Below are 72,089 nucleotides of genomic sequence, written 5' to 3'. Positions count from 1 at the left end.
TTGAGGTACTCACCGGCTCTCCTACATCTACTGGCCTCTGAAATCGGCGAACGCGATCGAATTTGTGTACCAATGCCATCGCTGCTGAGTGTTGCTGCTCTATTCTCTCTCTGCACTCTGATCTCTTGGATGTGTGGATGACAATGAGGATGTATTCCCCTCGTGGTCTATCTTATAGACTGCCCTTGCCCTAGCCCTAGCCCTCGTTTCCCGAGTCAGTCTTCTTTATCCCGTGACTTTGTCACTCTATCCTATCCGATCAGTCCATTCTAGCCTTTCTTTCTTATCGAGAGATTGTCTACAATCTTTTTAGACATTTTCATCCAATCTCTTGAAGGGGCATATCATTCCCATTTTGGGGAAACTTTGTATCAGTTCATCTTATCTTCTTTGAAATAACACGACAAGCCGCATTGTCTCAAAGAGGGGCGAAATGTAGACACCTAAAATTGTCCTGTCTAATTAGATAAATATCTTTATTTATTTAATTATATTAGCCTAATTCTTCTATTAATTAAATAAATCTTTATTTATTTAATTAATTCATTTATCCTCTTCTAGCCTTATTTCTCATTTAAATAAATACTTTATTTATTTAAATTATCCTTTTTCCTAAATTAAATAAATATTTTATTTATTTAATTGATCCCACTTCTTCTATTAATTAAATAAATCTTTATTTATTTAATTAATTCGTTAACCTTTTCTACCTATGACACATGTCATTCATCTCTTAATTCATACACTACCTACCCTCTTATTATTTTATTATTTCCTCTACCTACCCTCTAATCATAGCCGACCTCTTTTTACACCTCTCAATCTTATCCCTCCATTTCATATAGTGTCTTCTATATAAGGAGATGCTTCCTTCATTTTCAACCCTAACTACTTGATCAATTGACTACACTATGCTTTCGAACTTGCATATGCGATCCTACTTGCAACCACATTTTCATTCTTTGTTGAGCTCTTGTGCACATGAAATCTGAGAGCAAATATATCAAGCAAGATCAATGGAGATAGGAAGAATGGAGATTCAAACCCTATTGGACATGTGATGGTATAATCTTTGTGATTTCATTTGATTTGCATTGTCTTAGGTAATCTTCATATGTTATGGTGGATCTTTGTTGTTGTTATGCTAGGGTTTTGTGGTTGAATTCATTTAGTCTTTCGTCATTGTTGTATCCATTTTCACCGTATACAGTCACAATAGATAACAATTTCATTTTTAATATTAATTATTTAATATTTTGTAAATCTTTACAATTTTTACAAATTTTAACTAATGCTAAAATCAAAATTCAAATGGCTTGAAAGTTGTTGTAATAATGCTAATATAAATCAAATAAATATAATGTTTGATTTTTATCCACTCACATTATAGAAATTTCCATAATCAAAACCTTAATATTAATCATTATCATAATCAAAACCTCAATATTATTCATAATTAATAATTATAATCTTTAACCCTAAACCTAACTATATATCTAATCCAAAACCTAACCCTAACCCTAAATATAATTCTAACCTTGACCTTAACCCTTTTCTATCCCCAAACCTAATCCTAACCCAAACCCTAACTCTTATAGCTATCATTACGTACTATCTTTGATTGCAATCTTAACCCTAATCCTAACCCTAATCCTAATGATAATTCTAACCTTAACACTAACCCTAATTTTATTTATAATTAATAATTATGATCACTAAGATTGACCCTAATCCTAAGCCCAACACTAACTGTAACCCTAACGCTTGACACAATTATATCATTAACCCTAATAATAATTATAATCTTAACCATTATACTAACCATAATCGAATCCTAGCCCTAAACTTAACCCTAACCCTAATTGAACTCTAATCATAACCCTAATCTAGCCCAAACCCTTATCCTAATTAAAATGTACTACTAATTTAACCCTAACCATAATCTACTTGAATAACAACCCTAATTCTAACCATACTTAAACTCTAGCACTAATTGTAACTGAACCCTTATAATAACCTAACCTTAAAATTAACCTTAATCGTAATTACTATTTAAACCCTAATTTGAACCTCAACCATAACCCTAAAGTAACCTTGATTGTAAATCCAACCTATGCTTGACGTTATCCCTAAAACCTAACTTTATATCTAATTTTTAATTATAATCTTTAACCTAACCTTATATCTAATTATTAATTGTATATAACCTTATAATCCTAACTATAACCCTAGCCATAATCATAATTATAACACTACCTAATTATAATTATAACCCTAACCCTAAGTATAACCCTAAACCTAACCCTAACCCTAATTTTTATTATAATCACTAATTATAATCTTTAACCATAATGCTAATTGTAATTCTAATCCTAACCCTAACCTTAATTATAATTCTAACCCTAACCCTAACCCTATTCTAGCCCCAACCCTAATCCTAACCCAAACCCTAACTCTTATAGCTATCATCACGTACTATCTTTGATTGCAATCTTAACCCTAACCCTAACTCTTATCCTAATTATAATTCTAACCCTAACCTTAATTTTATTTATAATTAATGATTATAGTCTTTAACCTTAACCCTAATTACAATCAGTAAGATTAACCCCAATCCTAACCCTAATCCTAAGCATAAACCTAACTATGATATTAGCCTTAACCCTAACCGTAATTTTCACCTATATCTTATCATAATTATTATTCTATCATGATCATAATCTTATCTATAACCATTATCCTAACTCTACCTCTAACCAAGATTTAAACCTTGACCCTGATATTATACACTTAATAACTATAAAACAATATTACAGTTTCAAAATAAGAATATAATAGTATTATACTTTAGTAATAAATCTATAAAAATAATATTATAACTAACAATAATTTAAAATAATAATATAATACATTTAAAATATTTCAAATATATATTATGAATATTATTTTCAATAAATTATAAAAATAATACCATAATAATCAAAACAAAATAAATTAATAATAATATATTATAATATTATTCCAAAAAAAATAGAAAATAATTATAATAATTGCAATAATAACATTACATATTATTGCAACAAACATTAATAATATAAAATTATATAGTTCTATTTTAAATTTTTTATTGTTTCCCATGTTGTGTTGCGACTGCTACTAGCTTACATATATTTGATTTTAATCAAATATATATATAATACACCGAGAGATATCCTTCTCGAGGCGCCTATTTGTATCATGTACCCTGAACTCTAATAGGCGCCTCTAGAAGGATATCTCTCAGCGTATTATATATATATTTGATTAAAATCAAATATATGTAAGCTAGTTACTTCCATTTCTATCAAGAATGATTCATGTCTCATTTTGAAAAAAATCTATAACCCTTATATAAGGAACATTATAAACACAAATATGATTTTCCTCACATCGGTTGGTTTAAATTAAAATGCTATATTTTCCTACCACTAATAATTGTTATAATAAAATTATTTACTTCTAATTTGATTTATTCGTGTCACTTGTTTTTAGTCATATGATTGTACATCCCCTATCTAAATACCACAAATATTTTGTTCTTTATTAGACAAGCAATAAACTTATATGACATTATATGTTTTTTATTAGATAAGCAACAAACTAGGGTTCTTACCCTTTACAACAAAAGCCCCAAGGGCTAAGAAACATAGGCCATAATAGGCCACTTACAACACAGAAGCCATAACATGCCACTTAAAACACATGGGTATAACTTCTAACAACCCACATCAAGAGTGGGATGAACTTGCACCCACAAATTGAGTATGAATTTGGGAAGAGGAATAAGGAAGACCTTTTCTCCCTCATATTGCATGTTATTAACAAAGAACCACCTTCATATTTTACATGTTTAATCACATGTTTTACTCAAAAATTTGAAAGAATGGATATTTTACATATAAAAAGTTGTGATAGTATATTAAATTAATCTTTATGAGGATTAGATTCATCTTTTGTTGTACCCACTAGAGAGACTCTAAGAAAGATAATCATTGTAGATGTTACATTCAAAAATACCTAATATTGTCCCAATTGGTTTATGATCATACGCAACAATTGGCATAAGATTAAACATGTTATAGCTCACAAAAAATAAAGTGGACAATAAAAAAAAATGTATGCCATCCAACAATAATAAATGGGTTGTTATCCTTAGCAAAATTAGACCAATCACCCATTTCAACAAAGCCAAACAAATATTATGCCTCATTTGAACCAATGGGCTTATCAACAAAATGCAGATGAAATTACTTATGTGATAAAGATGAATTCTTGTAGAGCTTTTGTTGTTGTTTCAATTTGACACCTTCAAAGTAAAAGAGATTATTCATCTAAATATAATTATGACTTTGATGTTAAGGTCATAAAATTGATAAAGGGAGTCAATAGTAAGAGGGAGGTGACTAGAAAACATCAAACTATAGTAGTTATATAAGCTATCGTCAAGATATTTTAGAATAATATGATTCAATAATAAAGAGATATATGCTCATTTTAGAATAATATGATTCAATAATAAAGAGACATATGCTCATGACTGAACATGACAACAACATAAAGATATCTACACCATTTTTAAATGAGATGAATGCATATGATGAGGACCATGAAACTTTTTATAATTCTAATGTAACTAAAAAATTCTGACAACTAGCCCTGTTAGGTTTTAAATTGAAAATTTTAAAAACAATAGAGAAGGTAAACCATGATATATTGATTATTGGATTTTTATAACATTTGAAGGCACCCGTTTGTGTAATAAATGCCAAATCCACCATTTAAGTGACCATGGAGAAGCTACTTTTCTTGATTTCCTCATGTATTTGGACTTGGCTTCCAAGAATTCGATATCCTTCATGGTTGATATGATTGGTAAATCAACTAATTGAGAGCTTAAAAGTTAAGAGAATATTGCACTTGAGGAAGAAGGTCGTGAACATCCTTGGGCCTTATAACAAATCTCATAATATTGATGTATTTTTTTCTAAATTTGATAAAGAAATTGAATGCCTCAAAGATCTGGACCATAATTTTGACTTTGAAAAAGGATATGTTATCGAATACTAGGACTAGCTTTTAAAGTGAAACTTAAGTTTGCAAGATCTTGTTGATTAAGAAGTAAAAGTCACACACAAATGTAACCATGGAAATATATATTATATTTGTTTACTATGTTGAAAACATGATAAAATGGAATTACTTTTTTTTTTCTAATGCATGCCCCTAAACAAAGAAGTAAAAATGGTAGTAGTTCTAATTTACTAGTGCTTTTTAAATGTATCAATACACATTTAAAAGATATTATAAATTGGTCATCAATGTCTAGACTTTGTAACTCAATATATTGATGTGTTATGCTTTATTGGGTTAGAAATATAATTAAATTATTAAATGATCTAAATCATAAATTGGAATGAGAAATTCATAAAGAATTTAGGTTGGAAAATAAAGCTGAGAAAATGTATTCTCTATTAGACCTTGAAATTTATGATAATCTTATATTCGAAGAAAAAGAGAACAATACAAATTTTTAAAAATTTAATATAATTACTAAGATTGGTATATTTATGGGGTAAGTGCGAGAAATTAGAGGGAAAAAAGTGGTCAAAAATTGAAATTCTTCAAAAAGAGCTTACATGTTGGAGTGTTCTCACATTTAAATTTTGACCAATAAAATGTATTTGTAAATTAGGCTTGTTACAAGTTTAAATTTACCAAACCTAAGGGTCAGACATTCAATTTGGATGGAAAATATATGTTTAACAAATTTCATATGTGCTTTTCATCATATTTGTGATTTTAATTTTATTTTTTCCAAAAAACACCACTATGAGATAAAGATTGATGTTATCTTTCTAACCATGTAATTATTTCATTAGTTTTTACCAATTACACGTATATTTTTTTCTTTGTTTAATCTACTGATCCAGATTTTAAAAAATTTACATTTCAACATCTAAGTTTCATTTTACACATTTCCAATTTTTATTTAATATTTTGCAAATCAGAGGGGATCACACTTAATTTTTTACTATTTAAAAAGTGTCCACTTTGATAACTTTTCATTCACAAAATACTTCTTAAAAAAAACAATATAGAGAGACCATATTGAATTCTATGTTATATTTAGAAAAAAATAAGACCACTTAATGTACTTTCTTATTGCGGAACTTAATAGTTTAGGAATTAGATTCCAAGCACTAGTTCATATATTTGAGCATAGATATGTTGAATTACTCACCCAAAAAAAAAATATCCTCTAAATTTAGGGGAAAAAAGTGGACACTTTTTACACCTCCCCATAAGCTACATAATAGAGAAAATATGTGCAATAAGCTAAATGAAGATCAATAAAAGATCTTGCACACATAGCCAAGTGATTTAAATGTAAATGTAGGCATATAAAAATGACCATATTCCTAAATGAATATTTTACGTTCATTTCTCTATTTGATTAAATCAAATTATCCACATTCTTCTATTTAATTAAATAAATTATTCAATTTATTTAAATTAAATTCACTATACCATTTATTGAATAAATCATTTTATTCAATAAAATCCCCCTATCCACTTTTAATTAAATTCAAATTTAATTAAATAGTTATCCCAAATTAAATAAATCAAATTTATTTAATTACAACCAAATTGAATGAAAATCATTTAATTCAATTAAATCCTATTATCCCTCCATCCACTTGCAAAATCCCCAAACCCCTTCCTAATCCCTTCTAGAATCTTCTAATCGCTTCTAATTAACCTAACCCTCCCCTAAACTTTGTCGCATCCCTAAGCAAAGGGAAGTCACTTCTCAAAAACCTTAAAGTCTTTGATAACCATTGAAGGTTTTCAACCTTCAACCACTAAAACCCTTAAAGTCTTTGAAAACCATTAAAGGCTTCCAGCCTTCAACCACTTAATCCCTAAAGTCTCCAATAACCATTAATGGTTAATTCAAACCTTCCCACATGGTTAAAACATTTGTTTTGACTCAACCTCTATCCAACCCAAGGGTCTCATCGGGCCTTTAATGCTTTGACCATGATTATCTCTTAATCATTTGCACAAAGGTTTATCCTTGGATTAACTCTTAATCTAGTGGGTAAGCCTAACTTAGACTTGACCCTTAGCCTTTAGATAACCATGAGGTCTTCTCAAGCCTTTAATGTCTCCAACCTCTTTTCTCAACCCAATCCTATGTTGACACTTGTCACCATTTCATTGGTGCCAATTGTGCACATGGATCCCCAACTTTCAAACTTGACCCTTGATTAAACCTTTTAATCTTGACCATCCATTGTCCTGTTTGTGCTATAAATAGAGCCCTCATTCCTCCATTCTTAACAATCATCTTTCAAATTTGTAGCATCACACTTATGCTCAAATATATTCAAGCTTTCATTTCATATATGCTCATCATTTAGCCTCTTTTAGATCATAAATTAGACTAATCTGCATGCTTAGATTACTTTCTTTTTCATTTTAGTTCAATTATAGACTAAATATAGTATGCTAGGATAGTATTCATACTAATCTTGTCATCTTATCATTTAGTTTATTGCATTTTAGCATCATACATAGCTTACAACACATTTCATACTAAAATCTATCAAAGCATCTCTCGTTCTCATATTTGCCATCCCTAAACCATTTTGCTCAGTGATCTGAGAGCAAAAACGTTGGTTTGAGGGACATTGTGAGATAGAGAACCATGGGACCCTCCTTGGGAAGCTGAGTAACACTACGTTACTCCATAGCTTGCATCAAGAAGTCCTCTGTGTGTGTGTGGACTAGTATTCTAACATATTTTCACATATTTAGTTTTATTTGACCACTTTTCCCGCATACAGTAAATAATAAAATTAATATTTATAATGGATAATATGTAGCTAATTTAAATGTGTCTACTACTTTATTGACTTATGATTTTTTATGTGATGTGCGTGCACTTGAGGAGAATGTTGAGTTGAATGGAGAAACGTAAATTGTTGATCATGATATGGCTAGAGACAAATATACACCAATGATGTATGACATCATAATTGCAAAATATGTCTCTTTACCTTTCCATACATTATCCTATTTACCCTTAGATTTTCATGATTAAGGTAGTTATTGTTTTATAATTTTACCTAGCGAAAGAGTTCATGAAGCTCAACAAGGAATCAATAGCAATGCTTGCAAATTGATGTTAAAATTAAATGGTTAGGACTTAACCAAGAGGATTTATTGAAGTTTTACTTTTATATAATCAATAAATATTATATAGATGAAAATCTTCAAATTTTGAATGAATTTGTTTATGGAATTCTTATTCAAGTGATAGTCTTAGACCTTTACTCTACTTGTGATGGTTGGTGATTGTTTGGAGTGTTCGGGTTGGGGCTCTTGTGTCTTAGCTCCTTTCTTTCTACGGTTTGATTGTTCTTGTGTGGCTACTTCGAAGGTAGTTGTTTTGTTTGCAGGTAGCTGCATGTGGGGGTAGTGGCTCCTCATCTCTTTGTGGTTTGTTTTTTGACGGTGGTTTGGGGTGATCTTTTATTTTTGGTGTTGGGTTTTGGAATTGTGTGTGGGGTCAAGGGTTTGATGTGACTCGTTGGTGGTGGGTGTTTGGAGGTTGGGTGTGATTTGATTTTCCTTCTTGGGTATGGAGGAGCAGCATTTGTCTTCTAGCTTGGTGGTGGCTAGGGTTGCACCGTCTAATGGATCTTCTTCGGGTATGCATGTTAGGTTGACAAACTCTTTTTATGTGAGTGAGGGCTATAAACATAAGAAAGTGAATGGTTGTTTGTTGTAAAGTTATGATCATCTGGTTCTATTCATTCCTCCTGAACCGGTTTCAGAGGATGTTGTTTATTGGAGCAAACATGCGTTGATCTATAAATTTTTTGGGATCTGTATTTCTTTGTCTTCTTTGGAAGCATGGATTAGTCAATCTTGGCAAGTTGAGGGGGATATGGAGATTATGTTGGTTGCGAACAACTATTTCTTAGTTGTTTTTTTCTTGTATGTCTTATCAAAATCGAGTTTTTGAGGGAGGGCCCTGTTTTTATAATCATGTGGGTTTGTTTATTAAACCCTCACAAGTGGGTTTTAATTCAACTGAAGAATTGCATTCAAGGGTTTTTGTCTAGGTTCACTTGTTGTGACTTCCTTTAGAGTTTTGGAGGGAGGATATTTTGCAACGGATTGTTGCTCTACTAGGAAAGTCAATTGTGATAGCTCAACAAACCCTTGAGAAGAAGGTAATTTCTTTTGCTCGTATATGTGTTGAGAGTGATTTGAATCATCTGTTGCCAGATTCTTTGGAAATTTTTAGGCTCTTCGTCATGGGCTCAATAATTAGATTATGAATCTCTTCCTTTTTGGTGTTAGATTTTCCATGAGTATGGACATCTTCAGCGTCAGTGTCATAGGGTTAATAAAGAGGCTGGTGGTTCTCCTTCTTCCTTGACTCCAAAGGGGGATAATAGGGACAAAGGAAAGGCTCCTATGAAAGATAGTGGCCTTAATAAGGATGGTTTTATGCCTGCTAAGCCTCGTGCTAAGGGAAGAGGAAAGAAGAGGTCTTATAGGGATAGTTAGCACGATGAGGGCTTCAACAGATTTGAGGTGTTGGACACTTTATCCTTGGAAGAAGTGATTCTAGTGATTGTTTCTTTTTGTGATGTCCCCAAACCAAACCTCGTCAATAGTCAATAAAGGAGGACACAACAAGAATCGAATTACCTTAATCCAATTCATTACATATTAAGGATCGCTCAAGATTAGAGGAGATGGATAGTCAAGCATTGAAAAAGTAATTCTGTGAAGATGCTCGTTAGTGTAAACTATAACGACAAAGCACATCAATTAGTAGTTAAAACATAATAATGCAATTAGCACTCGAATCAATCCATGAAGAGGCATAATATTAAGCCAATCCAATAATCATTATTAATGAATATGATTAGCATCGACAATGGAGTAATTATGAAAAGGCATGAGTCATGTCCATTCCCATTATCATGTATAAGAAGGTCATCGATAAGCTTCTCAAGGGGGGGATATATGCTTATTATTCCAGTATTGGAAGAGCGGAAGTCATAAGAGGCATGAGGAGCTAAGAAAAGACATCGTCACCATTCTTGTAGAAGTTTAATCGGACACAGTGTTCAGACTGAGACTATAGACAAGAAAGGCAACATTCTTTATGAAGAAAGACACCACACATCATGGTCTATATACTTGATAGCAAATAATTAGAGGCTCGTTCAATACATATCATCCTTCTGATAATCAAAGCAACCGTAGAATATAGTCCATGAATTGGTGCACTTTTGATAATATTATACCTATGCAAAACATTTCCGGTGCCCACCATTCATAGTAAAGTTGCAATGGGTACAGACAGAAGTCTATTGAAAGAGAAATATTTGGAGTTTCGTGTTATAAGGTATTCCTCATAATGGGCAAGGGGAATTTTAGCCGATATGATTCCCGTAAGAAATATAATGTATTTCAGTAACTTCCGACTCTTAACTCGATGACCACAAATACCCCTCACACAAGTGCTTAAATATATTTAATTCAACAACAACAATGAATGAGAAATGATCTCAAAAATATGAATGAACCAAACATATGACATCATTCTTCAGATATAGGGAATTCTCGCCATCCACTTATATTATTGTTAATACCAAACAAGTAGATACTTCTCAATTCCAATTACTCAAGAAAATAGAAATTAATTAGCTACCTTCCATGGACACTAAAATCCCAAAGAATAAAAAGACAATGCTTTATTTACAAATAAAAATAAGAGGGTGCAACGTGTATAATAAGGTGGCATTTTGAATCTGCAAAACATATAAATAGCAGGCAGACAGTCGGGGAAAATAACAATCACATACAAAGACCCAAACAAAGAAACAATTGACCGAGTTTGATAATAGTAATGGTGGAGAAGAATCTACATGACTTGCGGTTCTTAAATAAACAATGATATTAAGTATTAGGAGTTATAGTGGTCAGTGATTAAGGAACAAGAATCCTCAGGTAGCAATTAAAGTTTGGGAAACATCTTCAAGAAGACAAACAACATTACACTCCCATTCTAAAATTAGAAAAAGTTATCAAGATAAGTCTTATCTCTCAATATAATTCTTAGAATTTTAAATCAAATATTATAATGAAATTTCTTCATAATGGATAAAATTATATTCATAAATGTATTTCAACTATCGCATTAAATTAAAATTGTTGTCTCAGGACTAAATAAAGGTAAATCATGAATGGGAACATTACACTTTTGAGGCTACTGGTATGAATATGGATGTTTTCAGGAGCAAGGAAATGTTATTATGGGTTCATTTGTGTTGGTGTAAATAAATATTCATTATGGATATTATTACACTTTACTTAAGTTAACTTAGGATAATGCATTTCTTCATAGTTTGGATTTGAGACACTTAGGGAAGTGTGCACATAGGGATAGAGCTTGTAGGAGAAATTCCACCTTTTGTGGTCTTATTTTGTTGTTACACTCCACATTCGGTGGGTCATCCACCTCTTGTGGAATATTATATTATTTCTCCTACCTACCCCTAGTATTTCTTACCTACCCTTGTTTCTTATTGAGCCACATCTCATGATTGTGTGCTCGTACATCCATATGGCCTTGCCTATATAAGAAGGCTTATATTCATTGTATTGGTGAATCCAGTAGATCATTTTCATATTGATGAGAATACAGTTTGTTCTTGTCATTCTTTTGTCTCTATTTTTATACTTTTCATTGTGCCCTTGATCTTGGCAAAATCTCACAATTTGATGTGCCACAGCAGGAGGTGTCCCCTAATGGTCTTGATTTTGGAATTCCAGGTGTCTCTACAGATTTGCAGGATGATATTGTCTTGGCAAATTTGGCTAAGGAGTTGTTAGCTTTTGGTAAGGGAAGAGGGTCTTCTCAGGCTTTCATTTTGTTGAAATGGCCCCTTAAGAAGGTTTCTTTTGATAATTATTCACAAGATGGTCGCAAAAAGGACCAAGAGAAGATTAAGTTAGTTGGGGAATTGTTGGTGGAATCTGGGTCTGTCAAGCCCATTGAGGCTCATTTCTCCCCATCTCTTTCATGATTATTATCTCTTGGAATGTTAGGGGCTTGAATAGCATCTCTCGACAAAAGGATATTCATGATTTGATTGCATTTCATTCTCCATATTATTTTTGTGTTCAGGAGACTAAGCTTTTAATTGACTCCATGCTTCTCTATGCTTATAGTATCTGACGATTTGGTCAATATCAGTGCATTGGTTCCATGGGCTCTTATAGGGGTTTGGCTATCTTTTGGGACCCAATAAATATTGTTCCACTTTGGCGAATCTTGTGCCACACTGCTCTTTTGATGGTTGCTTCTACTTTGGAATCTAGAGAGATTATTTCGGTTACTAATGTCTATGCCCTGATTGATTTTCATGGAAAACTTTTGCTATGGTCTCATATTCGGTATGTGTCGTAAATTGTACACCCTTGCTAGGGTGGTACAATTTCACACCTAGTTTAGCACTCGCTTTAGGGTGTTTGCATTTTGCATTATAATTTCCCTTTAAGCACTTAATTAATTTAATCAAATCTAAAGTCATGATTCATCACTTTACATGTTATAAAGTTGGTCCCTTTACCCTGAGTGTGCCCCTTTCTATTTTATTCTTTCAATAAATCATTTAATCATAAACCCTAATTATGTCCTATTTTTATATTTTAGGTCCAATTTTGCATATCCAAAAATCTCGGAATCAGTTGTAACTTTGGGATTTTCTCTAATACTATCATATCTCACAATCTTGAAAATCTGGTAAAAAGTTGGTCGGACCGTGGCAGGAGTGCACAGGGTCCTCGGCTTTTTTTCTCAAATTTTTGGGAGCATAATCCTATGATATAATAATGCTTAACCCTAAAATATTGGTGATAAATTCAAATCCTAGGTTGGCTTAAACATGAAATTAAGATCTAGGGTTTCATACTTAAGAACTCTCTTTCTACATTTGAAGGGGTCTTCTTCTAAGAATCTAAGGGCGGGTTTTTGGAGGATAAATAGCCTTCTTTGCATTGAAAGAGTAGATCTTTGAAGTCTTCAACAATATTCAACATCCCTCTACCAAACATTCATCAAGCATCATTTCATCATTTGGGAGCTTCTAAAGATGTAGGAGAACAATAGGAGATCATCGACTGAAGATTGCCTTGTACCTCTCCCTTGGGATTGGGTATGGTTTCATGTTGTTTTCATGTCTTTGTATAAGCTTCATTTTGATTCATATTCATGCTTTAGATCACTTGGCATCATGGATTTAGAGAATTCACTTTGTCAATTATAAGCAATTAGGGTTGCTCTACATTGTTTGCTTTCATTTTAGGATCTTGCACACACATAAGGTTCTTGCACACAAATTTTCAGTACATTATCGGCTATTTGTGGAGGTGGAAATCACCAACACAGGTGTTTGACTAAGGCAAAACCCTATATAGCCACCCAAAACCCTATTTTACGGCTTAAGGTACATGTTTGGATCCAAGTGTCACTGGAAGATTTAGGACCAGAAGTGTACACAGAGACAGTTTTTGGGTGCATATTTCATCAGAAACCCTAAGGACAGGGGTGTGGCACCTTGTTCCTGCCTAGGATAAGGACATGGCGCCCTAGTCCTGCCCTTTGTCAATATGATTTGGCAGAGCAGAGTCTTGCAGGCTTCAGAGCCCATCCTATCAATTGCAAACCCAGACTCGCATGGTCAGGACAGTGGCGCGGCACCCTGGTCCTAGACATTTCTTCTCAGACTTTATACATAGGTACACCTCTAATTTTTCCTCCTAATCTGTACTTTTTAGCATTATATCAGTTATCCTTTGATTGGCATTTCCAAATTAGGGTTTTGCTTGCTTACTTGCATCCTAGGTTAGATTGCATTTTTGAATCATTCCTCTCTCTCATTTATAGAAAGGGAATAGAAACCCTAAGAGGTGATCCTCGGCTCTCTCTTCCACATAAGAAGTATCTTGAAGTGTGTCACCTCCCTAGGCTCTTTCGTATTCTGTGAGTGTGCATGAGAGTGGGATTAGGGTTTCCATACTTAGTCTCACTTTTTCCCCTACACAGGTAGATTTATTAAGGCTCAAGTTTCTCAAGGCTTGATTCAGGGTTGGAGTTGGGGTCATAGGCTACCCACACTTTCTCATCTTCAATTTGTAGATGATACTACTCTTTTGAGGGTTGCTTGTCTTAAGGAAGCCGAATCTTTGAGATAAACTTTAGATATTTATTTGGTTGCTTCAGGTCAAAAAGTCAACGAGCATAAATTTGTTAGGGTTTAGGTAGATTCAGAGAAAATACAAAATAATAATTATATGAACATACAAACACAAAAGATGAATAAAAAAGCATAACACAGATAACACAAAGATTTAACATGGTTCACCCAAGATGTGTTGCATCCACAAAACACAATTGTCCAATCCTTTCTTATTATTCAATAAATCAGTACAACACCATTACAATGCCTTTTTCATTCCATCCGCTTATAACATGCAATTTTTAGGGCAACATACAAAGTCGGCTATTTTAGGGTTTTTTCAATATCATTTTTTTCAACAAAAAATGGAAAAAAAAAATTCCTCAAGGGCTGTCACCCCCGAACCCCAGCAAGGATACATAACGAGTGTACAGTTTTTGCATGATCAGTTGCCACATATCAACAATCTCCCACTTGGAAATTGATCAAGCTCCACACCAAATAAAATCTTCTATCTACTTTTGCAATACTCCTTATGCTATTCAGAGAAGGATTGCCAATATTTTGAGGTTTCCAATTGGCTCTTTACCCTTGGTCTACTTGGGAATCCCTCTTTCTATCGGGAGGCTTCTTAAACTCTTCTAGCATGATTTGTTGGATAAGTTGTGTTGAAAATTTGATCATTGGACTCATAGATGGTTGTCTTCCGCTACTAGGGTGACTCTTATTCAATATGTGATCCAAGCTCTTCCTATCTATAGGTGCTTTATTAAGTCTGCCCTTGTGTATTTTCTTAAGGAATTTGATGCTCTCTCTCGTCAATTTATTTGGAGTGGTAATTTGCATACTTGGAAATGGAGCCTAGTTAAGTGGGATTTTGTGTGTAAACTGAAGAAGGAGGGGGGTCCTAATCTTCATTCTTCTTTCTTGAATGGGCAAGCTCTTGCTGCCAATTTATATTGGCACTGGTGTACCTGTCAAAATAAAATTTGGGCTCACATTCGTATGCATAAGTATTTTAGAGGAGTTAGCATTCTTGATGTTCCTTGGTATTGTTTGGAAGGAAGGGGATCTATGATCTAGCATACTCTAAAAATTGGGGCTCAACTAGTTAAGAGAGGTTTATTTTGGATATGTAATAAGGGCTTTGAAGCTCTCTTTTGGTTGGATTCATGGGATGGAAATCCTCCTATCCTTTCTATGTATCCACATCTCTAGCCTCATTGTGATTTTTTTTCTGTCGCGGGTTGGGATAAGGTGGATCATTATAAGACTGTTCGGAATTTAGGGCTAGCTAATGGTTATGTATGGAAGGACCCCCGTGAATGGCCACTTGGTGGATCTAAGGGTGCTCTTAAGGAGTTGGCCATATTCTTTCTTTGTGAGAGTGTAATCCCCTGGTGGGGCATGATGTTTTGGCCTGGGGCAAACATTCTTCTCATAAGTACTCTGTTGTTGCTAGTTACTTGGAACCTATTTGACATATTATTGGAGGGGAGGAAGTTCCTTGGTAGAAACATGCGTGGAGTAAATTTTTTTGGCCTAAATATAACTTTTTTATGTGATTGGTTGTCCAAAATCATTGTCCAACTTGGGATAATTTGTGTAAACAGTGTTTCCAAGGCCCTCTATGTGTGCTCTATGTTGCAATAGTGAGGAATGTGTTTCTCACCTCTTCTTTCAGTGCTCCTTTGCTAGGGCAATTTGGCATTTCTGGTGGGGACTTTGGAACTAGGTCTATTGGCATGTTTTTCTCTTTAGTTGAATTCTGGGCTTGTTGGGTTAAGCCTACTGTTAAGACTTCTTTTCTCTAGGTTGCTTGGGATATTGGACCCTCTTTCATTATTTAACATATTTGGCTAGAAAGAAATTTTCAAATTTGTCATGACTCTAGGATGGTTGTTCAATATTTGTGGTCGAGCATCATTCATTCTATTTGTGAGACTATTATGCAAAAGGGTGATTTTGATGGTGATATGGATCCTGAGGATATTGATATATGTAATCGGTTCAATTTTCCTCTTTGAGGTGTTGTTCCTTCTCCTGGGGAAACATGCTTGATGGATAATGAGAAATAGATGTCATCACCCTCTATGGAAGATTAATAGGGAGGTTCATTGGTCCTCTCCCCTCAAGGAGTTTTGAAACTTAACATTAATGGCTCATCTTGGGGGAATCTTGGCCATGCTGGTATTGGTGGAGTTGGTCATGATAGTTTTGGAGATATCTAGTTTATCTTCTCAATTTATAAGGGTTTTCATACCAATCATTTAAAGGAGGCTCTTGCCATTTTGTATGTGGTGGAGTGTAGTTGTCCTCTTGGCTAGAAACGGATAATTTGTCAATCTCGTTCTTAGGTGGTGGTGACTTTGTTGAATGAGCAATGGTTAGACGAGGTTAGCTGGTAGATTCTTTGGTTGTGCAATTCCTTGGAATCTGCTACTTTTAATCATATTCCTAGGGAATGTAATGGAGTTGTTGATTGTTTAGCCAAATGGGCTTTTGATCATGGGCAGGGCTGGGATATAGTGGATAAGGGGTAGTTATCTTCGAATATGTCTCATTTGTTGGATCATTTAGCAGATACTAATAGAGATGTGTATTTTTTCCTATGTTGGGTGTTTGGCCCTACTTGCTTTGTTTCTCTTTCTTTGATCCAATAAATTTTAACCCTCTTTTAGTCAAATAAAAAGTGATAGCCATCAAAAATATAGGTATTTTTATCATTTGAATTATGGGGATTCAAAAAGAACTTGCTTGCGGATAGATTGTGACAATGATAAGTTACCTTAATTCATAATTTTACTCAGTGATCTTTTAGAGTATGAATCCAAGGGTATGTGCATGCAAATGGGGGACCAAAAGAGGTCTTAAGTGGCCACTTTTATAAAAATTAGTTAAAAATGATCTTGGATGAGAAATTAAAGATAGTCACACTCAAAATTTGAAGATGCAATAAGAACAAGAGTTGTAGTGCTCTGAATCTACTTTCTAAACTGCTAATTTTAATAGAATAAGAGGTTCAAATAGGGGGAGCACACAAAGTGCTCCAATTTTTATTCAAAAAATATAGCATATTCTTTGGTATGCTCTCTCTAAATATAACATAGAATTTGGTATGCTCCCATAGAAATCATAGATATCAAAATGATTTGGAATCTCATTGAGGAAAAACTCACCATAGAGTTTCCTCAAAAAATATTATGGGACCTCATTATTGTTGCATGAAGGATGGTAAAAATTATCCACCACCTTTTCAAAATTTATCCCTTATTCATTGTTGTTGACACAAATGAGTAAGGATTCTCTTGCAACTTGTGTGCATGGGATCTTGGATCAATAAATAATGCACAAATCAAATTTTAAATTTCTTCTCTTTCACTTGTTTGTACAACAATTTTACAGAAAAAAAATTGCAATGCATCCCCCTTTTTACTGGAAGATATATGACTACTAACAAAATACATATGAGAAATAATAGATTCCAAAGATGTGGTGAGGATTATCTGATGTAAAGTAGTTACACTTGCATTTTTCAATGTATCAACCAATGCTTGAAGTCACTTTTTGTTGGTTTCAATTTGACCTAATTTTTTTTGTATTTCAAGAGGATGACAAGGATTAGATGGATGATTTTGTTGAGGTTTAGGTCTTGTCTTGTCTTCACTAGGATTTCATCATGCATATGATTGGATGAATTAGGCTTTGAAGGATTTTCAATTCTTTTAAATTAAAAAATATTGAATCAAAACGATTATAAAATTCATATTCATTTTTATATTTAAACCATAAAAAAACCAAAAAAGCTTACTTCCTTGACCTTGTGGACAATGTAGTGCCATTATATTGGCTTGATTTGACTCAAATGGTTCGTAAATGCACTTGTTGTATTCCTTGCTCCCTTTCGGATGTTAAATAGAAATGGGATTGGGCTCAAATAAGCTCAATCTTTGATTTGTTCTCTTTTCAAATTGAAGTAATGTGAAAACATTATAACGTGCTTGTATTTCTCCTTGGATGGACCGAAAAATGGTTGTGGCCACTTTTTGGTCCCCCATATTTGTGTGCATGGCCTACAGTGGCCCATTAGTCGTCTTTTAGTGAGATTGTATCCAATCATGATGGTTTTTTGGAAGTACTTTCCTATATTTTCATATTTGGAGCATGGTTATAATGGATCATCCAAACACCTTACACATCCTCTTTCAACAGTTATATTGCTCTATTTAGGGACCTACACATGTTCAATTTGCACTTTTGATTGTCAACATTACTAAATAGTTGTTGATTATGATTATTTTAGTTCTTACATTAGATGTTATTGATGTTATCTAGTGCATACGGTTCTAAAGATAGAGTCATCACTCTATAGTGCAAAAATAAAATATTATCAATATTCATGTTATTCATGTGTTTTTCAATAACTTTCATGTTGGCTACTTGTTTACTTTAACATGCACGATTCATGGTAGTTCTCATACAAGTCAAAGCGGAGCGACATGTAGAGTTAAAAGCACATCTTTGCTACTTTTCCTCAAACAATTTAGACTTGCTTTTACTCTTTGTCTCTAGTGCAATAGTCTAGTGCTTAAATAACATAATTATATGCAAGATTGTTTAATCTAAACCCTATTTGAGCCTAAGTCCACTTTCCCCGATGGTTTAAACGTAGACCTCAATCGTGTTATCTTCAATGTTGGATTAAGACCTCTAAGGTAGCCTTCAACCTTGTTCAAAAGTGTATGAGTGACCTTCTAATTTTTCAAAATAAAATTTATTATGGGCTCGACTTGACTTGATTCCAACTAGTTGCTACAAGTGTTAACTCAAGTGTGAAATACTCAAATTTGAAAGCAAAACTGTTGCATAAAAGGATAAAGTACTATGTTATTTAGGGATCCATCTCATAGAAAATATCATTAATCTTAGAGAAAATTATATCTCTAGTCATAAGAACATATGCATAGCCAGTTTGCAATCTACTTGGCTTGTTTGTTGAAGTTGTTCAAACATTATTGAATCGATGAATCATTGCACATCTTGATTGCCATCAAGATAGGACACAAATTCCCACTCTTGATAGTAAGCTTGTTGGTGTTTTTAAGCACCACCTGGTCTAGGTACACAAAGGTGAATAGGTTTCATAAATCCAAAAGTGTATAATTAAAGGTTGTGCACAAGGTTCAAGGTCATGGTTTTCCAAATTAAAGTGACATGAATAGTTCTTAAGCATGATATGGTATAAATCAGTTTCAAGTATATGAAAGGTCCATTATCATAATCTAAATCAAAAGTTTGAGTCAAATCAACACATATTTTTCAACAAAATATTCATTACCATGCTCAAAATTAAGCATCGTTTTCCCTCTTAATCAATTTTAATATTTATCTTAGCTATTTGTATCTACCTTATCTCTTACATTAAATAACCTAAATATTTTTTACTGACCATATGATCCTCTTCATATTAAAAAACTAAACTTTATCATTCGCAAATTTTATATATGACCCCATAAAACTTTGGGAAGAACAACTTCATGATAGAAAAATACACAAGAAGATCACTTGATTATTGAGATTCCTAAACATTCTATAGATGATATGTTAAACTAAACTTTAGCCTTCTCAAATCTGATTTGTGACCTTATATAACTTTGGGAGTGACATTCAAATATAAACTTGTTGTATTTTTTTATAATTACTAGAGTACTCTGGGCCGGTGGGAAAGCAGCAAATCTTTTGGAGTAAGAGTGTGAAGCAAGTACTTGTACCAACTTTCAGCTCTCCACAGTCTTGGGTGTGGTCAACAAAATCTCTGAATAAGGCTGAGCAATGGCCCCCCGACCTTACAACAACTCACCCAATTCGCCATCATGGCTAAGTTTGTTTCCAACTGAAGGAAAGCAACTTATTACCATTTTCAAACAAATTTCTCATGCAATCCACTTACATCATAAAAACAGTTTGACCACATTGTTATGAATCAGATTTCAGAGATAGACTCATCAGTGCAATTATACAACAATCTATGGCACCTGCAACTAATCATTCAAGAAATATCACAGAGAGTTGGTATGCTATATATCAGGGGGCATGGACTTCTATAAATCTAAAGATCATGTGCAATACAGGTCCGCCTTACTTTTAACTTTTTGTTTTGTTCAATCAATTTGAACTAGTGGTGATTATGGCTATTCAATCTATGCTTGTTATGGGGAACTGAAAGATATGATTGTGTGGGATTTCTCGGTAGGTTTTATTCTTGTATTTATTTTATGGTTTTCCATCCAGTTTTTGGTGAGATAAGCCATTTTGGGTGCATTTAAAAACTTTATTTGTTTTGGAAGCTCTGTTACAATATAAATTGAAGCCTATACAGTCCTCCAAGCAGTGTATTTGGCTTTATTCATGACCTTAAAACTGCCCACATTAATTACATACCCACTTTCAGAGTAGGCTTGCAGGAACTCATTAGTCTTCAGGATCTATGGATTACAACAAAGTAGTAATAGAATTAGATTCGATGTCTTAGATATATCATTTAAAGGACTAAATTCAAAGAGTTCTCATTGCAGTGCATATGGTTTTTTTATAGGTGTTATATGCTTTCTATGTTTAGAGTTAGGATGGATCAGTTTTACAAGTTGATTGGCAATTTTCTGATTATTTTTTTTGTATGATTTTATGTAATGTGTAAAAATGTTTTGGATGTGTCTATTTATAATTATATATGTTTAAAAGTGAAGTGAGAGATTCAGTGCTGTATTAGAGAGGTTAAGTTTTTGTAATTGTGAAAGATTTTATAGTGTTGGGTTTTTCTTATCTCAAAGGATTTTTTCAAACGAAAACATTATTTATTGTCTTTACTTTCTATTATTATGTTTTTTTTTGTTTAAATCATATATGTATTATTTTTATCATATAGGTTTATTGGACTTTTTTTTTCTACATAATATTATATTTCTTTTCATTGTTTGATTTTATTTGTTTCAGATTATATAAGAAAATGAAGCATGATAAACCTTAACAAAAAAACAAAATTGAAAAACAAAGACAATATACAATACTTTCTGATAGGAAAACCCTTTTGAATAATAAAAAATTTCCCTCTTTTAAAAACTCAACTGTAATAATAATGAATATCTCTTACTTCACCCATATACACATATTGAAAGAACTTTTCAATGTTACAGTCTAATCTAAAACAAGAGGAAGTTTACTGTTGAGAGTAGTACAATCATAATACTCCCTGCGAAAAGGGATCTGCAACTTCTAGGAAAAGCAGTATATCATATCCTTGATTTCATTTCTTTCTTTCTATTTTATTTTAGAATTTTTTTAGAGGATTGAAAATATCTGTGTTATGAAAATATATCTATTACAAGATAATTGGAACCTTGTTTTTGAAAATAGGAATGTCTTTAAGGTGGGTTGAAAAGTTCTTCCAATTTAATATTAAACAAATAAAATAAAATAAATAAAACATAACATTAGCACTAAATATTATAAAAATAATTAATGATCAATTTTCCAAAATTTCTCAAGCATAACATTTTAAGTTTTCTTATTGCTATAAATCTAAGGAACCACATGTTTGTGAAATACTTGTAAAAATTCTCAAGGCCACTTTCTCAAATATTTTAAGAAGTCTTAATTATCTATTTAAACATCATTTTTTAATTATTTAATATATCTTATAACCAACGCTTTTAAATTCAATTATTATAGGGTTAAAAGTTTAAATATTACTTCAAATAATGATCATTCATGGAAAATTATTATCTATACACTCAAACTGAAATTTTGAAGAAAATTTTGGTAATAATAACACACTTTTTTTAAATACTTGTGTCAATTGTGTTTGTTCCTAACATTGTATAAAACTTATGTCCGCCTAAACACTAGCATGACCACACTAGTGACCTAGACACTTGTGCGATTGTGATAATGTCCACCAATACAAACCAAATTTTAAATAGATAAAAACTAATTCTATTAACCTTTTTGCATTTTTAAAGTGGTTAGCATGTCATGCAATTATATAAAAATGTATATTGTGCCTCATTTGAAGCTCTGAAAATCTAGACTAGATCTTTTTTGGTTGTTTGGAATTACTCTTTTGACTTCTTGTTCTTATTTTCTTTTTGGTTATTCTCTACAATTCTAAGACCTCCCTAATATTATGCATCATGAACTACAACTCCTCTACCTTTCATCTATAGTCATCATTGTTACACCATTTCTCTATAGCCAAAGCCCTACAAATTCCTCACCATCCTCCATCTTGGCATCTTCATGAATTCATTTCCCAACACCTTTATCTCACAAAGGCACAACACTTATAGGAACAAAATTTTCATAGAATTTTACTACACCTTTGAAGCACTCACCACTATACATATTAATCTAAATTGTATAATTCCACACACTCCAATCTTCTACCTCTTTGTGAAGGATGAAACATTCTAAATTATGGATCAAGTAGAGCAATTTCCTATAATCCCACACACTCCAATCTTCTACCTCTTTGTGAACGATGAAACATTCTAAATTATGGATCAAGTAGGACAATTTCTTTAAAAATCATAACCCAATTCCTCCTCCCCTCCCCCCTCCCCCAACCTTCTAAAAGTTGTGTCAGAAATATCTCTGCACCAGAAATGTGATTCCAAATTCTACTAGCACTACAAGGATGACAACAACTAGCTATCCATCTTCAAAACGTTTTAAGTAATTTTAATTAAAAAATTTGTTGTCTATTTGAGATAAATAGTGTAAACTAGGAGTTGGCAACATAATTTACATAAATGGGTCCATAAAATTCAATTCTCTAGTCACTAGGTAGGATCGAACACTTCTAGTGTTTGATAAGCTCACCATTGTGATTTCTAGGGTTCTGACTATGAATTCTAGGTCAAGCTGATATTTTAGAATCTCATACCCAAAGAGAATTAGCAAAGCTATTCCTCAATCTTTTCTATGTTATTTTTCTTCATTAGTCATAGAATCAAGAACACACTTTCTAACTCTTCTTTCATTTCATGAATAAAAAAATTATTTCCCAATTCTCTTGTATTTATTGAAATTTTACTATTGTTGATACTTACAAATTCAATAAAAACAATGAGTTTATAGACAAATACATGCATAGTAAGTAGATAAATCCATCTTACAATACCACATATATCATACCCTCAATACATATTTGAAAGGAAGAATAACATCCCTTTACATATTTGAAAGGGAGAATAACATCCCTTTACATATTTGAAAGGGAGAATAGCATCCCTTTACATAAATCTAAGTTAAATAAATAAATATCATAAGAAATTTGAAACTACCTAAATAAAAGAGTTAAGAATGATAAATGTACTGAATTAGATTTTCAAAAAATAAAAATTAATAAGCAATTATACTTAGTTGGAAATGTGATGTAATTATATTGTAACAAATGAAGGGAAACGGTTCATCAATATGAAAATAAATCAATGATGTTTGGACAAACACTTTTGAATATGTAAACTTAATAATAGCTACTATAGGTGACTTTAACAACTACAAGATCAATTGTGCAAGTATGGATCTAGTGTGTACACTTATTGGATCTCAAAAAATTCTCAAATGTCCACTTTTGACCTATCTTGAATTTTTGTGTATGTCTTTGCATAGAAATGTGTTTATGTTGTTAGGAAATTTCAAGTGATTGAGATAGTTATTCAACTGTTGGCAAACCTCATAAGGATGTCAAACTAAAAAATGCAAAGAATGATTAAAACATGGTAGAAAAACATGTATTGGATGTCCTAGATGATGATGTATTACAAGTACTATGATAAAAATGCTCCTAAATTATCACATAAGTAAGATTGTGAGCTAAGATCTAGATCTAGGATGTTGTTTAATGAAAGAGGGTTTCCCCTTTGTAAACAAATCCAAGGGTTATAAAGGAAAATTTTCATGTTTCAATTCAATACACAATGGTCAAGTGGGAAGGGTAAGGTTGATCCTAAATTTAAATTTAAATTATAAAGATTGAACAATGTTTTTTGTATCTATGTATCTGTAGCGTCCTAAAATTGCGACACTTGCAATTTCGACTGCATTTCGGTCTTCACGATGGCGACGCAACACGGAACCTGAATGGAGACCCCGAAACTTGTCCACGACACCAAAAACTGCATTTTTCAAGCACCCTGGCCTGAACCTCCTTTGCACCCTGCTGTCCCGGGAGGTGGGACCAGAGTGCCCAGCGCCCTGGTCCTTCAGGACCATGGCGCCCAGTGCCCTAGTCCCTGGCCCTATTTTGGGCCCAGTCTCTTTTGGGGCTTCGGGTCTTTTAGTTTGCAAATTGGAAATTAATGTTTCCTAGTCGGCCCAAGGTCAGAAAAATCAGTCTTTCAACCCTAATTGACAAGTATATAAACTACATTTTCCTCTCCCATTTTGGTGGATGAAAGGAGGAAGGACATATGTGTACAAGACGTGGAAACGATACTCAAACATTCAAGCATTCAAGCATTCAAGCATTCCTTCTAAGTCTCCATTCAAGGCTAAGTGTTGCATTCAAGACAAGGATTCAACCATTGAAGAGGAGATCACTTACTACATACTACTACAACATACAACATACAACAACATCTATACCTTCGCTTATAAGGATACAAACATCCTTACAACAAGGTATTAGTACTTGTTTTACATTACAGACATTTACATTTACAGCATTTCTCATTTCTTGGTTAATTCCAAAACCGGGGTTTGACCTAAGGGCAAACCCCTAATCCCTAACCCCCCAATCGTCTTCGCTTTTCTGTGTGTGGGTTGCAGGTACGCGGCTGAAATTGAAGATCTGGAATCCTTGTGCAGAGACGAACAGATCCCCCTTTGTTTCGCGGATTTTTCGGAGGACCGTGTGCACGCCGGGCGCCATCGTCCCGTCAACTTTCGCTCAAATTTGCAGGACAGCGCCGTATCGACATTTTACTGCTAATTCCAGGTCCGCAACTTCATCCTGTATCCCTATCTCAGTTTATAAGCGAATCTTTCTCACTTTCTATGCATTCCTAGCTTAATTCTTCTATGCACATTCTTTACAAAAGAGGGTAGCCTTGCTGTCTTAACCCTTGAAACGCATTTAGCATCCAATCTTGCATTGTGTGGGATTGGATCTTGTGGGTTTCAACCCCTCTTTTGAATGTAAAGTCTCCTTAAGTGAAAACCATCAACCCTAGCAACCTCCCTTCTCTCTCCTTGGAGTTAGAAGAGGGGAGAGCAACTAGGGTTCGATCGATTTTCCGCTTTACATTTTGGTGAACCCAACGTGAACATCCTTTCTGATTATTCATGGTTAGATCTGAAAATTTGCTTCCTTAATTACATTTCCATGTTTGATCTTTTGCAAAATTTTAGAGGTTAATTGCATAAAAACCCTAAATTTTCTTTTTAGTAATTAAGCTTGTGAAATGTCTAAATGTTAATGCTTGTTTTAGATCTGCCCTTCTATTACAAATTATCAGTTCATATTTGTGCTTTAATTTTGAAAATTAAGTGGTTAAGTGTCAAAACCCTAATTTTTGAAACCCTCTTGATTCAACCTTTGACTGATAATTTCACTGATCAAAACATCTCCAAATCAGCTGTAACTTTGGATTCCGCAATAAAATCACAATATCTTTCATCCCTGAAAATTTGGAAAAAAGTTGCGAGGACCGTGTGCACGCCGAGCGCCCTCGTCCCCGACATTTTTTCCGAAATTTCGGGAGCTGGACCTTATTGTATTTTTCTGCTAAAATCCAAAATTTTGGCTGATTTTATCAATTACAACACTTTCAAAATTAAAGTCAAAGTTGGTCTTGTGATTGCTTGGTTTAAGGCTTCTAAACATTCAAAAATTGTTGAAATTGAAATTTTGTGTCAAAATTGTGTTCTTACTGTCCTAAATCTGAAAAGTGTGTTTGCATTCATTCGAAATTTTAGTGCTTTATTCAAATTCTTGCAATTTGTGACTTTTGAAATTAAGTGCTTAATTACAACAACTTTGATTTCCGCTTTCAAAATTGAATTTTGCGTGAAATTGAGTCAACTTTTAAATTTCAAAACTTGCATTGCTTTTGGTATTCCCTCTAAAATCATAAAATTCAAAATTTCAGTTTCCCTCTCTTTTTCAAAATTCAAATTTTGCATTTTTCGACAATCTTGGTAGGGTTCAATTTCGAGATTGCAACTTTAATTTGGCCTATCTACAGATCGTAAAATCACTCAATTTTTTCAGGTTAGCTTTAAAATCATCATAATTTTCATCCCTGCAAATTTCGAAAAAAGTTGCAAGGACCGTGTGCACTCTGAGCGCCACGGTCTCGGACATTTTTTCCGAAATTTCGGGAGATTGTCGTGATTGCATTTAACAGCTTAAATCTAGGAGATTGGCTGATTTTACTGAAATTTGCTACCTCTAAAATTCAAAATCTCCACTCCCTCTCTAGTGCATGAGTTTTACAACAATAAGCCCTACTTACACTATTCCCGTTAGACGAAGCCGTAGAATTAAGTCTTTCCGAGGTTTAACTACCGAGGAGATGGAACCTAATTTGAATAGCCTTTTTAACGAGGACATGGGTAATTCCTCTAATCCTCCTAATGATGAAGAAGCTCTCCATGAGGTTTCTGTAGAACAACTTTCGAAATTGGATAACCAATTTGACGATTTTCGACAATGGATGTCTCAAGAATACCCCGATAGTCAAGCTCTTCCTTTAATTGAGGGTTTAAAACATATGCTTCAAAGTGATAAGAATGGAATTGATATTTTGCGTGGTATTGCACACATTGTGGATTCGAATGTGATGCCTATGAAGAGTTGTGCCGAAACTTTAGGTTATACACAACCTTCCACTCAAGTCAATCACTCTATCCCTTCGACAACTTCTATTGCTAGCATACCTACCTTTACATCAAACATAATGACTACTTCTATACAAGACATTCCTCCTGTGATCACCAGTCATGGGGGCAATCCTTCTTCTTCAATTAACCCTCTTCCTTCATTCAATCCGACTTCTTCATTCATTCCTTCAATGAGTGTTCCTATTACATCTTCACAAATGAACATGACGCAAGGGGGCAATTCATTCAATCATTCCATTCCTCCTTGTAGTGTTCCTCCTGTCCAATCATCTCCTATGACTAATTATCATAGAGTCCCACCACCTTACTCTTTACCTTCTTTCAATAACATAACACCTCCATCTCAATCTAATACATCTAATATGAATTCTTCGACTGAAGCAACCATTAACAATCTTGCACAAACTGTCTCTTCTTTACAGCAACAAATTGCCTCTATGAATCAATCTAAGTTTAGTGTGCCCACATTTGATGTTGCGAGCCCACTTTCTCTTGACATTGTTCGAGCTATCCCTCCTAAACATGTTGAAATCCCGCATTTGGAACTTTATAACGGTAAAGGAGATCCTCTAACACATGTTAAGACTTTTCAAACAATATGTACTGATTTTGCTTATGACCAAAGGTTGCTTGCAAAACTGTTTACTAGGACATTAAGAGATAAAGCCCTACAATGGTATTGCTCGTTGCCTTCTTATTCTATTACTTCTTTCGAACAACTTGCAAATGCTTTCATTCAACAATTTCAAAACAATATAAGTCCTAAGGTTACTTTGATTGATTTAATGCATTTTAAACAAGGTGTTAAAGAAAAAGTGACTGATTTCATTGGTAGATATAAGCATTTGTATGCTCAAATTTCTTTTCCAGTGCCTGACAATGATATTCAAATAATCTTTATTTCTAATTTACAAAAAGATATTCGAGACAAACTTCTGTTTTCTGAGTTTACTTCTTTCCAACAGTTGTGTGCAACTCTTCACAATTATCAACTGGCTGTGAGTCAAATGGAACAATCACATCCTATGGCTCCGAGTGATAAGGGTGATAGCAGTCAACAACCATTTGGGAAGTTTAAACCGAACAGAGATTCCATCAAATTCAATGAAAACATCATCAACAACAATGTGAATGCAACATCAGGTGTGCCTCCTATTTCTAAGTTTTTCAAGAAAGAAAGAAAGTATACTCCTTTGAATGAATCATTGCATAGTATTATGAATAAGTTATTGGAACAAAATGTGCTTACTCTTCCTCCTATAAGGCAAATTGATCCTGCAAAGATTACTTCACCTTATTTTGATAACAAATCTTTTTGTCAATTTCATCGTCAACCTGGGCATGATACTGAAAAATGTTTTGCTTTAAAGGGTAAAATTCAAGATTTGATTGATAATAATACTATCTCTGTTTCTGGAGTGAATGATAAAGGCAATACATCTGTAGCTCCTCCTAACCAAAATCTTCAGATTTTTACTGATCCATTACCTTCTCATACCTCTAATGCGATTGAGACTAATGATTCCTCTCTCTCATCTGATGGTCTTGTGTCTATGACTCCGAATGTGATTAACTTTGTAGAGCAGCAAGAAAACCCTAAAGAACCTTCCATCACATTTGATTCTAGTGAAACTATCAGGGCACCTGATGGTCCTTTATACATAGTTGCAAAAGTCAAGAATACACCTTGTCGTGGAGTGCTTATTGATCCTTCGTGCATGGTTAATGTTATTACTGAAGAATTTCTTTTTACTTTGCAATTGAATCAAGTGATATATGACAAAACAGATGTGATTGTGAAATTATTTGATGCATTTTCTTCTCCTGCAATTGGTTCTATTACATTACCTAGTGAAGTTCATAGCAAATCCCTTGATGTGAACTTTGCTATTATTCCTTCATCCGAACAATTTCATGTGAAGCTTGGCTATCCTTGGCTATCTTCCTTGAAAGCTATTGCTTCTCCTATTTACAAATGTTTGAAATTTCCCCATAATGGTGAAGTTGTTACTGTCAATCATAGTCTCTTTAAACCAGCTGAAAGAACTTCTAGCGTTCCTATTGATTATTGTTGGCCTAAACAATTCCAATCTCTTCCTTCGCGAAGTGATCATCTTTTCAAATCTTATCAAAAATGGAAAACAGATATGATCCTATCTTTAAGTGAACCTAGAACACCCAAACTTGATATTCCTATCGTTCTTGAGAAGGAAGTTCTTCCTTTGAAAGATAAAACTAATGTCTTTCCTCAAGAAGATTCCCAACCCATCCCTATGGATGTGACTATGTCTATGCCTAATAAACCTTCTAAAAGTAGACCTATACCTCCTCGTCATGATGGACTTGGTCTTCTTCCTAAACCAAAAATTCCTCCTTTATATGGAGCAGTTCCTCCTCCTTCTTTTTATAGAGAGAAGAGACCTTCTTCTTCTCCTATTATCCAGCCTAAGAGACCACAACCTAAACACCCAAGTGATAAGGATGAGAACATTCCTCCTCCTCAATCTTCTCCACTTCCTACTAAGACTAGACGAAATCGTTCTGCGCGTGAATGCCGACGAAAGCGTCGTCTTAGAGCTCAAGCAGCTGCTTCTCAAACTTTACAATCTCCAAAAACACCTTCAACAAGCATTATTCCATTTTCTCCAAAATCTCCTAAACATAAGATGCATGATGGTCTTGATCCTATGCGAATTAAAGACCCTATTTTTATAAATCTTGATGATGCTATAAATGAAAATGTTATTCATGATGAAAATGTTACTCCTCTTGCTTCCGATAGTGAATATGAACTTGTTGATATTGATAACCATTTATCTAATGAATTTTCTAAAGCACTTATCCTAGCTCCTAGACAAGAACAGCGTGGCTTGGAACATGAACATAGCCTTTGTTTGGATCTTGTGATAGCTCCATCTGCTATGTTGGATGTTCCTCCTCTAGCGTGTTCCCTACCTTCCCGAAACATTGATCAGCAAGATCGGGGGGTAGATGACGTGCTAGACTAGTTTCATTAGCATAGCAGATTCTCTCCTCCTCTCTTTTGTTACTTCTTCTATATGTTATTCTCATTCTTCTATTTGTTGTCCTTAGTATTGTCTACTTGAGGACGATGCAAAGCATTGAGATCTCTTTTGGTCTCTCATGTTGACTCAAAAAAAAAACACGTGTTCCCTTCTTCTAGGTGATTTTCCTTGATTGGGGAATGAAGAACAATTATGCATACATACATATGATATATATACATGAACTATCATACAGCATACTGACCCCGAGGAAAGCGAAGTCACCTCGTGCTTTGTGTTTTGTGTCTATTATCCTTGGGTTTATCTCACACTTGGGGGCTAAATCTTTGTGATAATGTGCTCCTTTCCTTTCTCATTTCTTATGTGTATCACTACGTTAAAACAATCACCCCCGTTGAGGCGTGTACGATCGCTTTAACGTAGGGGGGCATACACCCTGTCTATCCCTTCAAGATACTTGAAAATTTCTTGGCGAACTTAGCTTTGCCTTGAAAATTTTCGGTATTTTTCTTGCATGACTCATAGTGAGGGAACCTTACTACTGACAGTCATGGTTTTCCCTCATGATCTTCCCTTTTACTCTGTCAATCGAAGTCGTAAGATCCTTAGTCCACTGGGGGGCTTGGTGTGTCTTGCCTCCTTGACGTGGTGAAAGTCTTTCAATGTTGTTTCCTTGTACTTTACCGGAAGTATGAGCATACATACTCCCGCTAAAGTGGGGGCTAAATGTAGCGTCCTAAAATTGTGACACTTGCAATTTCGACTGCATTTCGGTCTTCACGATGGCGACGCAACACGGAACCTAAATGGAGACCCCGAAACTTGTCCACGACACCAAAAACTGCATTTTTCAAGCACCCTGGCCTGAACCTCCTTTGCACCCTGTTGTCCCGGGAGGTGGGACCAGAGCGCCCAACGCCCTAGTCCCCCAGGACCATGGCGCCCAACGCCCTGGTCCCTGGCCCTATTTTGGGCCCGGTCTCTTTTGGGGCTTCGGGTCTTTTAGTTTGCAAATTGGAAATTAATGTTTCCTGGTTGGCCCAAGGTCGGAAAAATCAGTCTTTCAACCCTAATTGACAAGTATATAAACTACATTTTCCTCTCCCATTTTGGTGGATGAAAGGAGGAAGGACATATGTGTACAAGACATGGAAACGATACTCAAACATTCAAGCATTCAAGCATTCCTTCTAAGTCTCCATTCAAGGCTAAGTGTTGCATTCAAGACAAGGATTCAACCATTGAAGAGGAGATCACTTACTACATACTATTACAACATACAACATACAACAACATCTATACCTTCGCACATAAGGATACAAACATCCTTACAACAAGGTATTAGTACTTGTTTTACATTACAGACATTTACATTTACAGCATTTCTCATTTCTTGGTTAATTCCAAAACCGGGGTTTGACCTAAGGGCAAACCCCTAATCCCTAACCCCCCAATCGTCTTCGCTTTTCTGTGTGTGGGTTGCAGGTACGCGGCTGAAATTGAAGATCTGGAATCCTTGTGCAGAGACGAACAGATCCCCCTTCATTTCGCGGATTTTTCGGAGGACCGTGTGCACGTCGGGCACCATCGTCCCGTCAACTTTCGCTCAAATTTGCAGGACAACGTCGTATCGACATTTTACTGCTAATTCCAGGTCCGCAGCTTCATCCTGTATCCCTATCTTAGTTTATAAGCGAATCTTTCTCACTTTCTATGCATTCCTAGCTTAATTCTTCTATGCACATTCTTTACAAAAGAGGGTAGCCTTGCTGTCTTAACCCTTGAAACGCATTTAGCATCCAATCTTGCATTGTGTGGGATTGGATCTTGTGGGTTTCAACCCCTCTTTTGAATGTAAAGTCTCCTTAAGTGAAAACCATCAACCCTAGCAACCTCCCTTCTCTCTCCTTGGAGTTGGAAGAGGGGAGAGCAACTAGGGTTCGATCGATTTTCCGCTTTACAGTATCTAACCCAAGTCATTTACACAACTATGGGCATGACACAAGTTGGGAAATAAGTGAATCTAAGAATCAAAATTGGTCTTGGGGAATGAGTGTAAATGCAAACAAATTATGTTTAAGTTATGTTTGTAGTTTTAGCAAATGATGCTCGAGATTAATGCTTTAGAATATATTAAAAAAAATTCATTGCATGTAACTCCAAATCTACATAATTGATCTCACAAGTGCTTATTTTATCTATATGCATATATTTGACCTCCAAAAATCCTTGAATGTTAACTTTCAATTTGTCAGGAATTTTTGTTTATCTTAGTATACATGAAAATTAGCACACATGGAAACATTCACATGGTCAAATGAATAGGCATCTACTAATGGGATCAAGGCAACAGTAGTTGAGGTGGTGGCCCTAATGAGTGCATGACTATATGGTTTGTTTGGTTTTGGTCTTCTTGTGGTCATGGCAATGGTAAATGTATAAGTGGTTGAGGTGTTAGTTGAAGTGAAATTATAAGGATTATTGGAGTGGTTATGTTTGTAAATTGACCTTCTAGAATACTTGTTGTTCAAGGAAAAGAGAAAGGGGGACATGAGAAACATTTCCCCATAGGTCCCACACACAAGAAATTAATTTAAATTCTAATTTTAAATTATTTGTTTGTGTTCCTTTGAGTTATTTGCTTATTTGGTGTTTGAAAATGTTTGCAAATATTCAATTCCTGGAAGCATTGTTTATTAGAATGTGTTTTTGTATTGCTTATATAATTATTTTTTATTAGGTAAGCAAAGCTTTGAAAGGGCCCAGAACCTTGTACATAGAGAAGGAAAGAACATGAAGCACAACAAGACATCAAAGAACAACCAAGTGGAACTACAACGAGACAACAAAACAACCAAACCTTACAAAATCTTACAGAGACCCATCCAAAGTCATGGTGGTTTAAAGAAATGCTCCAAATATTTTGGGTTAACCTTAATACTAGGATCCTTGATCCCCAAACTCATTTTCTTGACACAAGGAGAATTAGTAGAAACATCTATAGATCCCTCATGCAACCTCACAACTTTAGGAAAGGTAAAACTATCAGTAGGAGATTTCCCCCTATATCCACCATCTGCAAGAAGAAGAAAACTACTCGGGAATAGAAGGCATTTGTTCCTTTTTGCTCCAAACAAAATGGCATTCCTTTATGCACAAACAAGTAGAAGTAGTGTGACTTGCTTGTCCACAAGAATTGCAAATAATAGGAGCTCTTTCAAATTCAATTTTTGGCACCCAACTACCATGTTTGGAAGATAAGGTAATCTAAATGGGAAGCACCTTTCTCTTCTCCACTAACACACATAAAATCTAGCAAATAATAAATACTTCATGAATTTGGTGACAGAGTCAAAAGCACAAAATTGCCCAAAAGAGTTGGTAATGATCATGAATTTTTTTTCATTCCAATGGCAACCTCAACAAGTGAGCCTAAAAAGGGAACTTCAAGTCATTCTTTGAGTTTAAACTAGGAGATTGCTTAATAAGACAGAGGCCATTCATTCCTAGAAACTAGGGACCATCTTGAAGAATTCTAGAGTAATCCTCCATATAAGGATAAGAAAAGAAAATAATTGTTCAACAAAGCATTTACCTTAATAGCATCTCCTCTTGGAAGCTTCCAAACCTAAAGAACCCATTTTTTGGTGGTGTCAATATTGGGATAGTTACCAGAGTATCTCCCAACAAGCGAACACCTAATCTAATATGTCGACTCGTCAAGAGAGAATCAATAAAATCAATAACAATCTCCTCACAAAGAATCTTTGAAACATTAGGTGTTGGAGAAAGGACATCCACAAGAGGTGAGGAAGCAATAGTCATTATAGGAACAACGCCAATTAATTGTTGTGTATTTGAAATGAATTAATTTTTAAAAAAATGAACTATTTAATCTAATTAAAACATAATTATAAATTAATCTAAATGGCATGCAACTATCATGTCCTTTCTTTTTGTATTTTCTTTTTAATTCAATAAAATGTAAATACTTCACTAATTAAAAATAAATAATCAATTACATAAATCAAATTAATTTGATTGAATTAATATAATTAATCAATTAAAATAAAATATAATCTAACATTGTAAACCAAAAAAATTGTTTCGAAAAAACATTGAAAATAAATTATTTTTTAATAGAAAATGCTTCTTTCTAGAAATTGAATTATGTAGGAAATTGAATGTAGAAGCAATCATATTTAAACAACCACAAAGCAAACTAATATTTCCAAGTAATTACAAATAATTAGCAATTTTCTTTAAAGAATAGGTTGATTTATTTGCTTGACAAATTGAAACAAGTTTAGCCTTTATTTAAAGTACCATGTTTTCAAAGATTTCCAAAAATAAATTTTATGAGAAAATTCTTTCTCCTCTATTCAAAATATTCTATTTAAATATTATAAATAAAAATATTTCTTCTTTTAAATTGAAACATTTGTTTAAAGATTTTTTTAATGATCCTTTGATTGCTAGAAAATAAAGAAAAATATATTTAAAAACCAAAGAATTGAATGAAAAAAATATAAATCATATCCTAATATTTCCTGATTAATAGATCTTATATTCATAAAGAAATTTGCAATTAATCGAACAAGTTTTTTTTTCAAATCTTTCCTAAACTGCTAAAATAAAATTAAAATCTAATCCAAACAATGAGATTCCACACTTGAACTATGTTGCTTCAAGTGCATAGTTGATTCTAAAGTTGGCAATTGAGTCTTTAATGGTCAAATGTTTGCTTCCCTTCCCTTCCAAAACATTATTTGATTCAATCTACAAAGTGAAGGGGATCCAAGCATAGGTCAAAGAGAGTTGAACAATGGTGTTTGTATGCAATGGTTGAACAATTAGCAAAATGGTTGAGCAAAATAAATGTTGCAGTTTAATGGTTATAAATTTTAAAACTCAAGTACCTTCTATATGAGTTAGATTAAATATTTAGGAAAGAAAGAGTGAAACACTCATTTATGACAACCTTAGATTTTGATGAGAGCAAATTGGATAAAGATTTTAAGAGAAAAACAAATATTAAAATTAAATCATATATATGAATAAATTGGATGAATTTGGCACTTCCACATGAATTTGTTACTTTGCCATTATATAATTTGGTAGGCAAATGTATTACATGGCAAAGGATAGATCACCATAGAAACTAATCTAATAGTAAACAACAAATAGAGGAAAACAATTGGCGAATGAGAAAATACAATGGTCAACACAAACTTCCTCTAACAAACATGTATTTGATGTTAATGATTCCTCAAAATGGAGAGATGGTGAAAATTACTTAAACAAATAGCATTGAAACAAAGGGCAATACAAGGGAAAAAAAAATATTAATATAATATTGACAAGAGGGACTACACCATGGAGACACATGTTAGATTTCAAAGTTAAATTCATCTAATGTTGCTCTTAAGCTTATTATGATCTCAATCATCATCAATCTTGTCATAATAACCTATTCATTTTTTGGATGCTCAACCTTTGCATAATAACTTTTTGTATCATCAAGAATTTGCACGTGATAGAGATAATTACTCCCTTATGTCAAACCCTATAAGGATATCAAATCAACAACTCAGTGAATGGTCAAAGACAATAGTCAAACATACAATGGATACCTTAGATAATGCAATGCAACTACTGTGAGAAAAATACTCATCGACTATTGTGCAAATAAGAATGTGAGCTAAGATCTAGATCTAGGATATCACTAAATGAACTAGAGTTACTTTAAATACAACTATAAGGTCATAAATGAAATGTTTTGTGCATCAAGTAAACATGCAATGATTAAGTAGAAAGAGTATACCCTTAAAATTGAATTTGAGTTATAAGTGTTTGGGATCATCTCCATTATATTTGATTCAAATCATTTATTCAACTATGGACTTGACCCAAGGTGGGAATAGATTAATCTAAAAATGAAGACCATTTCTTTGGAGTGAAGATGAAAACAAGTCAAGTTGCATCCCCTTTTTCAACTAATATTGTATCATTCGTACTCTCTTTTTTAAATAGTGAATAATCAAGTTGAAGTGAAATTAAAATTAAGGAAAAAGGTGCAAGGTGTACAATTTCACTATTACAATATTAACATCGTAAATTATACCATGTTAACTTATGTTAATTTATAATTGTAAATTATAGCATGTTAATATTTCACTAATTTAATATTTTACAATTATATATTCAATGTTGCAATATTTCATGGTATAATTTACCATTATCAATTAACATTAAGGAAATTATCAGGTCGAAGCGAAATTAAAATTAAGGAAAAAGGTGCAAGGTGTACAATTTCACTATTACAATATTAACATTGTAAATTATACCATGTTAACTTATGTTAATTTATAATTGTAAATTATAGCATGTTGACATTTCACTAATTTAATATTTTACAATTATAAATTCAGTGTTACAATATTTCATGATACCATTATCAATTAACATGGTATAATTTAATTTTTAGTTGTAAATTATACCATGTTAATTTATAGTTGTAAATATATTTTACAATTATAAATTCACAATTACAATATTTCATGGTATAATTTACCATTATCAATTAACATGGTATAATTTATAATTATAATTTACAATTGCAATCCTTAGCTTAATCAACTTATCTCAATTTCACTATTACAATACTTCACTATAACAAGGACTGCAATCCTTAGCTAAATCCCTTTATGAATTATTAGATTAGAGAGCAGTTAGCGATATTTTCAATTAGCATCCACGATGAGATAAATTGATTAAGCTAAGGATTGCAGTCCTTGTTATAGTTCTCTTTCTAGAGAATTCATAATTACCAATCCGACATTTTTAATTGTATGGTTTAAATCTTATTTGCCCACTTGCATTCTCGTGATTGTATGTCATATTAGAGGTCTACTCAAAACTCTTGAAAGAAAATCTGCAAAGCAGTTGAATGTAGAAAATCACAAACGCGGAGATGGTAATCAGATGTAAATGAAGGTTACACTTCATTACTGACATGCAATACAGAGCCATCTTCTCAGATTGAGTTTGCATGATCGTTGTCATAAGGATTATACTCAAATCTTGTTTAAAATCACGGCCATTAACAAAGCATTTCTATACAATCTCGTGTAAAGATGTGAGTATTTGGAAGTTTGTTTTTAAGGTCTCCCAACGTAAGTCTCAAGCTAATTCAATTGTTGTAGAGAACCTGCAATTCGAATGGTGGATCAGTTTGCCAAAATTGGCATGAGTATTGTTTCTATTTTCTAATTGATAAAACAAACTGTTATCTTAAGTTATCATGTTCTGTGCAGGACATTCTCATCATATTTTGGTATGTTAACTTTCCTGCAGAATAAAGCAATGTCAAATGACTATTCTGTAACAAGTTTTCAAAGAATGACCTTTACTGATGTCTCTGAGTAATTCCATATACACTTTGGAGACCTATCGATTTTAAGGCTCTCCCACAAAAGCATATATACACCTAAACATCAGATTGCCATGGAAATCATCATTCAGCCAATAAGTGGGGGAAGACAATATGGGAAGGTGAACAATCTAAATTTCCAATACATGGATTCTGCTGCTTTACATGAAGAATGAGCAATAGCTCTTTCTCTGCTCATCTTAAATACAATAGCTCTGTCACTAAAATTACTTCAACAAAATTGCACATGCAAATAGATAATCCCCAATTTTCTGCACTAGAATTCAATTTAGCAAGCCATTATAAGCTGCATCTGACTAAAGCACATTTAAAACAGCCAAACTATACTACACCAACTTTACATGATACAAATAAATCTGATAATAATAACCAAGGATGAAATTCCAAAGGTAATTTCTTGTGCCTCATCTGAGAATTACAGAATTATCAATTTCAGAATCCTGACTTAGTCATCTTCTGCAGACTAGACTCTGACCAGCCAATGAGAGACCAATGGACTGCTTCGCAGATGGCAGCCTGAAGATCTATAACAAAAAACAGAAAAAGTGACTTGGTGAAAATGAATGGTATAGGCAAAATGTTCGGCAACCAGTACTGTTCATTTTGATTCAAAATAACAATTAGAATGAAATGAATTAGAAAGGATATAATTAATAATTAACTTACTTTTCAGAATAGACCTGAGAAATCTCAAGAAGAAAATGAAAGGAATTTATTTGTGCTTTCTTAAGGGTAAACTAGCATTCAACTTCTCGACACTCCATCCTGAAGGATATGCAAGCCCAGAAGCTTCCAAATGCAAATTCCAAACCATGATTTTTGAACAACCATCTGCCAACCCTTCCATCTGGCTCTCATCTTCAACCACTTGCTCTACGAATTGTGTTTCCTGCAAGGAGTGCATAATTCAGTCTTCTATTTTGTTATGAGGAAGGAACATGACACCTAGACATGCAAAGTTCAAGCCTCTATAGCACCATGGAAAAAGCAGCAATATAGAGCACCCAAAAGAGAATTAAGCAAGCAAACCTACAAAACTATTAATATCCAAAGCATATTTGCAACCATGTAGCTACAGAAAAAATGAAGGTCATTAAAGGATGCTCGCACAAACAGTGATGCAACAAGGACAACAACTGACCTGAACTCCATCCTTGCCAGTATCTAACTGCCGAATGTGTTCCACAGTAGGTCGTCCCCATTTCAAAGGGTCCCAGAGGATAGTGCTATTGAAGGCAAACCCCAACATACTAAGATGAAATCTGCAGACTCTCTTTTTCCTTTCATTTGTGTGCCAACCAATTACTTTAGTTGAATTGCAAACTGGGCCTTCCAGAAAAGCTTTCTTTTTATTGTGAGCAATCCAACTAACTGGCCAAGTACCAAAGCGCCTGCAGTTTAAACAAATATTACTTCTTGTTCAGAATCTAGTCAACCAAATCGACTCACTGGAAAAATTTGATTTGTTACATTATAGCATGTTCGATTCTATAGGTCAAGTTTACATAAACCCAAAATCAACGGCAAGCAAGATTTCAAATCTTGTTAGAGTTATCTGCAACCTGCAAACTGCTGAAGTAGCAAGAAAAGAATCAATTTATATCAATAGTCAGTTGTTATAAAAAGAAGTTAATCAGATGCATAAATTATTGGATTGTTGAAGGCATCCTAATTTCAAATTCATAGAAATGACAGAATGGCATACAACATAATCCAATACAACAATATGCAGATGAGAGACCAACACAAAAAGAGTAGTCAAATATTTGCCTAGGAAAAAATGATTCATGTGCTATATAACTTGACCAGAGAAGGGACCAATCTATCCTCAATTTTTACTACTATGAAATACAGTTATCCTAGACTTCTGTAGGTTTCGTTTCCTTAAAAGTCAACCACCATGTGGTTCTACTACGTCGTAGGTAGAAGTTCACTATCTTTCCTCTTGCTTGTGTTGGATGTCCATTTTAAATAAAATTAAACAATAAAATAAGTACTAATGATCAAATTAAGGGGATGACAAATGACGTTTTGACATGTGATCCACAGGGTTATCCTGGCATTCTAAAGCAATGCTGGTGGCTTTTCCAAACATTTAGAAATTCATCAAGAAGAAAAAATACTTAACAACACTCAGGTTGCTTTTCACACAGAAAACAAAGGAATTACTTCCTCCTCTCAAAAGTGAATCTTCCAGCAAGGATTTTGCTGTTTTTCACTAGCACAGTGTTTCACCATTCACAACCTCATTCTGTTTCAAGTTACAAATGCATAACTTCAAAATGATTTTTCATAACATAAATGAAAGAAAAGAAAAATGCTTCAGGCACATGTTTCAAGACATGTTCATATTTATTATTTCTACTCGGTAGCTTCTGAAATTTTTTCTGAAGAATATCTTAAAATTTTTGGATGTTTCTGAAGTATTTCTTAGGCATTTCTTCTTAGTTTCTATATCTTTTGAAAGTTACCTTAAGGCCATTGCTTTGCTTCTACAAGTGTTGAAAACTTACAGAGCTTCAACTTTCCATGGTAATTTGATAGATGCTATGACATTGTTGAGGTTTCAATAACAATACACAATGGTTTGCCCTCTCAGAGACAGTTTAATATCAATGTGAAGCTCTTTCAACATTTAAAGATGTTCAAAGATAGCTGTAGGCTTCACAAACCCATCTTGTAGTGTACTCCAGTTCATTGTAGACAATATTTTGTCATTGATGCTTTTTGACATCCCTCAGCTGAGCGTTGTTTTTATGTCAGCATGTTTCCAATGCTCTTTGATCTGAGATCTTTTTGCTCAGTTTGTTCTTGCAGTTCGTATGACTCCAAGTGGCAGTATCTTTTCTCCTAGTTCGTATGATTCCATGTGGCAATACATTTTCAGTTTATTTGTGTCGGTTTGTAATGGCAGAGATGTCTGAAATTCCTCTGCGTTTTCAGTTGTTCTGTTTGGGTGACGTGTTCAGAACCATTTATTCTTCATCTTGTCAGGGCAGTTACACTTTTATTCTTCATCTTGTCAGGGCAGTTACACTGTTTGTGCAAGCCCAGGTGGAATCGTATTTTCAGTATTTCCAGATTAAGATTCTTTTATGACTGTTTGCTTTCTCTGTGTTTCTGGCAAAGCTTTCCCAGATGATTGACAGTTGGCAAATATGTTAGAAGACGTTTTTTTTTCTGCTAATATGATGTTTGCTGTGTTTGTTGGCCAAGTATCCTGTGCGTGTTCAGAGTGCTGCACAGAGATTTTTTTTCTCATCTCGATTGGTGTGTTCTTCATTTGGTGGTTTGGGCATTTGTAACTGATACTAAGGTCGTGATATAGGAAGATGAGTATCTTGCATTTTCTTCTTGATAGCTAGGCGTATTTTTTCATCTATTGCTGTGTGTGTAGGGTGATTATCGCTTTATGAAGTTTTGGGAGTGTTGTAAAATTCTGAACGCATTATGAAGGCAAAGAGTGCTGAAGCGTAAGGAGTATATGTTGGACGTTTCATCAGTCATTAGTCTCATTTTTAAGGCAGAGTTTTGTATGTGCTACTAGTCTTCTACAGAGGCATGACTTGTATCTTGAACGTGGCATTGGATTCTCTCACTACTTTGGAGTAGGGATTCTTCATAATATGATCAGATTTGAGTCAAATTCTCAAGGCGTAATGATCAATATGTTCTTCTAATTATTCCTTTTGTTGTTGCTGGATATTGATCAATTTTTGAGCCTGTGTAAAGGAAGTGTGAGGAGAGTTGATGTGGAAGAAGTTATGTCTGTCTGCAAGTGTTCTCAGAAACAACTATGTGCACAACAGCTGCCATCTTGTCCTTTGCTTAAATGCTGTCATACTGAGACCAAGTTTTCCAGTTTTATTTCTTAATGTTCAGGTCTTTGGTAATTAGAGAAAGAAGTGAGCAGATAATTTAATCTGTCTTAAAGTTCTTGTACAAGTTCTGATTTGTGGAAAGTATATGTCTTTCATTGAATTCGTTGCTGTTATGAGTTTTATACATTTCAGTATAAAACAGTGAGCTTACCAGTGTGTTTCATTTTTTTAAATTTTGTTTGTAAAGGTTGAAGCTTTGTGACTAAGGTTGGAGCCTTAGGCAGTAAGAGTGGGTGCTCTTTGATGTAACTGGGTTGGAGCCCATTTTTGTTAGTGAGAACCGTGGTATTTTACCCTGTTGGGTTTTCCACGAGATAAATATCTGTGTCTCTGTCTCTCTAGTTTCAAGCTTTTAATTTTTGTTTTAAGTTGTTAATCGTGTTAAAACACTGATTCATGCCCCCCCTTCTCAGTGTTTTCTGTTTGATTGTCATTCATTTCATCTTTTGTTGCTTTCTTTGCTAAGTTAATTAGTGTAGATAAGAAACATTTACCTATTTATCTTTTACCTTTTGATATGACTTTCTCCAGTTGACTGATTTCATTTGGTCGAGCATCGGTGTAATTTCAATGCTCTTTTTCAAATAACAGATAAGAGATTACAGAGTTGTCAGACCAAATTAGATTGTATCCCAAATTAGATTTCTGGGAAAATAAGATGGTTTTTCTACTTTGGAAGCATCTGAATCATCTCTGCAAGTCTGCCCCTAAGTCCCAAATCCAAGTATCATGATCTTTCCAAGTTATTTTCAAGTTAAATAGTACTTAAAAATGCAACCCTATACAGAGCAGCCAATGTTGAAGATATGAACTTAAAATTGAAATTTCAAAATAAGTGCACGTATAATACTTTTTGAATTGGAATTCAAGTGTATGACATAGCCTCTCACAAACGACCCTTTTTACATTTTTGTTGGTTTTACACCCCATTTTTATAAGCAATCATAATTTCAAGAGAAGAAAATAAAACCAAGGGTGTACAATAATTAGGAACAGATTTCAATCTAGAATTTTGTGGCAAGCGACATGTCAATTGAAGAGCTGCAATTGGGTAGGGAAAACTTTGAACTCAAGCACCTCAATAAGCATGGGTTAATATTTGAGCTATGCACTTCAGCAGCTCAAAAAGAAAAAACATCACAACAATACACCATAGTAAATAATAAAGGCACATTAGTTATAGCCTTAAACATAAGTTATTAAATCTTTCTACCATTGTACTGCCATGCCAGAATATTATGAGCCCTTGAGAAGTCGCAATGAGATATTCTGGCATCTTTCTTTGTCATAGTGGTCCACCTCAGGCTTATTATGCCTCACTTCTAGTTAGACAGGATCTTATATGGTTATGCATGTAGATGAAACAGATAGTAAACAAAAACCACCATGAAAGGATAGAAGGCAATGTTAAGGAACACAATAAATTACTTTTGAGACTATGAACAACATTACCATCCAATGATTTATGAAAATCTTTCTACAACAAAAAACACTATTTGCATATCATTTGCTTTGCAATTGCTCCTAAAGGCCTTATTTTGTTGTAAAATGCAATGCTACATAATACAATTTAATAATATGCAGGACAATGATTTGTAGAATTTTCTTAGTCAATAAGGTAATTCATATATTCTAAGGGATAGGGATACATCAAGAAATGGAAATCGGATCAGTCTTTGCCACACTTTCTTATGGCTCTTGCAAGCCTTGTGACTGAGCCATCTTGAAGCAAATGTCTTTTAATTGTATTTCAATTGATTGTGGGCCAATCTATCAACCCTTGACAATTTCACGTCAGTTTGCATGAATTCAATCTTATAGTGATCTATTATTTGGACACAAGCAACCCCTACTCTAAACATTTTTTGTTTCTGGTGTGCATTTATCTAGTGCAATTTTTTCAGAAAGTGCTCTATGGTTTCACTGACATTCCCTTTCCTGTGATTCGGCAAAATATGAGAGCAGCAGTGAGTTGACAAACCCATTCAATCCTATCATGGAATAGAATTGCCAGCAACTTGGTGTCATGAGACCATAGGGGCATATTGGGATAAACTTTTGAATTGGAAAACCCAATACTCAATTCTGCCTCCAACACAATTTGCATCTGATTTTTGCAAGGCTAGTTTCCACACCATATTTCATGCATTTCTGAGACGCAAAATGTTTGGTATGCTGAATAGCAAGTTAAATGGAAGAAATTTGGCAATCTTATAATTTTTTACAAGTTAGGAAACACATTCCAAAATTTATAATTTTATTAAGTTATTACACCATATGGTTTGGAGATGAATTATTTTAGCACTATGCACTATTATTTCAACTATTACTTTCCTCTAGCTTTAACAGCAAAGCTTACCAAGGGGAAGGCATGTAATGTACCTATACAAAACACCATTTGCTATATAATCAACTGTTATACAGACGAATATTGATATAACAAGTTACAAAACATTTTTTTTTTTTAAATTCTAGTTCACCAAGTGAAATGTGTTTTAATGTTAAAAAAGGAGATATATGTGATGAGACCTTGAGAAGAATATTTGAATGATTATAGTTTCTTCCCTAACAATTCTGTATGGGAATTTTTCCCATCATATAATACAATCTAAGTAAAACTATAGAAAATTTTGCAGATTCTTCGCTACCTTTCTGGAGTAAGTCTTCCTTCAACTTATCAGAAATTATAAGTGCATTCAACAATACCAATATAGGAGAATAGGTGTTCCCTCAACTTTTTTATTGCTTATGGTTTGGCATCAAGAATCTTGGTCAGCTTATTCTAATATGGATGTGACATTGTAGGCTGCCTTATTGAGTGGGATTAAACATGGGTTATATGCTACAAAAATGCCCTATTTTCCAACCTCCACAAATTCACCACATATATTTCAATACTCTATAACCTCCATCGCGCATCCTCTAAGTTATGAGTCATCTTATTGCAGTATGGAGATATGAATCTGGATCACTCTCTTGCACTGCATTTCTTAGGACAGGTGCTCCCATACTAGATTTTAGCTTTATTTTCTGTTCTTTTTCCTGCAACATAATTCTATAGTTTTTAGCATTTGATACCATCCATGACTATTTGATAGACTAGTGCCCTATATTTAAAGAGTCGGATAAGGGACATCCATTGGCACATGGTACCATTTACCCAGGGAAAACCTGCAGTTAATCGTGGATTGGGTCCAGGGCTGTTCTGGTTTCAATCAGCCAGACTGTTTTCACCAACCTGGGTTGTTCAAGAAACCTACCTCTTTGCCTTTAAACTCTGATTTTTTCATTTACACCTCATTATTTCATTTAAAACCTGGATTTTTTAACTTGATTGAAAATTTGGAAGTAATTGGCAATTTGAACAAATTATTTATTTATGCTTTATGTTCATTTCTCTTTCTACACACTTTATTTGGCATGAAATAATGATACCAATAATTTTTCTGTATTTTTTAAAATATTTCAGCATTTTTTAATTTGCCAGGTTTTTCCTCATGTTTTTCCCATTTTATAACCCAAGTAATTGAATTCCACTTACACTTGTACTCCAATGTGTCAATTCCATGTAAATGGAATGCTACTATGCCTCAATGTAACATGCTCAATAGATTCCATGCATCTTTTCTATATGCCAAAAAGAGGTCCTCAAAAGCCATAAGCAACTAAAACATTATCTGGTTGTGTAGGCTAAACACCATACACGTCGAGCAATATATTGCACCACAGGATCAGATAACCATGATATGGCTTTCACTCCCAGTATATTATGCTTTGAACAAACCACTCCCTCTATAGGTTGATGAGTGAGCGACGCGAAGTTGTTAGTATTGCCTACAATCCTTTGGGACAAGTTACAACCAATGAATTAACTCCTTGGGAAATATTTCCCTCTTAGCAAGTGTAGCCCTTCCCATTAATTTGAGTTTGAGAAAGCATATTTAGAACACATCACCATCTACCCTGCCCCAACTTTCTCTCCCTCTCTTTTCACAATAGTTAGTTGATAGATTAACCAACAACAATTTTATAACCTCCCTTGAATATATAATGAGACAGAGTTTCAATATATTCTTATCAACAATTTTACAATCTCCCTGGAAGATACAATAAGATACATTCTTGGTAAAAGAGATATACTAATCTAAGGTCAGTTGACCCAAGATCATATTCCTCTATTTCATCATAAATATAAAGAAGTCTCTTTAATTTTCTTTGTCATATACATGCATAAAAGTAAAACAACAGAAATCTGTGTAAGCGTGCAACCGCACCTTTACTTATTTTAGGAGGAACAGTCCTCCTTGTCCATTAGCTTAATAAGGCTAGATGAATAAGATTAGGGATAAAAGATATCATAGTCCTTCTCTTGAGGTAATTAAAAAGGTTAGTGTTACTATTTAAATATGTTAATCTTGAGAAACAACAAACCCAATATCTCCTGTCTAATGCAATATGTGATATGGAAACTATATGCAATATATGGGCTGTCTAAAGGTAACACACTCCTCATGATTGCCCCGTTCCTGCCTTCTTGAATTGACCACCTCGCTTTCTTGCCTAGCATAAAGCAATAATCCACTGGCCACCAAGGATGTAAGCAATGTGAATACTTCAATCTCTTCTTTTTTTTGTTTTATATTTTTCACCTCCATTCACAATGTTATTAAACATTTTCAAAAAATTGTATATGTCTATCATTTTCCCTGCCACTTTAAGAGTCAACATTGGAAATATTGGATAATGAAAGATCTGTAGTTGGTTCTACATGCAATGCATTGCAAATGGAATTAAAGGATTGCTGGAGGTAATCCTTTAGGATGCTACTCAGGAAGAATGGAAGCCCCATCCCAATGTGCACTCCACAAAACAAGATTAAAGAAAAAGGTTCAAAATTGTGCAAGAAGAACATATTAAAGGGAAAAAGCTCATTAGAAGAACACTTATTCAATCCTAAGAAATTAAATATGTTTGAGAAAATGCTATCGACCACTTACCCAATGCACTAAATGAGATGAATTACATTTAAATCATGTAAATCTCTTAAACATTAGCATAAATTTACAAAGAAATCTCATACTAAAAAATTTGTCAAACTGCAGTTAGCAGACATTAAATAAACTTTTGACATTGAAATTTAAGCAGTAATGTCAAAAGACTCAAAACAATCAATTGGAAAAAGACGATGAAATTAAAACAAATGTATGATGGTGTATAACACTTTTACAGCTTATATTTATTATTTTTAATTTACCTTAATTTAGCTAGGTAGCTTAGCATAGATTGTGTAAATTATGCAAATAATTAATTATAAAAGTGAATAATTGATAACATCCACCTCATGGAGATGAACTTGAAGTCAATCCTAGTCAGCAACCTAGTTTACTCCCTAATTGAAACTCAATGTCAAATCAGATGATTGAGTTCACTAGACTCATCATGTGGGTTAACTCTCAATCATCTTCAATCAATTGGGTTACCTCTCAATCAAAACTAGTTTGTATTTGGTAAAGATCTCATCTTCCTTGGCCAATAAAAAGGCACCCATATAATTCAATCCTAAGCTTGAACCTTATATTTATTATTTTTAATTTACCTTAATTTAGCTAGGTAGCTTAGCATAGATTGTGTAAATTATGCAAATAATTAATTATAAAAGTGAATAATTGATAACATCCACCTCATGGAGATGAACTTGAAGTCAATCCTAGTCAGCAACCTAGTTTACTCCCTAATTGAAACTCAATGTCAAATCAGATGATTGAGTTCACTAGACTCATCATGTGGGTTAACTCTCAATCATCTTCAATCAATTGGGTTACCTCTCAATCAAAACTAGTTTGAATTTGGTAAAGATCTCATCTTCCTTGGCCAATAAAAAGGCACCCATATAATTCAATCCTAAGCTTGAACCATTTAATGCACAAGCATTTTGTTTGTTTCTCAATTGCTACAGTGTCATATTGTCATATTGTCAAATTGTTAAGACTCCCTTTAGGTTATGTGTCCACAAGGTCCTTAAGTTAATTCAATCGCTGAAGTCAAGAAGGTATTAGAGGCAACATGATTCCATTAATTCCCCTTACCTTCTTGTTGATTATTTTGGAAATTTGTTTCCATTCTAAGGTCTGGAGTACAAATGCACAAACCTGGGACATGCCTTGGGCATCCCCGTACCCAAGATGAACTTAGGCAAACCAGGGTGCTAGGGAAAAAATCTTTTCTTTTGAAAAAAATGGCGTTTTGACCAAAATAACTCACTTTTTAAAATCACAATCAAGCTCTATACATTTTTTTCTCATAAATGTTTTTTTTTTAAATCATAGTTAATCTCTCTATATTTTCTTCTCATTAATGTTTGTGAGTTTCTAGATCCTCATTACTATTTCCTAGGAAACTAGAGGAGCAAAAACAAAGAAAGAAAATGAATAAAATAATGATGATATTCCACTTCTTAGCCGTGTAACCTTCACCTGCACCCATGTCATTATTACCAATATTTCTCCAAGTTTCAGGGATGAATATCAATATAAAATTGTACTAAATTAAACTAAATTAAATTCTAAAAATGCTAACAAATATTAAATAAAATTGAATCCATAAAAATGTAAACCTTTCTATAAATATTAATACAAACAGATGATAAAATGACAAATTAAAGCCTCTACAAAGTTGGCGTATCAATACAAATATTATGATTTTTGAAAGGTTTAAGTGACAAATACAGAAGTCAAAGTTTGAACTACAAACTTCCATAACACAACCAACCCTGAAACAGAGCACAGCTAACAACTCACACTCAAAACGAGATTAGAAAGCAACAAAAAAACAGCACAACACAAGAAGCAAATGGTGGCATAGCAGAATGAGATCATTTTTCCAAAAAAATTGTATGTATTAATCTGGCCAAATATATGGGCGAAATAAAATAATTTTTAGATTTTCCATTATGTTTAATGAATTTTGAGTTTTTTGAATGAAATTCATCAAACAATATGATAGATATTATGGTTTTTAAAATATTTTTATTAGTGTGTTTTTTCATACTTAAAATGTGTCAAACTACAAGGGGCATTGACATCCACAGGATGCCCTAGTGCCCCCAAGGGTTCCTCTTTAGGGTACATTCCTAGGAAATGTCCCCCATAGTGAGAGTGCGTCGCTAGGATGTCCACAAATTTTAGAAAAAAAGGAACGAGATGGGAACATTCTATCCCCATCCCACAATGTCCCCCTCTCAAGAAACAACAAGAACCCTAATAGGTTGCATCCCTGGGGAGCACTTGTTATTACTAAGCACCCTATAACCTTTACACATCCTCTTCATTCATTCATTCATAATAAAAAATAAAAAATATTTAACTTAAAATTATAATTTAGTCTTATAATATATTTACTAAATTATTATATATTAAATTCAATAAATAAAGATATTTATAAGTTATATATCAATTAATATAGGAACCTCGCCCTTGAAACTAAGCTGATTACATCAAACCAATATGATCAAACTACAGAATTGTAACTTTACCCTAATGTCCGAAGATATAGATACAAATATTAATCTACCCTTTTGCTAAATAAGAAGATGATCAATACAATGTTATATGGCTTACTTATGCAGACAGGAAGAATAATTAATCTCTTTTACCATACAATCTCAACTTCTTTTGATTATTAGCTTTTTTGTTAGATACAGCATTCCAACCATCTAGTATGGGAGAGACCTTATCTCTAAGGGAAATTTCCACCTTTTTACTCTCCCTTTCACTCCATTCCTTGTATCTAACTCCTTCCTAGAACACTCACTAGCATAGAATCCATCATTAATTTCCTTTTTAGACATTTCCAAAGCTTGTTTGGAGCCTATGGAGGGATATTTTCTTTACTCCCTTCTAGACTATTAAGATCAGATCCAGCAATAGCAGAGGACTTTTGAGATGAAACTTGTTGTCATGCAGTAATTGTCTGATCCACATTAAGCTTTTCAGATTTTTCCATAATGCCTCTTGGATCCTTAGGAACTGCCAATAAATCCTTTTCAGTAGATGAGGGTTTTTACTCCAAGCTTTGAGGATCTTTCTTTGAATTCTATAGTTTAACTTCATTAATCCACCAAGACACCTTACCAAAATATTTTTTAATTGTTCTTGGACATGACATAGACATATGCCCAATACCAAAACAATTTCTACATCTAAAAGCGCCAGCTTTTCATTTACCTTAGCAAGGATGGTTTAAAACGAATTTTGATGGTGCATCAAAGGGTAATCCAGGTTTATCAAGTGCAGGTTTTGTGATCAAAGATTGGATGGGGAACATTTTGGTGATGGAAGCCCAAAATCTTTTAGAAGGTACGAATAATGAGGCAGAGGCTAAAGCGGCACTATTGGCTGTTCAATGGGGGATAAAATTGGGTATACAAAACCTACATCTAGAAGATGACTCAAATTATTACCAATGCAATCATCAAAGTTGAAGCCCAAGCATGGTATTTAAATAAATTTATTTGTAAAATAAAAAATGATTTAAACTTTTTCAGAAACTACACCATATCACATGTTCGAAGGGGAGGCAATGAAGTTGTTGACGTATTATCCAAGTGGGCAATATCATTTGAAGAAGTGGATGAAGCACATGTGGAAGATTACAAAGATCTAGAGGAGGATGACATGGGGAGCTGCGTACAATGGGGCGTTTAAATGCATTTATTAAATAGTAAGGCCGAGAATTTGGTGATGTGATCAGGCATTATTTATAAGCATCCGGGCCCAATTTTTGGATGCATCTGGTGGCGGTGGTTGTTGAGGTGTTGAAAGGGATGGAGGCTACATTTATATTGTATACCTCCAGGCAACAATTGGCATTCGTGGTGACGTCTCTGCAAAGAGAATTAAGTGTATTTTCATGTTCAGTGATGATGCCTTTGTGCAAATTATGGAGACATTGTTGGGGGAGTGCTTTCTAAAAACAATAAATAAATACAAAGCGAATGTGGATGTGGTGTCAATGGTGTTGACCTAGGGGTTGGAGTTGGGAGTACAGAAGGAGGTTTTGGTTCAGGTGTCACGAAAGTGTGTGGAGGACGATTGGCTCTGTGGATTGATGGAGCTGTTGGGCATGGCCATGCTCGGGGCAGGGTTTGATGCAAGTGAAGGGCTTGACATTGACAGAATTCACGAATTGAGGGAATTGGTACCCTTCATTCGTTGGCCCTTTGGGATGGATAGGGATGAATGCAGAACGGAAGCAGTTATCGGCTAGGACTCTCAAAAGCTCTACCTGAGACAGAAAGAGATAGAGTCTCGAGGCACTGAAGTTGGTGAACCTGTAATGAAGGAAGCCAGGGGCAAGGGTAAGAGGAAAACAGTTGGCGTACAGAGTCTGAAGCAGAAAAGAAGGCCGGTGGGGTGGGAGATGTTGCAGGAGGTGAAGTATGGAACACTGTTGGTGAAGGCCCGAGCAGACAAGCCCACAACGTGCCCTAGTTTCTGGAGGGGAAGGCATCTCGGGTGCTTTGTGCCATTTTGTTTTGTTTTTGTCATCAAAATGTTGATAAATCTATTGCCAGGTTATGATTATAATTGTTATATGTGTAAATGCAAATGTCTAAGATGTGAATTTTGAGGTCTGGGTTTCGGGCCAGTTTTAGTTTTGTAGTTCGTTGGTAGGTTGGGGTTCATTTTTGGTGAAGTTTTGTATGTAACCCTTTGACAGGTATATATGTTGGCAATTTTGAAGAAAGCCAACTGGTTGATGGGTGCATTGGTGTATTGATGGGGCTGTAGTTGATAGATGTCCTGGGTAGTGTTCGCCTGTATAATTCAGGCTTTTTGAATTTTTTTGTAAAAATGCTTTGTATTACATGATTATCAATAAAATCTACTTATCACCGACCCAAAAAAAAGCCAGCTTTTCATAGTCAAGATGTTGCTTCCATTTATCTTATTATCTACTTTCAACCAAATTTTTATAAGCAGTCCCAAAGACAAATCTAACTCTATCAAAATATGAGCAAAAATAGTGTGAGAGGTTTTCTGTTTTAGAAGCAACTGAGACAAATTTCTGCAAGGTACAACCCGTGCCTTCTAAAGCAAAAGGAATCGAAAAGCGTACCAAAAGAATAGGAAGCCTTACCCAAACCAGCAAAATTTTGAAAATTTCCTTTAAAAGATAGAAATTTAAAACCCAAGGTTTAACAAATGGACAGGCATTACACTATACCCTTGAACCCTTAGCCAAAAATTCATCCACGTCTATTTTGGAAGACAAAAGTACTATAAAAATTCCTTGTGCACAAGGAGAATTTCCATGTACATATGATAAGGATTTCCACTCTTTTAATATCCATAGCTCCAACTCCCACAAACTTGGCTAGACATTATTGAATCTGCACAAGTTCTAAATTTGCATAATGCACTGCTTTCTTCCTCATCCTCATCCATCTCTGCCATTGGGATCTTCTCTATGGCCTTTGTCATATTCCAATAGACACCTTTCCATCCTAAAGCCATAGATGTAGTCACCCCACCAAGCCTACCTCTTGTTATGCTGCATAGGAACGCCAAGGAATGCATTCCTCTTGTCCACCATCAATGACAACATCTATGTGTGCCTCACTAGCTCTAATTTTCAACCCTTTAGATTAATAAAAATGAAGAGCAGATAAATTGTCCCTGAGACAATTGTCCTCCTACTAACTTGGAAACTACAACCTGAAAGGCCACTCTTCCATTTGCAAAACCAAGAAGATAAATTAGGGTTTCTCAAAACCTTTCCTATCAAAACAATTTATTGATTAATTATTATATACTTATATAATATATTAATGATATAGAAATCCCTGTACCATAAGAAATTTAGGGATTTAAAGTAAATGGCAAGAAACAATAAGATGTCAAAGACAATGGAGATAGTGGTAGAGATGCTAAGGAAATGGCATTGTGAGCATTGTGCAGCTTTACAACGCCCATCAGGACCTATCCCACAAGCGAAGGCAAAGGGATATTTTCGTAGCAAAACAAGGTTGATTATTGACAATTGTTGAACAAAATGCGGGGCAGAAATTTTGATTCAAAGCAGCATTCTAGTGATGTAGGTCACACGGAGATCTATATAGAGTTGCAAAATTCATTTCACAATTGCAACACCTTTCGCAAAACCTAGATCTAGAAAGGCTGTGTCGGTCCCCAATGTTGGTAAATGTGTTTCAGGTTCTAGAGACGGGTCAAAGTTTTCAACAATACACTGTGAAAATTGAAAATGGTTCTAAGTCAGTAAAGGCTACAAAATTTGAGTGAATGGATCACCCAAATATTTCAAGAGATGAGAATCTTACTAAATTGAAAATTTATTGTTGGGGGGCATGTTAATGAAGATTGTAGCTGGTTCGATAAATTTGATCCTTCCTAATAACGATACTGGTTAGATCATAGGGAACTTAAATTGTAGATCCCTCATATTTATATTTACAAAAAGTTTGTTGAAGCAAGCTAGAACGCCCTTTACTTTCTTTAGCACCCAAAGGTTTCTTTCAAATCAGTTTAGTCAAAAGAGTATTACAATTTTCTTTGGCTTAATGGACCTTGGTTCATTGGCAATATTGATGTTTAAATGCGCCCTTAGCAGCCCTTTTAGATCCAAAGGTTGAAACTATATCCAAGGTCTCTCTCTAGATTTATTTGTACAAGCTCAATTCAGATCTAAGGTCTTCAAATTTGATCAAAAAGATGTTTGAACAAATTGGCAACTTTATGAGTATTGATTGCCAATAGGATCGTGTCTAGAGCAGCTAGGTAAGGGTTTGTATCTTCCTGGATATCTCCAAGCCTTTGCATCACTCCATTCACATTTTCTTAGATTGTGATTTGTGGATTCAACTTGTGAACTATGCAGGCCTTCCATTCAGATGTTTTTGTAGTGATAAAATCAGGCATAGGATAGTTGAGTTCAAGTCCTCCAAGTCTCTTGGTTCTCTTCCAGTTCATTTGTAGAGGTGGGTTCCGAAAGCTGAAAAGTCAGACAAGGAGTTCATTTGGAGGAGCGATGGTCAATTCATGACAAATTAGGCAGAAGTTATGGACAATTCCTCTTTCAGCTCCATTGGGGAACCCTTCTGCTGTCACTTTTGTAGGCAAGTACAATTATAGTTGTAGATCTCATGAGCATGCAACTTATAGGGAAATGTTTATTGAGGTTTGTCGGTTGTTCAATGAAGATGTTTTTCAAATGTTAGAAGATGAGAATTTGGCCTCTCAGGATTGTAGGGAGGATAAGAAAGATTGTTTATTGTCTACAAATATTCTAATGTCTCCCAATTGGAAAGGCTAAAAAGTTAAAAACAAAAGCTAATTGTGGGCCTGTTGTGACGTTTTCACACATCACCCCATTGCAAATGGGGACCCATGTTTTTTGCTTTTTAGGGTTTGTTCTTTAGGTTTTCTAGGGTTTTGTTAGTTAGCCTTTGCATTTTTGAGTGTCGCCCAGGGGATCACATGGATAGCAAGTCCGGCTTGAGTGAGGTCCTGATCCTGAAATTTGGCTAAGTCTGGAATGTCCTGATCCTGAATTTGACTAAGTCTGGAAACTGAAAAAACCTCCAAAAATTAGATTTTGCAATATAACTCCTGGAGGTCTGAAACCACTCTCAAACATCCTGAAAGTATATATGGAATATAACTTAAAGTTCTTATACTTAAATGTTATATTCCATAAAAATTATCCTGATAGAGAGTGCGAAAAGTCAAATTTCGCTCGTGTCCTTCTCCAAGGGTCTAGAGCGAAAAGCGCTCCTGTCCCTCTCCAAGGGACCAAGGCGAATCGCTCGTGTCCCTCACCAAGGGTCCAGAGCGAAAATGCTTAGTTGAGCCATTCCTGACCTTGTTTGGACGAATCGAGACATCAAAGGCATGGTGAAGGACGAAATGAGCATGATAGAACATCCAGACTTGATCAAAAACAATGAAATGATGAAGTTTTTGCCTAGAGGGTCAATTTCGCTCCTGTCCCTCACTGAAGGACCAGAGCGAAATTCTTCATAAGGTACGGTCTAGGCAAAGATCAAGCAAGTTTTATGTTTGAAGGCAAGGAAGACGGTGAAATGAACTCATTGAATATAAATTGAATATTTTGAAATATCAACAAGGGTCCTAAAGTGCCTAGTTCGCTCCTGTCCCTCAGGAAGGGACCAGAGCGATTTTTGTTATAAATGATTTTTTTGCCAAGTTGCAAACGATTTCAAGGCATGGATGAATGGAAGGACGCATTACGAACCCGTTGAATATAAATTTGGAAGCTAGCAAAGTGAAATGAAGACCACAAGAGCAAGTTCGCTCCTGTCCCTCTCCAAGGGACCAGGGCGATACAGTGAGTATGTTGTTTCTCACTCAAGTTCAAAACCGATCCAAGTCAGGAACAAGGAGGCAAAGGACGTTTCAAGACATTTTTAATCAAACACAAGCATCAAGGTCGTCACGTTGGAAGGATTTGCGCTCTAAGACCCCAGATCGCTCCTGTCCCTCTCCAAGGGACCAGAGCGATATTTCCATAAAGGCATAGATTTCGAAAGTTAAACAAGCATCAAGCCACCAAGAGGAATCAAGGGACGTCATTTCACGCATTGAAGGTAATGGCAAGTTGAAGAACGCAAGAACAAACTCAAAACCTTGAGGATCGCTCCTGTCCCTCTCCAAGGGACCAGAGCGATGTTTATTATATTGGCCAATTCATGCAAAAATCACGTGAAGTCAGGGTTTTGCAAGGTGGTAAAAGGTCCAAGGCATGATTAGAGGATGATATTCGAAGGCTTCAAACGTTAAACGATCATTAAATTGAACAAAGAGGCTATATCGCTCCTGTCCCTCAGGAAGGGACCAGGGCGATTTTCATAGGATCCTTCATTTTCCTTCAAATGCATGTCAAGGCAAGTTCACGCGAGATCAAGGACGTCCTTTAAAAGGCAATGAGCGAAGGACAAAGGTTAAAAGTTTGCAAATTTGAGCCAGGACACCAGGATCGCTCCTGTCCCTCTCCAAGGGACCAGGGCGATATTTGCTAAGTCACTTGTTATTCTTCAAAGATTATGACAAAACAAAGTTGCAAAGGGTCTAAAACGCCATTTGAAAGGTATGAACGAGGAGTTAAAATCAAAAACGATGAATTTCAAGCTAGACCACATGGATCGCTCCTGTCCCTCTCCAAGGGACCAGGGCGATATTCTTCTAAACATCAAAACGCCTCGTTGAATTCAAGTGAAATGAAAGTGGAATGAAGGAATAACATTGTTTGTCCCTCACAATGAAAATTGGAGTTCGAAGATGTAAGATCAAGGAGATAGCATGAAGATCGCTCCTGTCCCTCTCCAAGGGACCAGGGCGATATCATATCTAAAGGACATTCATTTGCAAGAACAAGTCAATCAAGCTTGAATGACCTAGCGAAAATGACAAAATCAACGTGGAGATCAAGACTTTGAACGTTAAAAATGCAAGGATCAAGACCAAATTGATGGATCGCTCCTGTCCCTCAGTCAAGGACCAGGGCGATGAGGTACGTATTATTTCATTTTCAAAAATTTGGCGCTCAAACACATTTCTTTAAATTTATTTTAAATGCTAAAATCGATGGATTGCAAATTTAATTAAAAATGGCATTTAAAATTTGCGCTTGATATTTATTAATTATTTTTGCCTTTATAAAAATCGAAATTTATTAATTTAAATAATAAAGGCATTTAATAATTAATTATTAATTAATAAAAAATCAAATGGGGCGCTTGATTTAAAATTTGTTTCATTTTACAAGGGTCGGCCTTTTAAGTTTATTTTAAATTTGTCTTATTTACCAAAGTCGGCCTAAGATCAATATGAAGGTAAGCGCCTATAAAGGGAAGGTGGTTTATTCATTTCAAATCATCATTTAACATCCTTCATTAGCATGCGATTTGGAGAATACAAAGGAGGTGCGAAATTGTCATTCAAGAGGAGGGCGCAGACATCATCAAAGGAGTGCGAGCTTAGTCTCAAGTTGGGCGAACTTGCCAAAGACCACGTCAAAGATATCCTCAAGGGTGATGAATTGATAAAGGGATTGTTCATTTAAAGAAGATCACGTTGAAGCCATCTAGTTTTGATTTTGCCTAGGCAAATTCCTTGTTTTGCATTCTAGAGTTAGCTCTCAACTGAGGTATGGCGATATTTGTTTTATTGATTTTGAATTTTGATCGTCATAGCCTTAAAATTTTGAATTTTTGAAATTTTGAATTTCAATAAGCTCAATCGTTTTTTAGGAAATAATAACTCAAGGATTTATTATGAAGTTTCCTAAATTTAATCTCTAATCTATGTTATATATTGCAAAATCATGTTTCTAATTTTGAAATGTTGTGTAGGCATCAAATGGAGATCTCATCAAGGAAAATCAAGCCGAATCAAGGACGATCTTCGCCAGGACGGTCTTCGCCGGGACATGGGCGACCTCTTTCAATCCAGCGTTCCAAGGCGAGGTACATCATCGTCTTGCACATCAAGGACAAAAGGAGTTAGAACAAGAGTTAATTAAAGATAGCCTCTCAACGACATCAAATTGAATATCTAGTAAGCTACAAGTGTCAGATGAGGTGGCATCCCAGTCATCACTCCTCCAGTCAGTGTGGTCCACCTCAGCATGTCCAGATTCAATGTACCTAACTCATGGAAGGTGGCGCAAACTCCGATGTACCTACCCCGGCTATCCATTGGTCGATTTTTCTAGAAGGGACATGTGTCCAAGCAATACAATTTTGTCATTGGTCAAGCATTAAATGTTATGTAATGGTTGTAACAAACCCTAATTAGGGTTTTCATTGTAAAATCTTGGCCATTGATCTTGAATTGATCTAAGCCATCAAATTGTATTGTGGGCACTATATAAGCCCAGGCATTTCATTTGTAAAGGCTAATTAGCAATAAGTTAGAGATAGCATGTAAATAGTTGGAAGAGTTAGAATATAGTTGATAGAATAGAATAGGAGGACAAGGCAAGAAATTGTTGCCATTGATTGTAAACAAACTCCATTTTCATTGAAGTAATGGTGAAGTGTGTCGTTTCTTGCAATTTGCATGGTTTCTTGTTGAGTCTTCAATCCTAGATGGTAGATGATTAGATGAATGGAGGAAATGCGATTGATTAATGGTGGAATTCGTACATCCATACTACTAGCAGTTTGTTGATTGCAGACTTGCCTTGTGTAGTCAACTGGAATAGTTCAGCTTAAGCTCAATTTCAATTTGTTGCCTCTTCATTGATATGCATCAACTTGGATGGTATCTATGCCTGCGGTGATGATTTGAACATCATAAAGCTTCCCTTAGAAGATCGCACTAGTCTTGTGTAGATGTTCCATTGATGTCAAAACAAGATCTAGTTAGAGTTTCATCAAAAATCAAGTCATTGCTCCTACATTCTTAGTATTAGGATTAGATCCTCTCTTCGCCCTTATCTTTTTTTCATTTTTCAAATCTAAGTTAGTGAGAGCTTGTGTTCTAGCAAAGTAGATCGGAAGTTCAAACATCAGATGTAAGTCCCCTTGTGATTCCAACAAATCACATCATACCACGGCGAGCTTATCCACATGTAGAGACCCTACTAAAAGGAACCTTGGAGTCATCCTAACTGATCCTTTATGCGAATCTTCAGCAGTTAGAGACTTTTTCTCAAGAGAGGATAAGATACCCTTAGGTATTTTATTCTGTGTTAGGCTGTGTACAAAATACACGTCAACAGGGCCCCAAAAGATAGCAAGGGTGTAGGTCTACAAAAGAGAAGCTGATGAGGGATACTGCTATTGGTAATCACTTCTGTTGAAATTCTTTTCCGGAAAAGAGCTCTCAAGTTTTGTCTGGGGTTGAAGGTATGAGAAGAAGTTTGTGAAAACAACCATTTGTTTGGTAGAGCTACACATCAATTGCTTGGGTAACCTTTCTCCAGCAATGTAGGAGGTTCTTCCCACCTCTCCTAAGAGGAAGCAAAGAGGAAGGAAATTGGAAGTAAAAAGGTTGCATAAGGAAACCTAGGAGACCATTGGTAATATATATGTCCCCTCTGAGCAGTAAATATTCTGATTGAAGGTAAGTATCAAAATATGGTTAATGTAATAATAAATATCCATTTGTGGTGTGCAGTGCATATGCACAGTGGAGAATTTATCACTCCAACTTTGATGTCTATTTATTCTTCCAGTGTCAACAGCAAAGAGTGTGATTGTTGCAACCATAGGGTCAAGGAAGCTAACTGCAAGGCACGTACATGATGAATGCTAAATGGAAGCCCTGCTCACCAATGTAATTGACAATTTGGACAAGAAAATTTGGGGCAACTTCGTCGTGGCCAACTTCTTCCAATAACAGTGGTGCAGCTTTGTGTTGGTGGCTATCTCCAACTACAATAGGAGGGGATTGAGCACAAACATCAATGAAGTTTTCAATCACGAGGAGCTCAAGGAGAACAACACTTTGACGGTGTGTTTACAGCTGTTCAGAGAAAGTCTGTTGCTCTGCAACTTCAAGAATTTTAGGAAATTTATGGTCAACAACCCCTCACTGTTATCTCCATAAAGGAAAGAGTATCTGCATGAACTCAAAGATGGCCTACTCTTCATTTTACATAGCAATAACTGAGCATATAATGACCTGATTCTCTCCCCTATGAAGCATGTGAATTTTGATTTTTCTGATTTTAATATATTGGGAGCTAACCCCAAAATGGCAACTTATATTTGTTCAATAATAATACATTTAGACATATTTTTTTAGAGGTGAAAAGTGCATCACTCACACTTTTCTACACTTGCTTTGACCCTTTCTCTCTAATGCAATAATCTAGAGTGCAAATTCATTAGACATTTTTGTTGGTATTCAGCCTGTACCTAATCGAAACCTGAATCCTTGTTCCACAGTGGTCCAAGCCCAGCCTTCAAAGATGTTTTCAATCTTGGTTCAAGACCATAGATGCAGCTCTAAACTTGGTTTACAGCCACACATGACCTTGACCTCCAATTTCCAAAATCAAATTTAATCATGGGGCAAACCTGACTTGTGCCAACTAGTTGTTGCCCAGTGACTCAAGCACAAAATATTCAGATTTGCATGCTAAGCTGGTGTAAAGTTTGTCCTTACACCTGATTTCCATGGCAGCCATACGATCATGAGGATTCTAATACAACAGCTGAGATACGAAATCCACACTTTATATTTCCACCAAGTGATGTTACCTTGTGTGGAACAAACAACTAGAGACTGATCAAACTTAGGTAAGGATTTAACCCTAGTACATGTAAAAATTAGTCAAAAGCAAATAAAGCAGTAAGTATAAACAATGGCTTAATAATTTTTGAAAATCAGCTGGCATTTTCCTGATGTTTAAACTTTAAAGCATGTGCCCTTCTGCCAAATTTTGAATTCGTTACAGGGAAATAACTATATCTAATGCGGCTTCAGGAAGCAATAATGCACTGTTATCTTACACACAAATGTTCATAAACAGTTGGGTGGAAGTCATTTTCAGGGATCTATCTGTAGCTCAGTCAGACTCAGATTTTATGACATGATATAGAGAGGTTCTGCCACAGGAACACTCTTGGTGTCAAATATATGATTGCACAAAAAAATTCAAAAACTTGACTTGATCCCAGCCCTCCAGATTGCTCTCCATGCAACATCAGCTTTCAATACATATGTAATGTCCCCACTTTGAAATAGAATTTAATAATAAATAATAATAATAAAATTTAAATATTAGAGATTAAATTAAAATATAAAAGAATATAATTAAATATAATTAATTAAAATTTATATAAGTTAATGAATGGTCAAAAGACGTGGAAGGAAAAATTGTGACTCCCTCAACAATGAGATATAAAAGGGAGAAGAGAACCTCATTTGAGAGGGGGGATAATTGGGAAATGAGAAGGGCACATCTGATTTAAATAAGAAGTACAGAACTGATTATGAAAGGTTATGTCCCTTTCAAAGGGCAGAAATAATGAAGAGTTGCACTCTTTCAAAAAGATGCTAATGGTGAAAGGGTGTGTACCTTGCCAAAGGGCATGCATGATGAAGAGGTGTGACCTCTCCCTCACATTGAGAAATATAAAGGAAAGGAATCCAAGCATCCAGGAACATCGCCATGGATTGGATCAGATCAGAACTGTTACTAAGTTACAGGCGGTAGCATCTTGGTTCTTGGTGTCATACTTAATTTCATATATATTCATAATTCATAGAGGAAATTATAAAGTCTGCCAGCAAGGAATATGCATAGAAACTGCCAGGAAGGGAAAAGAGAGGAGGGTACAAACACGGAGTATTGATCTGAGTCTGACAGTAAGGTAAGAAAGGAGCACGGGAAGAATCTTCAGGTCTGCCAGAATAGGAAAATAGGAGCAGGCAGCAACAGGTATGTAGAAGACCATTTTTTGTTAGAATATTAAAGTATAGCAGTCAACAAATTATAATTCTATTAAATCTTATTGATATATCATTAATGGTAACTGTTGTGTATAGTGTTAATCAAATAGAAGGCATTAATATGATATTAATTTGAGAGACAAATTAGATAAATAATATTAATAATTAAAATGATAATAGTGTCAGACTGGACGTATAAATATATATCTGCGCATTAATTTTGGAATACATAATACAATTAAATTCAGGCTGCACAAAATATTGTAATGCTGTAACTCCATATGATGCGACTAATATAAGGAATAATAAATTCAGTAAAATGGAATAATGGTAATAAATGGTTAATACTGATACAAAGATACTAACAGAAAATATTGATGATAACACAATACAAGGCACTGATGTAATATAATGGAATGTGACAATTATATTAGATATAATGGATTATCATAATGTGATGAATTGAATAAATATAATAAATGATTCATTGTAAATGAGGGACTCTCTTAAGTACGCCACTCCACAGTGGATGCCTAACACCTGCCACATGGAACCAAGAGGGGTGAAGCATCTGCTCTTGGGCTTAAGAGAGAAGGTGGTTGTGATGAGGGGGAACGGTGATAGAACACCTCGCTGGGTATGCCACTCCATGATGGATGCCTAACACCTGCCATATGGAGCCAAGGGGGATATGGTATTCTGCCCTTGGGCCTAGAAGGGATGGTTTCTTGGACACCCTATCCAACTAGTGGACTAAAGGAATTGATTAGTAACTGATTTACAAACTGACTTTATATAATAATCTGATCTCATCTAGGAAATATAATAATCTGATTATATTCAACAAATATAATTCAAGAGTCATTAATATAGCAGATTTGATATCATTCAATATAATTCATATTTCAGTTTAAGTATTATTTCATATATGTTCTCTAATTTTTTGTTGCAGGAAAACAATATGCAAAGGCATGCCTATAAAACCCAATTACTTATTTATAGATTTGGCCAAATTTGGGTTAAATTAAAGAGTAACTAATTAGGGGACATTACAACATAGTAGCACAACAGTTGCAGCTGCAGGAGAGAGTCAAAAAGCGTTGAAACCCCTTGATTTCCAGGAATATGGCAAAAAGGTCATCCAAGAGTCCCACCATATACTCGATAAGAGACCATTCATAGAACAGCTTCCATACATGCGCCATGAAAAGCATTCCTTAACAAACTAATTGATGGATGCAGTTGCTTACAAATCCAAATCAGATGCCTTTCATCTCTTTGCAAGCAATCTCCACTTAATCACAATGCTTAAATGTAGCCAGTTCACAAAATTTGCAGGGTGATGCCAATATAGCATGTGTCAGTAACTTAAGGCAGTCAGCATGCAATTGCCATCCTTTCTCCCAGAAGAAAACTACTTTATAGGGTCTCATTAATAATTTTTCTTTCTAATATTTCAATGTTGCAGAGGCCCAAACATGGACTGCAGCAACATAATATATAAATTTAATGTTTAGCAGTTTCAAAAGTAGAAAAAGACATTAAATTCCAAAAAGCAATAAATGCTTATGCTATTACATTTTGATTTTTCTAATGTATTTAGCCAACTATTCTTTGTTAATACTGTCGTATTAGAGAGAGAGAGAGTGTGTGTGTGTACAGTGCTCAATCATGACTAGTACTCATTAGCTGGGATGTAATCAGAATATGAGTCAGTAAATCTAACCTGCAAAAACATGAACCAATGTTAGATTAGCACAGTTGAAACTCAAACAACTGGACCGTATTCAAGTTAATTTAACATGAATTGGAGACTTTAGGTGCCTTATGGAAGAATCTATTCAAGTTATGACTTCTAAACAAAGTCCACTACTCATTCCACACCCTGCTTACCTTAAAGATGAGGACTGTCGATTTCTTCCCACGAATCAACCAGACAAAACATGACTTCCAACTCTACCCCAGAAGACAAACATGCAGGTTTTGGACAAAGTTTAGCAATTAAGGATGGTACTCATAACTTGCAACAGCCACACTCTCTTTTGATGGCATCTTTATGAGTTCATCTTTTATACTTTTTTCTAAGTAGCTTGAAAAGGCCTTAGGTTTTCCTTTGAGATAGGACACAAGAATGTATTCGCAGCCCCACTTATCACTTATTGATCATCCCTGAGCACTGCAGAGTTCTTTGCATCTTTCTAATGCTCTTTTTAGGTGGGAACCGTATTACATGAAGTAATCTCTTGATGAAAACCATTGTTTCAATTTTCAACTTTGTTATGTGCTTGATATTGAATCTAACAGAGAGCCCAAGGATTGGGTTGAAATTGCATAAGAACTAGAAAGCCCAAAGGAGTGTTAGAGAGTAAAATAGAAAAGAATATTTACTTCACGAAATCGAAATAAAATTAAAAATTGTAAACAAAGCATCCTGTATGCTACAATAAACGTGTATAATTAAGGCTCATAAACATGCTGATACAGAAGACCTTATAGTATATAGCATAAAAAATGTGCCTTAGGTAAGCTGATAAATCAGAAAATTTCTTTATTAACTTAAACAGTGATCCTAAAGAAATAAACTGAGCACTACTCAAATGTAAACATTCTAAATTTCTAAAACATAGGATAAACATCTCGTTTGATCTAAGACTGCTTTATAAAATTGACAAATATAATCTCTAATTCCCAATTGCAAGAATCATGTAAAGCCTACGCAAAATATCGCACCAGTTATTGTTAGCAACGGTAAAACTACAAATAAAAGATGAGAAAAAGAGTAGAAGACATACTTGATTTCTCGTAGCTGCTCAAACAACTCCAGGGTGTAAACGTTATTGTCGTCTGCAAAGTACACTATGCCATCAAGTTGATGCTGTTCAATGTGTCCAAGAGCTACATTCCGTTGATGAACACTCCGATCTTTCACTTCTGTAAGATTTTTGTCACAAACAAGGTGCCTGTACATGACTCCTGTTTTCCTCAATATTTGAGCAGTCTCCATTGACTGAGTTGGCATTTCCACCACAATCCACAACAGAGGCGGTGGCACAAGCCCTAGAGTATGTGCCAGGCGATTTAAATATAGAGCCTGGAAAGGATGATTGTAAGTCGGAGTAACAATTATCAACAGCTTTCTAGGGACAAAATCCAACGGCCTAGCTCTCGTGGACAAAACGCTATAGAGATCAGTTTCAGTTGAATTTCTTTCATTTTCTCTCTCCTCTGACTCCATTCTAGCTTCAGAACCCTCAATCCTAATTGTTTCAATCAGTCTTCCTCTATTGCCAACTTGACTAAAATCCTGTTGGGCATTTGTGGGTATGCTCTTTACTTCAATTGCGAATTCCCGCCTTGTTTTGGGTTTGTTGTAAGAAAGATTTGTAGAAAAAATCATCGCATTAAAGGGTGTGAGCCCAGTGAGTACACCCACAAGAAAACATAGAAGAAAATGAAGCAATGCCCTCTTCCATACCTGTACTTTTTTCTTGGATGATGTCCCCATTTGAAACAAAATCACAGATCTTCAAAACACAAGCAGGTTCTTAATTCGGGACAAAATCCACCAGATTCAATGCAACAACATGATTTCACAGGCAAGATCAAGAAAATGCTAGGCTGGATTGTTTCTCTTAGATACTAAATTCATATTCAATCAAGTCCTCGAAGCAGCATATCAAACTCAAAAAATGGACATTAAAGCGTTACTGTCAACAGAACAGCTCCAGTTTATCTTCTCATAAACTTCTGTCAACAGAACATATGCGTTGAGAAGAAATACTCCAGCATATTACATGAAACAATTTGCATCTGGTAGGTAGCCGAGTGAAATTGTGGTTTCTGTCACACCCACATGAATCAAGTGCTTTCCCTGCCCCATATTTAGCTTGTGCTGTATCGGGATTTTAAGATAATCTGGTTGCTGCAGGTTGCTCTTCCCAAATTTCTTTTTTCCTCGTGTTACTTCACGAGCATTTTATCTTACAAGAATCCGCTCTGTTTTTCCTTTTTTTTGAATAGTTTCCATTTGATTGAGCCTCTAAATTCTTATGATTGTGATATTGGAGACAATTCAACTAACAGTTTGGTACTTGAAAATCATCCTTTTTTATAAAAATTTGGTTTGTGTTTTTGATAATCCATATACTTTGACTTATCTTTAAGGCTAAGAAATTTTCGAAATCTGTTAGGCTTGGAGTCAGTAACAAGCCAAAGCTCTCACCAACTTGTTGGTAAGATCCCTGTTTTAAGGCATTGGTAGAGGAAGTTAGTAGGTGTTATGTGATATCAACCTCTGGTACAATTTTGGCATATGTGCTGCTTTTTTCTTAACTAAAAACAATGAACAAATTGCAGTGTCAACAGTCCATGTCACATAATAGTTGTCTTCACCCATTTATTTTAATTTAAAAAAAGAAAATTACAATACTATTAAAAATATTAATTTCTAAGTATGTAAATGTATAAAATAGGTTAGCTAGGTATCTTGTTTTGGTATAATCATTTAAAAGATGTCAAGAGATACTAATTTCAAACTACTTAAAAGCTTGGTTTTGGTTAGATAGGTATCTTGATATTGACATCTCTCAACATCTCTTAAATGCATTTAAAATGTTGGTACTAGTTTATTCACAACTTTTATAAATTATTTACTTAAATTCTAAATATCTAATTATTTAAAAAAAGTCCAAATTTTATGAAAATAAATTATTTTTATATTTTATTTTATTTTAAATGGTGCTAAAATATACATAATTATTTTATTTTCTTATTTTCTATAATTATATTAGTCTAAGTGAAAACCAAATATATAATTTATTTCGATGTACAATTTATTAATAAAAATTCAAAGATTAAGAGAATACATTTAACAAAAGAGAATCAACATGATGAATTCAAATTAGGTGATAGTTATTTTAATAATGTTAAGTTGTATTTTTTTGTTATTATGAAGAGTGCTAAAACATTATATCAAATAAAAAATATAATATATTGTTCATATAAAAAATGGTTGGAATGGTCTAATACACCAAAGGTCAAAGTTAGAACTAAGAACCAACAATAACAACAAGAATGTACAATCAGGCCACTAAGCCACGAGGATTATATGAAGGGGATCTTAATCAAGGTGTGGGTCTCAACCATCCAAGAGATCCTAACCTTTAGAAATGGACTCTCAACTTGTGATGGTATCACCATTGTCTTTTTTTCTTCTTGATTAAGATTTGCACAAACAAGAGTGATATCGAGGCCTTATCAAGGGAACTTCCCACTATTAGGCTGACCAAAATGTCCATGATCATGTTGGGAGGTAGAAGACTGGTCATTTTACAAAGGAGACCAACTATGGTGTTGATAATGGGGAGAACCCTATGAACCGTGAGGGCCACATCTAGAGCTATGACTATGGCCATGACACACTCACACCAATTGAAAATATTAGCTTGGATAGAACATATATTTATTTTAGCGTATTTTTATTTAAAAGATTAAAAGAGAAAAAAAATAGTTTAGTAAATTTTCTTCATTATTTTTTATAATTCAATGAAAATAAATTATAAGTTTGACATTTATATGAAGAGATATTCTTTTAATATAAATATTAAATTATAATAAAATCATAATTATTTTATTTTACTTGAAAACTAATTTAGTTAAATAATTCTTATTTAAAAATTAAAGTGCATTCCACAAAGTTAAATAATTGCATTATTTATTTTATTTTATTTTATTTTTATCGATGGAGTGTAGACAAATGGTCTACTCCCATTATATTATATCGAAAAAACTTTTACATTATTTTTCATGCCACCCCAAAATATGAAGCAAAAGGGGTGCCTACAATTGTTCTATTTTCTACTCCTAAAAGCTTCCTTTACTCAAAATGGAGCAAATTGTCTACTAACATATATTAACATTTACATATTTTGCATAGACCTATCCACCATAATCATATAAACAAAACGTTTATCCTAGTTTCCCTTTTCGCACTAATAGAGATCAATTCTCATTGTTGATCTTGATGAAATCCTACAGTTAGTCAAGCCTTTTCGTCCATGTAAACCCCTGAATTTTCTTGAGAAACAACACACATCCCCGTATATAGACAATGGCATGACAATGCATAATACATATTCATGAAAATGAGGGGATATTTCTCCATTGAATGTCCTCTAATTCGCATAATGTAGAAGTCCTATGGCCACTGGATACCACCCCCTTTTGTAATCATCTCTAAAATATCATCCATTTTGCCCAAAAATTGCTTCAAGACCATACTTTTGCAAAGTGCCTTCAATATCTCGATGGTTTCCCCCACATCCACCAATGCGGCCAAGAACATGGATGCAATGTTTGTGTTAACCAAAAGGGTTGTCCAAACCCCTTTAATCACTTGTAGTCTGTTAACTTGCGGTGAGTTTTAAAAATGTTTTTCAACCTCTTATCTTTAATCTGACCTAGGAAGACCATCTATCTACACTTGCATGAAATTTGGATGGGTGTATCCATTTCTCAACTTTGCATGCACTACTCGTCAGTGCTCTACTAAGTTTTAAAATTAGATTTATAGGGGAGGCTTTCAAAATTTATAACTCCTTTCATTGATTACTCTAAAAGGACGAGCCTATACCTCCTAACCACAAATGCCTCAACCACACCATGATGAGATATTGTAGGGATTTTCCACTTCAAAGCATTAATACTTCACATGGGAAGTTGGAACAACATCCTATAGATTTGAGAGAACTGGCCTAGCTGTCAAGCTAGCTTGGATTGAGAGGCTTAATATCTAGTTTAGAGGCCACTACCACATGATTAAGTGATTTGTGTAAGTCAATCTTGATCTCCATTGGGGGATTATGTTTTCCTCATTTTGTGTTTTTCATAACTATTATGAAGGCACCCATCTAATCAATTTCCCATACACACAAAGTGAATGTACCTTGCCTATGTCAATTGTCCTTTGATTGAATACATCGTCCCTATCAATTGATCTACAACTATATTGCATTTGCATCAAATTTGATGTCCTTCATGCTCATGGATAATGTATCAATTCTCGCCATCAACCACATAATTGGCTAGGGAGTCAACTAATTTATTAGCCTCTCTGTAAATATGATTGATTATTTCCTTAAACTAAGCTAACAACTCCTTGGCCACAACACACATCACTTCCAGACTCCAACATTGAAATCTATTTAATCATATAGCATTCATTGCCAACATTGAGTCTCCCTCAATTTCTAATTTGGAGTTTCCCATTTGTAAACCCAATCTTCGACCTAAGATTAAAGCATGAATTCTGGCCTCATTGTTTGTCCCTTTCATTAGAGGACTAGAGATATCTCCTTTGATCAAACCCTTCTAATCCCTAATGACACATCCTACCCTAGAGGTACCAATGTTTCCTTGCACTGCACCATCAAAGTTTAATTTAAACCATCAATTATATGGAAGTATCTATTTCACATTCAACATTGCTTTGAGTGTCTCAACACCTCCATCCCCATTAATGAGGGGTGGACATAATCACCACTAGGCTTTTGTCATTTTGTTATCTCATTTAGTGAATCCTTTTTTGCTTACTTCTTGAAGGGCTTTGGTGTTAACCACCTCAACTATTGTAGCTTCCATCTTATTTAAAAAGGATGGCAACAACGTTCCTTTCTCTTAAAATAATCTTTTGTTCCTTTCCTTCCATAGTTCTGAAATCAATATTGATGAGCTTATCACCCATATGCATGAGAAGTTATCACATGGAAATAAGAGAGGTCAAGCCTTTAATAAACTTAGAATATCATTCATTAGTTTATTTTACTTTTATTTTATTATTATCATTTACTTTATTAGTTCTATTGAGTAGCAAATGCTAGAAAGGAAGAGATCATTTGCAAACAATCAGAGGATACTACACATCCCTTTGGGGAAGATCTCAGAAGAATGCTATGTGGAAGAGGTTAATGCAGAGGAATATGAGGATGATGATAGAAATATAAACGCCATAAAAAATCTATCCACCACCAAAGTTTGTGAGGAATCCAATTTAGAAGGGGAAATTGAAGTTAATGAGATAGGTGAGACCACAAATAGTAAGGCAATACTAGAAGCATGGATGAATGTTGAATTAGAGGTACAATCCCATAGGATTTTTGTCTCCAAAAGAGTATTCATGATAAGGAGGTTACTAAAAGAAGAATCACCTAAGGAGGATTCAACTGAGGAAGAGGAGGTATTGCAAGATACTTGCACTAGCACAAAAAACAACAAAGATGAAGTATCTCCCCAAGTTAAACATATTTCAAGAGGTATGTCACGTATCAAACTGCCTAGATATTTTGGAGTTGCAGATTTGAGAACATACATTAGGCAAATTGAACAAATCTTTAGGCATAAAGGCCTCAAGCATACATTCACTTGTAGTGTCGCATGTTGGTACAACACACAAAAGGAGACCATCACGAGGTGAGAAGCTTTCAAGATATTGGTCGAAGCAAGATACATGTCAAATAAAGGTGAATACCTTAACATACCAGATTATAACAAAGATATCTTATCAGAGGAACACTAGGATATATGCATACATTGTTGGGAGGAAATGTATGAATATGATAATTCGTTATACATTTAATTATTTTATTGGATGTTGTCATCAGTAGCGCAAAATTGATACATCAGTGAAGAGAAAAGAGGAGAAACCAATACATGGAAGGAGGTAACATCAGATTTCCTAGATACATTTTCTTTTTATAGTTAGAATCTGCAAATACATACTGCATTGCTCAAAATGAAGGAGATTATAGCTAGTCAAGATCAAGATCAAGAGTTAGTGGTATTGCAACCCTCATCTCCACCCCCAAAAGAAGAAGGAATTTGGAAATATATTGAATGGTTAGACATGCAATCAATCAAAGCAATCAGACAGTGCTATGCAACCCAGTGAGATAATGAGGAAATGAAGGATCTAGACAAAACAATAGTTCAAGGAGAAAGGAAGATAGAAGAATAAAGTAAGCATAAAGGAAAGTATTACAACAATATGATCAAATTGGTGAAGATAGGAGATTACTGGGATGAGAAGGTAGTAGCCCAAGTGGTGGAAACTTTGTTAGAATTCCAACATATGTTCCCTAGAACTTTTACAAAGATTAAATGAATCAAGGAGGAAGTAGGAACAATTAAGATATAACTGAAGTAAGGAGCTAAATTGATCTAGAGGAGGCCATACAAAGAAGAAGGTGAAAATAGAGTCACACAAGATGTTAGCTATCAAAATCATCAAACTGATAGAGGATATAGAACATTTGGATATGTAACACCTAAAAGATCAAGTGCCATTGTGTCACTCTCAAGCAATAAACATCATTAAACCATTTATCATCACAATGATAAAGAAACTAATCAATGAATGAATTTCATATCTAGAATAAAGCACAAATTCATAATTCTATTATGAAGCATAAAGTAATTATGAGCAACAAGAGGCCATCATAAGATCATACTATGATAGCCACCTGATCGTGCATAACATAACATAATAAGAAAAATTGAACTAAAATAAGAGTCACTCACTTATTAATCCGTCAATTTTTTCAAATTAAATGTAATAATGAAAGCCAACCTCTTTTGTCCTTTCTCCATAATCTAAGTAGAAGAGGGGAGAGAGAGAGAGAGAGCATCGCTGGAACAATCTCCACCCTACCATGAAGCCATAGGCTTCCTCATGCTACCCCACGAAGGGAGCCCAACCCATCACAAAGAGTCTAGCAGTTCATGGGCAACATGTATGAAATTTGTGCCAAATGAGTAACTAATACATGCCACCTATTAATTCCTATCATATTATCAATGCATATGCCCCTCTACCCACATATATTGACTCAATTTTAACTCAAATAATTATGTATAATTATTTGAATTAATTGCTTTACAGTCCAAAGCATTTATTTCATTTAATTTCTTCTCAGGACTAACCTGGTAGCCACTTTGCACCTTTACACATGTTGTTGAAGTATATTTATTTAACTAGGGTTGTCATTTATCCAACGATTTATTAGGGATTTGGCCCTAATTTGCATAGTCTTACTTAGGTATTTTCCCAGTTAAGATCAGTCATCTCATTAGTTACTATTTTACTATATATGAATGATATTCCCATGAACTTTGGAAGAAGGTTATGCTAAAGTGTTTCCTTTCCCTTGATGATAATGTTGGAAATCAAAAGAAGCTATATGAATATGCCAAATTTGAAATTTCACATTGCAGCTAAGTTGCCAAACTTGCAAGGTTGTTGGTCATAATAGTTCCCAGTTTAAAGGCTATAAGGATTGCACAATTCAGGAGGGTGTTGAACATGAACTACATAGCCACAACAATATAACTCAATGGAAAATGTCATGTTTCTGATGTAGAATTATTTGCTTATTTAAGTCATTGTACTGGTATGTGTGCACTCATAATCTAGAGCTCTGAGTCAATAATGAACAACATAACACATCTTAATACAAATGTGAGCTAAATATGATTATGGAATATTGTACAATGGTAATGAAAATCCTTCACATCCTAGCTTCCCCATGGTTGTTGCAAAATATACAATAGTCACACTCAACCTTGAATATAATCTAGTATATATATATATATATATATATAAGAATGTGATTCTCAAAATTATGTAACTAAACATGGTTCATCCGAGATATTATTTTGCTACATTAACCAACATCTTTATAGCCCTTTCTTAGCTGATGTGTAGGGTAGCTCATTAATTTTTTTAAAACGATATTTGACATATTTTCTCTTGTTTTTTGCACTCTTTCTTATGCATCTAGGGAATCTCCTATGCAGTTTATGAGAAAAAATCCATTCAATAATAAGTTTAGAATATTGAAATAGCAGTCATGAACCTACAAATAGGTTTATACTAAGGTGTTAATCAGCTAAAAGAATTCTAGTATCAAGCAGACTGAGAACAATAGCCTTGTAAGATTGGAAGCAAGCAATTTGTTATCACTTTTATAAAAAAAACTTCTGTTCAACAACCATTTCTTGGCTTATTCACATGGTGGTAA

General features: G+C 34.5%; 1 protein-coding gene across 1 annotated transcript; it reads right to left on the bottom strand.

The window, feature by feature from the left end:
* Window positions 1-37,742: 37,742 nt before the first annotated feature.
* Window positions 37,743-65,241, bottom strand: LOC131034906 (probable beta-1,4-xylosyltransferase IRX9H). Its single transcript, XM_057966521.2, has 4 exons — window positions 63,810-65,241; window positions 38,836-39,085; window positions 38,361-38,583; window positions 37,743-38,218 (listed from the first exon to the last, which is right to left on the bottom strand). Exons 1-3 carry the CDS (start codon window positions 64,520-64,522, stop codon window positions 38,407-38,409), a joined length of 1,140 nt encoding a protein of 379 aa, XP_057822504.2. The 5' UTR covers window positions 64,523-65,241; the 3' UTR covers window positions 37,743-38,218; window positions 38,361-38,406.
* Window positions 65,242-72,089: the final 6,848 nt, after the last annotated feature.

The sequence above is a fragment of the Cryptomeria japonica genome, chromosome 5, assembly GCF_030272615.1.
Source record: "Cryptomeria japonica chromosome 5, Sugi_1.0, whole genome shotgun sequence".
Taxonomy (NCBI): Eukaryota; Viridiplantae; Streptophyta; class Pinopsida; order Cupressales; family Cupressaceae; genus Cryptomeria; species Cryptomeria japonica.
The sequence above is the reverse complement of the archived record's forward strand: the minus strand, read 5'-3'. Positions and strand labels throughout refer to the sequence as shown.

What these genes read in the sequence shown, in the direction of transcription:
- LOC131034906 (XM_057966521.2), bottom strand. Translation starts at nt 64,522, where the DNA reads ATGGGGACATCATCCAAGAAAAAAGTACAGGTATGGAAGAGGGCATTG. An exon ending in GAGCAGCTACGAGAAATCAA is followed by an intron (nt 39,086 to 63,809) that starts GTATGTCTTCTA and finishes TTTAAACTGCAG; the next exon opens with GCGCTTTGGTACTTGGCCAG. An exon ending in CTGGCAAGGATGGAGTTCAG is followed by an intron (nt 38,584 to 38,835) that starts GTCAGTTGTTGT and finishes CACTCCTTGCAG; the next exon opens with GAAACACAATTCGTAGAGCA.